Source organism: Natrix helvetica, assembly GCF_964273705.1.
Source record: "Natrix helvetica genome assembly, chromosome: 8".
NCBI lineage: Eukaryota > Metazoa > Chordata > Lepidosauria > Squamata > Natricidae > Natrix > Natrix helvetica.
The window spans coordinates 3,113,330-3,185,112 of record NC_138559.1 but is presented as its reverse complement, the minus strand read 5'-3'; the positions used below and the strand labels follow the sequence as shown (position 1 = coordinate 3,185,112).

The 71,783-nt window shown below is 44.5% G+C and overlaps 2 protein-coding genes across 4 annotated transcripts in view; one reads left to right on the top strand and one right to left on the bottom strand.

Annotated features, from left to right (window-relative positions):
- NEURL3 (neuralized E3 ubiquitin protein ligase 3) overlaps positions 1-3,659 on the top strand; it is a 14,783-nt gene extending 11,124 nt beyond the window's left edge. The window contains exons 2-3 of the mRNA XM_081961045.1: positions 1,492-1,989; positions 3,112-3,659. Of these exons, the coding sequence (XP_081817171.1) occupies positions 1,492-1,989; positions 3,112-3,383 (770 nt within the window). The 3' untranslated portion in view covers positions 3,384-3,659. The remainder of the gene's footprint in view (positions 1-1,491; positions 1,990-3,111) is intronic.
- Positions 3,660-17,162: 13,503 nt separating this feature from the next.
- Positions 17,163-56,697, bottom strand: NCAPH (non-SMC condensin I complex subunit H). Of its 3 annotated transcripts, none has more exons than XM_081960979.1 (18): positions 56,489-56,697; positions 54,638-54,875; positions 53,786-53,879; positions 53,429-53,521; positions 51,950-52,088; positions 49,191-49,312; positions 45,428-45,620; positions 44,459-44,550; positions 35,184-35,380; positions 33,740-33,888; positions 32,052-32,158; positions 31,085-31,207; positions 30,328-30,441; positions 26,345-26,533; positions 25,165-25,287; positions 21,378-21,457; positions 19,702-19,777; positions 17,163-17,672 (listed from the first exon to the last, which is right to left on the bottom strand). In XM_081960979.1, exons 2-18 carry the CDS (start codon positions 54,868-54,870, stop codon positions 17,613-17,615), a joined length of 2,184 nt encoding a protein of 727 aa, XP_081817105.1. In that variant the 5' UTR covers positions 54,871-54,875; positions 56,489-56,697; the 3' UTR covers positions 17,163-17,612. The 3 variants fall into 3 exon arrangements, with proteins under 3 accessions (XP_081817105.1, XP_081817104.1, XP_081817103.1); XM_081960978.1 differs by having other exon boundaries at positions 56,548-56,697; XM_081960977.1 differs by lacking the exon at positions 56,489-56,697 and having other exon boundaries at positions 25,171-25,287.
- Between the last annotated feature and the right edge of the window lie 15,086 nt (positions 56,698-71,783).

Sequence of the window (71,783 nt, the reverse complement as noted above, 5' to 3'; positions counted from 1 at the left end):
TTACTAAATTTTACTAAGTTTACTAAGTTACTAGTTACTAAGGTTCTTGATAAATGACTATCAGACTTTGAAAACCTGGTATCACTGGATCATGTTCAACAATTTTGTTGAATTAACATTAACTACAAAGGTTTTAAATTGGATTTTGAATAAATGTGCAATTAATTGTTAGTTTTTACTGTTACTATCTTCCTTCCATCATGCAAACTACCCAGTCACATGACTCCCCCAGCCACGCCCACCAAGCCACACCCATAGAACCGGTCATTAAAAAAATTGAATTCCACCACTGGGTCGGGGGCACTGAGGATCAATTTGTAGCACCAAGGGGGCGGTGGACTGAAAAAGTTTGGGAACCACTGGTCTAGTTAGTCAAAAGAAGGCCTAGGGATGACATGACAGTAGTGTTCCAATATTTGAGGGGCTGTCACAAGGAAGAGGGGGTCAATCTATTTTCCAAAGCAACCGAACGCAGGATGAGAAGCAATAGATGGAAATTAATCAAGGAGAGAAGCAACTTGGAATTAAGCAGAAATTTCCTAACAGTGAGAACAATCAACCAATGGAACAATTTGCAGTTGTGGATGCTTCATCACTGGAGGTTTTAAGAAGAGATTGGACAACCAATTGTCTGAAATAGTATAGGGTCTCCTGCTTGAGCAGGGTGTTGGACTAGAAGACCTCCAAGGTCCCTTCCAACTCTGTTATTCTGTATTCTTTACTGATGCAAACAGGTTCCCTTGAGGACCTCTAGTCTCTCTTCTTTCTGTGATTGTATTCATGATTGTCAGAGTTTGTTGCATAAATTCAAATCCAGAAGCACACACAGGTAACTGTTGCAGCAGGATTCATTAACTGCTTTATATGCGTAATAATAGATGAATAAATGTACAATACCAACAGGTGGTTCTTCCAAGTAAACACAATGTCAAATTTCCTAACGATGACCTAATTAATTGATAATTATTGAGTCAAAGTTTTAGTACAAAACCAGTGATTTATTAGGTGATCCATTAGGCAATATTTGTTCACAGTCAAGCCTGTGCTTTGATTTTTCTTCTGAATTTTACCCCTGTTCCTCCCCTCCTCTCAGTCTGTGTCATAGATCACATTCCCCTGTAAGATGCACCCCTCCCAAGCCAGCTGCAGTAATCTGAGATCCAACTTCAGCCAACAGTATGCATGGAATGTGCTCCCCCTCCTTTCTACGATGACAACATGGGGGAGTTGACACACAAGGCAGGAGAATTACAGGCAGACACAAGCAGTTAGTTTCATTTCAGCAGGCAAGCCCAGACAGACCGCTAGTTTATTTCTCAGAGCAGCAGACTGCTTTCTTCTTAAGTTTCTGTTTTTATTCTCTGCACAGACTCCAATCTGTTTAAGCTCCCATTGGCTGACTTAGTTTCTATGCCTATTCATTGGCTGATCTTGTTCCCATGTCTCTCCCGGTGATGAATATTCTAACAATGATGCTTCATGTCTCCACAGAATCGGAGTGTTCTGGCGAAGCTTCCTACAGTCCACTATTCTTCCATCCTTCCATCAAAGGATCCCAGGTTTTCATGGATGAATCTTGCTGCAGAGTAAGTAGAAGAGACACGTTCCATGATGGTATCGTCTTCTCCAACCGTCCCGTCGAACTTTATGAGAAAGTGACGCTGAAAATCTTACAAGACGACCAAAAGTGGCAGGGTGGTCTACGGGTGGGCTTCACCTGGAAAGACCCCTGCCTCCGGACTGGCAACCTGCCTCCGTTCGTGTGCCCAAACCTGGTCACCCAAGGGAAGACTTGTGCCTGTGTTTTACCAGATGAATATATCGAAGAAGATACCATTATCAGCTTCTGGGTGGACAGCTGGGGCTGCGTCTTCTGCAGCACCAACCTTGAGGCCAAAGTGTCCTTCCTCTTCAGTGGCGTTTCGGTTGAATCCCCTCTTTGGGCGGTTGTGGACGTCTATGGAAGAACCAAAGAGGTCGAACTTCTCGGTAAGCAACTGCAGGCCGGACCATGTGCTTTGTGTGGCTTTTCTACGGCAGAGGAAGGCCAGTGGAGTGACCAACAGCCCTGTTCTTTCTCTCTGTCTTTCTATCTGTCTGTCTCTGTCTCTCTTTCTATCTCTCCCTCTCTCTATCTCCCTGTCTTTCTATCTGTCTCTCTCTTTGTCTCTGTCTTTCTATCTTTCTCTCCCTCTCTCTCTTTTTATCTCTCTGTCTCTTTCTATCACTGAATCCATCTCTTTCTATCTGTCTGTCTCTGTCTCGCTTTCTACCTCTGTCTCTTTCTCTGTTTCTTTCTTTTTTGTGTGTGTCTGCCTCTCTCCATCCCTCTCCCCCCCTCTCTGTCTCTCTGTCTCCCTCCCTCTCTGGCTCCCTTAAGAACTGGCTCCCTTAGTGACAAAACATTTGGGTTCAATTATGCTTGTAAGCTGAGGGCTCCCTGCAGGATAGGACTTATCTTCCCCTCTAGGGAACAAAAGTTCCATGTTGTCATTATGTGATAACAATGCACACACCATCGGTAAGGCTTGTTGGCTTTAAGCAGGGGTGTGGAAGCCTGCAAGGAGGCAAAAAGGAGCCTCTAGGAGTTAAAAGTCCACAAGTCTTAAAGTTGCCAAGATGGGCTGGACACCCCTGCTTTAAACTTTCCTGCAAAATATTTTTTTTTCCGGAAAAGTTTTTTTTATTTTTTGTTCCCTATATACAATTATAGGTATACATTCCCATAGTTATTATTCTTTTTTACATTCATCATTCTTATACATTTATCATTAGGGTTATACATAACATACTACTTGGGTTGCTTTGTTTACCATCCCTCACCTGTTTTGACACCTCCTTCTTTTCCCTTTCTTTTCTCCCCTCCTCTCTCCTTTCCTTTCCTTCTTCCCTTTTCTCTCCCCCCTTCCTCTCTTCCTCTTCCTTTTCCTCTTCCCCTTCCTGCCCACTCTCCTTCTCTCCTTCTCCCTTCCATCTTCCTCTCCTTACCCCTATCTTCCTTCCCACCTCTTCCTTTCATCTCCTCCTCTCTTCCTTTCTCTTTTCTATTGTTATCAGTGTCTCTTCCAGCTCTTAATTTTTATCTGCGAAATATTTATCATGCCTCTGCAGATCTCGCTTGTTTGGAGTTCCAGGAAAAAGCTGAAGACAACACTGCAGAAGATTGCATGGTCTGTTTTGCATCCCCAGCCAGTACCATGATGTTCCCTTGCTATCACTCCGGCTTCTGCTCCAGATGCTCCTTGAAGATTTTCAGAACCAGCGCCCGCTGCCCTCTCTGTCGGGAGAAGGTGGAAAAAATCCTCTGGATCTCTGTTTTGGCGGAGAACAAGGGACTGCCCAGCTGGTTGGGAAAATCGGAGCGTGTCCCTTCCCTGCGGTGACAAAACGTGCACGGTTGCGGAGCTCCTGAAATACGTCCGTCCCAGTAGGAAAAGGGCAGGGATTGGAAAGGCAAAGAAAGCAATCAGGGAAGGCCAAAATAATTATAAAAATAAAAAAGCAGTGTTTGCTTAGAAGGGACAAAGGCGACGCATGGGGTTGCTAGTTGGCTGGAGGAGCTGAATTGCTGGACCTGGTGGAGATGTACGAAAGCCACAGGTTAAGATAAGGTCAGACCTGTGTGTGTGTGTGTGTGTGTGCGTGTGTATATGTACATGTATATGAATATGTATATGTACACACACACACACACACAAACACACACACACACAAGTACACTGCATTTTGCTGATAAATAAATGAAGGGAAGCAGTATACTCCCTCCCATATTTGGGCATACCAGATGCTTTGACAAAACACTTAAATCACTTAATCATTCCCCTGGCTCAGCTGATAAGGGAGGAGAGCCTGTGGCTTAGAGGTTAATATAAAACTGCCTAACATATTAAAACATCCCAAGTTCGAATCCCAGTAAGGGTATGGCTAGCTGATGAGAGCTAAATAGCTTGAAATAGATCTATACTAGTCTCCCTTCATTTATTTATCAGCAAAAATGCAGGGAAGCAGTAGCCTCCCTCCCATATTTGGGCATACCAGATGCTTTGACAAAACACTAGAAACAATAAAGAAACAAAACCTACAACCCAGCGACCTACTCGTGAGCTTCGATGTCATATCCCTCTTCACCCAAGTGCCTATAAAAGAAGCCTTGACAGCTATCCAGAACAAACACAACCCGCCTAAACACATCCTGGACCTGACCAACCACTGCCTAAACAACACATACTTCATCCATAATGGACAAAGATACAAACAGATAGAAGGAACACCCATGGGATCACCCCTCTCACCCATCATCGCAAATTTATACGTGGAACATTTTGAAACTAATGTCTTAGATAAATTTGAACACAAACACAAACTCTGGCTTAAATATGTTGATGACACTTTCGTGATTTGGCCACAGGGGAAAGAAAAACTGGACAACTTCCTCACACATCTCAACAGCCTACACCCCAAAATACAATTCACCATGGAAATAGAAGCAAACAACCAACTTCCCTTTCTGGATGTCCTAATCTACAAAAAACCCAATGGCTCCTAGGACACACCATCTACCGGAAAAAAACACACACCAACCGCTACTTAAACACACAATCTCATCACCACCCTGCACAGATCAACTCTGTAGCCAAGACCCTCATCTCCAGAACCAAACGCCTAGCTGACAAAGACCACCTGAAAACTGAATTACACACTCTCACAAACATATTAATCTCCAACGGATTCCAAAGAAACACAATTACCAACCTAATCCAAAGGGAGACTCACCCCAAAAACTGAGACAGAGAACAGGACAATGGCATCGCCCTCCTCCCTTACATCAAAGGCACTACAGATAAAATCAGCAAAATTCTCCACAAACACAATATCAAGAAAGCCTTCAGCACTGACCAAAAAATAGCCAACATCTTAAGAAACCCAAAAGACAATCCAGCTAGAAAACCAAGGAGTCTACGAAATACCATGCAAAATCTGCCCTGCAACATACATAGGACAAACGAACAGGAGAATAAATGCACACATCGCAGAACACAAGAACGCAGTCAGAAAAAAAGAAAAAACTTCCTCCCTTTTCCAGCACCTTAAAGCTACAGGACATGAAATTGATTTTGAAGGAATTAATCTCCAAAACAGAACACTTCAACAAGAGAATAATTATGGAAGCCATTGAAATAGAGAAACACCCCCACAACATGAATAAACGTGATGATACCTCCCGCCTACCAGACATCTGGAAACCAGCCCTAGCCAACAAACGAGCCCCACCCACCACCCAGGACGCTACAACACAAAATAACAACGGACACACAATCAGCACCAATATACCAATCATGATACAACCACACAGCCAATCAATCCACTTATTGAAGCAAAGCCAGAACTCCACACACCCCCACCAAGATTTATAGAAAGACGGCAGCTCCAGCCACGCTTTAAGCCAAAAACACCAGCCTGAGGATGGTGAGTGAGACCTCGCCGAAATGTTGCAAACACAATCTCAATCTTACATGGGAAAAGACCCAAATACAACAAGACCAGCATACCTACACCCATGAAAATCTACCTACATACATACACATACACAGAGAGACAGACACACACAGACAGACACACACACACACACACACACACATATATAATCACAGTTCTCACACTCGCAAGCTTGGCTGAGGCTGATGGCCTTTGGAATTTATTTCCAGGACTTTCCAGGCAGGGGATCACCAATGCTGTCTGTTCTGAGAGCAACAAGAATCTGGAAGGGCTTGTTTGAAAATGTCTAATGCTACGCAAGCCATGGAAAATGTTGCTTGCTGTGTCTTGCCAGGGAACTGGGCAAAAGACTATTCAAGGTGAACCAAAACCTTTGGGAATCTACTTCCATCTGCCAGGCCGCCTTGGCTTCCTGGTGACATTGATGCTGCCTGAGAATGAGGGAATTTTTAAAATCTTTCGGAGAAGATAATTTTTTTCAGCTGAACAGTTGCGGCCTTCAGGGAAAAAAAAAGGGGGGGGGGTCTGACCAGGCTTGTAAATAAACAGCATTGCAAGAACGGACGGTCGAAATTCCAAACTTAAGGAGTCACCGGAAGGAGGGCAGAGACATCGAGAGAGGAATCTTCCTCCAGAGGAAAAAAAACAAAAAAAGCCTTCTTATTGTTTCTCCTGCTCGGTGGGATGGGAATTCCCCCCCCCCCTTGCAGGAAACATCTGGAGATTTAGGTCTTCGAGAGCAAAGACAAAGGGATAATTTCCATTGATTTGCCATTTCAAGATCAGAATCAAACAATCTCAAAGTTGGCAGGGCCTGTACATTGAGTGAACCATGTTCAAACGTAAAGAGAGGGGGGGTAGGGAGGAAGGAGGGAGAGAGAGAGAGAGAAAGAAAAAGAAAGAGGGAGAAAGAGAGAAGAAAGAAAGGAGAGAACGAAAGAAGGAAAGAAAGAAAAGAAAGAGGGAGAAACAGAAAGAAAGAAAGAAAGGAGAGAAAGAAAGGGAGAGAGAAAGGGAGAAAGAGAAGAAAGGAGGGAGAGAGAAAGGAAGGAAGGAAGGAAGGAGAGAAAGAAAGGGAGAAAGAAAAAGAGAAAGAAAGGGAGTGAGAGAAGAAAGGAGGGAGAGGAAGAGAAACATCTCCAGTTCTTCGCTTGTTCAGGAGAACTCCTTGCTGAGTTTTGCAGATATGGGCCTGTCTGCTCTCCAAGCCAGATAAGGTCTGTGACTGTAAATCCTCTCTTGAAAGACTTTGCTGGATGTGAATGAGCAGAATTCACAGGAAATTAATAAAAGGGTTTTTTGTCAGGACAAGGAGTTTGCTTCATGCTCTTGGGAAGCCTCAGTCAGAACATACATGCACACACACTTGCCCACTGTTGGCATAAGTGAGGATGTGAGCATGTGAGTGAGCTCCCGTTACTTGTCTCAGCTTCTGCCAACCTAGCAATTCGAAAGCATGTAAAAAATGCAAGTAGAAAAAATAGGGACCACCTTTGGTGGGAAGTGAACAGCGTTCCCTGTGCCTTTGATGTTTAGTCATGCCAGCCACAGACGTTTTCGGACAGCGCTGGCTCTTTGGCTTTGAAACAGAGATGAGCACCGCCCCCTAGAGTCGGGAAAGACTAGCACACATGTTCGAGGGTAACCTTTACCTTTTTATATATGGAATCGATTTTGTGCATTCATTCCATGAAGGCTTCTCTGTATCTATAGAAGCCTTATATGCGTTTATTGTTGCAAATAAGGGACATGCAGATAAAGGATTGAAGTTTATGCTTATGGGGTTTACAAGATAAGCCTCGTGTAGCAATAAAAAACAACAACAATCCAAACACAAAATGTCTCTTTTGGTGGGTTTGCAAAATTCAACATTCATTTTAGAAATCCTCTGGGTCAGGGGGGAAAATAAAAGTGTGTTTAGAGGGAATAAGTTATTGAGTTACTTTCACTTTCACTCTGTCAGAGGCCAATTTTCCAATAAACAGGCATATAGTAAAGAGCTTCTTTTGAAGCCAAGGTTAGGAGGTTAGATATTTGAAACCTTTCTTGATGCCAACAATCCAGGCCAGAAATAAGCTTATTCAGAGGAACTCATGGGTTGCTACTTGGATGGAGGAGCTGAATTGCTGGACCCGGTGGAGATGTACAAAAGCCACAGGTTAAGGTAAGGTCAGACCTCTCTGTGTGTGTGTGTGTGTGTGTTGCATTTTTGCTGATAAATAAATAAATGGAAGCAGTATGCTCCCTCCCATATTTGGGCATACCAGATGCTTTGACAAAACACTTAAATCACTTAATCATTCCCCTGGCTCAGCTGATAAGGGAGGAGAGCCTGTGGCTTAGAGGTTAATATAAAACTGCCTAACATATTAAAACATCCCAAGTTCGAATCCCAGTAAGGGTATGGCTAGCTGATGAGAGCTAAATAGCTTGAAATAGATCTATACTAGTCTCCCTTCATTTATTTATCAGCAAAAATGCAGGGAAGCAGTAGGCTCCTTCCCTTATTTGGGCATACCAGATGCTATGACAAAACACTTACATTTATATATATATTCAGGGAAAAAGGGGGGGAATCTGACCAGGCTTGTAAATAAACAGCGTTGCAAGAACGGACGGTCGAAATTCCAAACTTAAGGAGTCACTGGAGGGAGGGCAGAGACATCGAGTGAGGAATCTTCCTCCAGAGGAGGGGGGGGAAAAAACTCTTATTGTTTCTCCTGCTCGGTGGGATGGGAACTCCACCCTCCTTGCAGGAAACATCTGGAGATTTAGGTCTTTGAGAGCAAAGACAAAGGGATGATTTCCATTGATTTGTTGTTTCAAGATCAGAATCAAACCATCTCAAAGTTGGCAGGTACGTTAAGTGAACCATGTTCAAAGTTAGAGAAAGAGAGGGGGGGAGGGGAAGAGAAAGAAAATGAAAGAGGGAGAAAGAGAGAAGAAATAAGAGAAAGAGAAAGAAAGAGGAAGAAAGAGAGAGAAAGAAAGAGAGAAAGAGAAAGAAAGGGAGAAAGAGAACGAAAGAAAGGAGGGAGAGAGAAGGGAAAGAAAGTGGGAAAAAGAGAGAAAAAGGAGAAAGAGAAAGGAGGAAAAGAAAGGGAGAAAGAGAAAGGAAGGAGGGAGAGAGAAAGAAACAAAGGGAAAGAAGGGAGGGAGAGTAAGAAAAAGAAAGGAGGGAGAAAGAACGAAAGAAAAGTAAGAAAGAAAGAAAGAAAGAAAGAAAGAAAGAAAGAAAGAAAGAAAGAAAGAAAGAGGGAAAGAAAGGATCTCTTGCAATCTTAGATGATCCAGTTTTGGCAGAGGTTTCTTCATCAGGGCTGCTGTGTTGAGTGAACACCTTTTGGATGATGAAGGTTGCAAAATTAGCTTTCTGGTTTTTCCAGGACCTTTCAGGCACAATGATGAGTAATCCACCTCTCCATTTAATAATGCCTGTGTCACAGCATGTTAAGACCAAATTAGTCCTGGGTCAGTGTGAAAATCAAAGCTTGCTCAGAAGGACAAAGGAGAAGATCTCTCACATTCTCACATTCTGGGAATTTTTTTTAAAAAAATCATTTATTAAACTTAAAAGTTTCATCTCCTGCAGGATAGAGATTTCTCAAGAGGCTGGGGTAGGTACATGCTGGGATCCCATCTTGCCTCAGAAGAAAAATGAATGACAAATGCCATTGAATTGCTTTCAATCTGCTCTTAAAACCCAGTGACATCATGCTCTAAAGAATTAAGGATAGAAACTATTGGAAATGTAAAGTATTTTACATCAGGTTTTCTAAATAGCAAGAATTCAACCTGTATCGTGTTTCTGTTAATAGTGTTGTTGCTTTTTTTGGTACTTGTTTCTTTTATAAAAAACTGTAAATTTTATAAATAATTTGTAATAAATTGTCAAGATACCAGCATCCTGGATACTGTTTTCCTTTTAAAAATGATATTTACGGGCATAAAGAGGTGATGTTCGAAGGTACGTAACAGGAAATGTGGGAAAAAAAGAAAGAAAAAATTCAAAGAACCAGTTTCTTTAGCAGCACAGTTCTAACAAGGGTAATCCAGTTAGAGGAAATTGCTAGGCAGGATGTGAAGGCAACACTTTTTGACAGCTAATATTGCATTGTTGAAAGAATCTGCTTGAAAACAACTGATCTTTTCTGGGTGATCCAGATTAAAAGGTGCAGAAGAGCAAACCTGCCTCCTTTTTGCTGTCCTAATCATCCCATAGATGTCCGAAACCTTCTTCTTCCTTCCCACTAACCACAAGTAAGAAGGATCCCAAAGTTATATCTGTATATATATAAAAGCGAAAAACCACTCAGGCATCATCATGAAATCTCTAGAACCGTAAAGCCTACAAACTTGAAATTTGGCACGTATGTTCTTCTTGGCTTCTAGGTGCTTGCTAAGAAAGGATCTTTTGAAATGACCATTAGAACATTAGTATTTCTTATAAAGTAATCAACACGCTCTGATGCTAAGGAGTTAGATGTTCTACTCCCCCTCCCCACCTGAAAAGAACTCTGTTCCAACTGCCACTTGGGTGTGGGTGTGGCCAGCACGTGACTCATCTGGCCTGCGGGCTGGGAGTTTAGACATTCTACTCCCCCTCCCCACATCAAAAACGCTCTGATGCTAAGGTGTTAAACTTAGGGAGAGAATGGGATAAGATAGGAGAGGCCTCTGTGGGGCCAGCCTGAGGGAGAGAAAAGGATAAGAGGAGACGCCTCTGTGGGTCAAGCCTGAGGGAGAGAAGGGGATAGGAGAGGATCAATGGGGCCAGCCTGAGGGAGAGAAGGGGATAAGATAGGAGAGGCCTCTGTGGGGCCAGCCTGACGGAGAGAAGGGGATACGATAGGAAAGAGAGGCCTCTGTGGGGCCAGTCTGAGGGAGAAAATGGGATAAGATAGGAGAGATCTCTGTGGGGCAAGCCTGAGGGAGAGAAGGGGATAAGATAGGAGAGAGAGGCCTCTGTGGAGCAAGCCTGAGGGAGAGAAGGGGATAGGAGAGGATCAATGGGGTCAGTCTGAGGGAGAGAAGGGGATAAGATAGGAAAGGCCTCTGTGGGGCAAGCCTGGGGGAGAGAAGGGGATAAGAGGAGAGGATCAAAGGGGCAAGCCTGAGGGAGAGAAGGGGATAAGACAGTTTTGTAGCGGGCCATGAGTATCCAGCTAGTATGTATACTCCCAAGTATACACTCGCACACGAATATACAGTGTGTGCATTTTTAGTCCAGATAGTATAATGATATTCTTAACAATAAATAATCACCTGTACTCAGCAGTCGCATTGGTGTAGAGAAGGGAAGGGATTTTCCTGCAAAACAATTGGAGGAAGCCAAGGGCTTTATCAAACTTAATAGACAGTTAATAGATTTTCTTAATAGAAAAGTCAAGTGTAAAAACTGGGTGAACATTTATATTAAATTAGCGAGGGACATGTGACCTGGGTTTTGCAACTTGTTGATTAACACGGTTATTTTGTGTTTTAATATTTGACTTATTTTCTATAATCAGGCTCTTTACAGATTGGAAAGCAGGAAAATGTTTATCCTACGGTTGTATCGATTAAGATAGTTTCTAACTTTCCTAAACTGAAAGAGAGAATTTAGAGAAGGGTGTCTGGAGAAAGTTTCTTAGTGTTAATTGGCATCTGATTATCTAACGTCAAACAAGCTTTGTGGCTGATTTACCGTGCAAGGAGGGGTTGATCTTATCTTGCCCACCAATCTTCCTCTTGCGTTTTTCTTTGTTAACTCAAAAAAGGAGCGTAAGAGGGCTTGAGGTCCTCTCTCCTTTTTCATAGAGAGATCCCGCTTTCTCAGGGTACCCATATAAACTGCTTTAAAATGATCTTCCAACTCGGTTGCTCATTAGGAAGGTAAACCGAGGTAGACCACAGGGGCGATTTGGCTGTCACTAGGCAGAGCAAAACCTTGGCTGATTTAATAGATTAACAGCGTTGGAAGGGACCTTGTAGGTCATCTAGTCCAACTCCTTTCCCAAGCAGGAGACCCTACACCCGGGATGGCGAACCTATGGCACGGGTGCCACAGGTGGCATGCAGAGCCCTACCTGCGGGCATGCAAGCCATCGCCCCAGCTTAACTCCACTGCGCATGCAGAAACGCGCACACCTCCCACCGGAGAGCTGGTTTTCAGGTCACTGCCGCGCATGCACCGGGGGCAGGGTGCATGTGGGAGACATGTACACATGCACGGGGACGCACACAGGGGGTCGTGCATGCATGTGCAGGGGGTGGGGGAGCTCAGGGGGGTTGAGTGTACATGCATGGGGGAAGGGGGAACATGGGGAGGTTATGCATGCATGTGCAGGGGATAGGGCACACGCAGTGGAGGCACACTCACATGCGCAGGGGGTGCATGGGGGAGCTGTGCATGCATTGTATTATGGGTGCATGCATGTGTGTTTTCGGCACATGATGCCCCAAAAGTTAGCCATCACTGCCTTACACTGTTTCTGAGGATCTCCTGCTTGGGTGGGAGGTTGGACTAGATCACCTACAAGGTCCCTTCCAACTCGGTTAATCTGTTTTCGATTTTTAAACCACCTAATCTGTAGCCTCAAACCACAGACCTGAAGCCCAAGGCAAAACCATGGAGCCCCCAAGTAGAAAAGGCCTTTGTCACTTTGTCTTCATTTCAGACCATTGCTGTAAACTTTTCCTGGGAAACCCCCATCTTAACAGATGCCGTAATAATTAGATCTGGAAGCCAGAGGAATCTGACAAGCCTCCTCCAGCTCTTTAAGCCACGGGAATCACCCGAGGACTTAGGAACTTTCCAACTAAGAAGCACCAAGTTAAACAGAAAAAAAGCCTGAGTTAGTCATTACAAAAACAGGAAGAAAACGAGATCAGAGGGGGAGGCCGGTGGAAAGTTTCCTTTGGGAAACCGAAAGATAATCACACGAGAGGCTATCGAGTTCACGCAACCCCCCCGGCGCAGTCAGGTGCCAAAAGGAATGGAAAGTTTCCCCAATCGATTCCTTTTTCCTACCAGTCACGTGATTGCTTCTCTCTCCTCTCCCTTCCACCCCCAGAGGCTCATGTGCAAACAAGCCAAGGCTGATGTAGAAATCACATTATTCTTACCATGTTTCCCCAAAAACAAGACCGGCTCTTATATGAATTTTTGCTCCAAAAGATGCCTTAGGGCTTATTTTCCAGTTAGGTCTTGTTTGGGGGGGAAGTACGGCACTAAATGCATCCATCTGGCCGACAATCTTAACTGGGGCTTACACCTAGGAGACAAGACATCTGCGCACATGGATGCTGCAGGTGGGCACTCCTTTCTTCAGGGTATAGTGTGGCCAAGGGGCCTCGAGAGTTGGCAAGCCTTTAGTTAGCCTTTGGAAAAGCCTGCCACAACATCCTCCTCCAACATCTCTAGAAGGAGAATGCGCAGAAGAGCTTAAGGCAGTTAAGTTAGTTCCAGCTGCCATTCAAGATGACTGCGCACATTGATGAACCCCGTGGGGCAGGGGGCACCTATCGTTGGCAAGCCTTGTTACAAATCGGATTGAAATGGGAAAAGACTATTACAGAACAATTTTATATGTCCTCATAAAATACCAGAGGACGCAGCTAGGCCCCCTGGGGGAGCCGTGGATTACTATTCCTGCAGGAAGGAGGAGGAGGAGGAGGAAAAAACGAAGGGACAGGACGTGAAAGAGAGGATGTCATGCAGGTGCTCTTTTTAAGCGGAGAGGAATTGAAGGTATATGTGGAACATCATCCTTGCAGAAATAATAAGGTTGCCTCCCACCGACAGTCTTTCAAAAATCATGAAGAGATGGTTTTGCCAGCAGGCCAGAGACCCCAGGGCACTACGGAGCCCACCAAGGGGTTGGTCCGATTGTTGGCGTCAGGGGTATCATTATGCCGTGTCAACCATGAAAGGCAGGGAAGGGCTTTGGACTATACAGGGAGTCCTCACTTCGAAGTTACAACAATGCTCAACAAGACGACTTATGGCCGGTCCTTGAAGCTGTGGCTGTTGCAATGTCCCCACAGTCACAGGATCATGATTGGGGTGCTTGGCAACCGGCACACAGTTGCAATGGTCACAGCTTTTCAGTCACTTGTGACCTTCACTGCCAGCTTCCAATAATTCAAGTCAACGAGGAAACCAGCCGCCCCCTGATGTTGTGCTTAATGACTGCACAGGATTCCTTAACAACCACAACCTGAACTGTCATTGTATGCTGAAGATCGCATTTCATTATACAAGGTGCAATGACAATAAAGTAAACTAAACTAAAACTAACTAAACTAAATACAGCACTAAATGCGTCCATCTGGCCAACACTGGGGCTTATTTTGGGGGTAGGGCTTATCTTACGAGCATCCTGAAAAATCATGCTAGGATTTATTTTCTGGTTAGGTCATATTTGCAGGGGAAATAGGGGTATTACTTTTTATTTTTTTGGCAAAGCCAGTTGCATAGGCGGAGAAATAAAATACACAACCAGCCGTGACTTGTGGGCGGAGGAATGTTTGCTCCTGGAAATCATTACACACATAAATATCATAATGAAAGTTCAGACTGAGGGCAGGGCTGTCCCCACCCTCTGAAAAATTGCTTTCCAAGGAGAAAGAGGGGAGGGTTGATTGAAAATAGGGCTGGACAATCATTTCTTCCCCCAAGGGCAAATGTTGTGCCCCCCTCCACCCTAGCTGGCAGCAGATTCAGACAGTGAGGAGGTTGGGGAGGAGCATGGACCGGTCCTGGAGTCTGACGAAGGCTCTGAGGAGGGCTCTGCGTCGGAGGCAGAGAGGGGGCCAGGGCCATCCGATAGTTATCAGCTGCCTTCGGAGTCAGACATCAGTGAGGCAGAAGAACAGCTGGAGCCTGTTCCCAGGGTGTGCAGGCGTAGAGTTGCCAGATGAAAGGAACAGCTAAAGGAGTCGACTTGGGAGTAAGGCCGCAGGTGGACGATGAATGGCCCCTCCCAGAGGAAATAAAAGAGGAGAGAAAGGGGAGTGGAGTTTGCAGGGAGCAATTACTTTGCTTCATTGGTTCATGCAAGTTCTGCAGAGATCGACCTGGCAGCTCTCCAAGCCAGAGAAGGTCTGTGACCGTAAATCCTCCTTTGAAAGACTTTGCTGGAGGTGAATGAATTCATAGGAAATTAATAAAAGGGACCAGGAGTGGCTTCAGGCTCTTGGGAAGCCTCGGTCAGAACAGCACAGTGGAAGGGGGCAGAGCTCCCCAAGCTCTTGAGGGAGAGGGACGTTAAGAAATAATGCAATAGTTCGTTTAGTGACCGTCAAAGTTAAGACAGCACCAAAACAAAGGGACTTATGACCCATTGCAACGACTGTTGCAGCATCCCCGTGCTCAAGTGCTCAAAATTCAGATACTTGGCAACTGACTCATATTTATGACGGCTGCCGTGTCCCATGGGTCATGTGATCCCCTTTTGCGATGAGCAAAGTCGACGGGGAAGCTTGATTCACTTAACAGCCGTGTGACCAACTTAACAACTGCAGTGATTCGCTTAACAACGGTGGCAAGAAAGGTAGTAAACTAAGGGCAAATTTCACTTAATTGATGTTTCACTTAATGACAGACATGTTGGGCTTCGATTGTGGTCATGAATCAAGTGTGTGTGTGTGTGTGTGTGTGTGTGTGTGTGTGTGTGTGTATATACATATATGGAGTGAATTTTTCCAAGAGATGAGAAGGCACAAAGTGGATTTTCTTTATCCTTTCCCCATGGGGGGGAGGGAAAACAGGTTTTCCTTATTTATACATAAGCCAAGCTTTCGTTTGCATTGGTGTTAATTTCTCAGAGTTTTTCAGCGCAGAAATGTCCTAGTCCAGGGGTGTCAAACAAGGGATGCTAAGATCTGGCCCGAGGGGCTGCCCTTGAAATAGAAAAGGACCGGCCCGCAGTGCCTCTGTGCCCACCCCCAGCTCCGATTTCACTAGCAGGGGGCTAGCGAAACAAAGTAAAAACAAAAAAGGAGAAATGTTTCTCCTTTTGCATTTGAGCATGCATGAAGGGACAGGAAAGGAGAAAGGAAAAGAGGAAAGGAAAAGAAGGGAAGATGGGAAGAGAGCAAGAAAGGAAAAAGAAGGAAACAGGGGAAGGCAGAAGAAAGGATAAGGAAAAAAAGAAAAGGAAGGAATGAGAAAGCGGGAAGAAGGAAGGAAGGAGAAAGGGGGAAAGAGGAAGGAAGGAAAAAGGGGAAGGAGAAAGAAAGGAAGGAAGGAAGATTGTAACGAGGGAAGGCCTGCTCCAGCACTTGGCCACCACAAGCACCTCTCCCATGAGTGACGTTGAGCCGACCACACACACATCCCCTCAAAGACCAACACAACCCTGATGTGGCCCTCAACGAAAGGCCTTTGACACTCGTGTGCTAGTCGAAAGGGCTCCTCCGTAACTTGCACACCAGAAAGGAAAGCTCAGGGTCAACACTGACCGCCTGACCAACTGGAGCAGAAAGGAGGAGATTGTATCTTCCATCGACCTAGCGGTTAGGTAACAAGAGATTGTGCCCAAGAATGCAATTGGATAACGCAGTTGTGCAACGGGAGTTGCAAAGAATTGTTAAGAAACCAAAGCAAACTGTGGGTGGGAGCGGAGCGGAGTCTCCCCGCCTGGAGCAACGTCCTCATTACTTGGTGAAATCAAGGTGACCCTCTCGGCTTCCGGATAGAATGCAAAGTTAAATTTGCGCCTCTTTGCAGCCAAACGCTTTTCTGTTACGTCCGCCACCCACACGAAACCGCAGCGCAAAATACGATCATAATACAGACAGTACAGGCATACAGTAGTGGCCAAAATTGTGGAAACCTTTTGGGGAAAGTGTATTTTAGAGGATTGATGGCTAATAACATCACTTTTTTTAAAAAAGTTTCAAATTAATCAAATTCTACTGCTGGAATGGCCTGGGAATAATTGCCCAGACCTTAACCCAATTGAAAATCTATGGAGAAGAATGGGAAGGAAGGAAGGAAGGAAAGAAGGAAGGAAGGAAGGAAGGAAGGAAGGAAGGAAGGAAGGAAGGAAGGAGGGAGGGAGAGAAGGAAGGAAGGAAGGAAGGAAGGAGGGAGGGAGGGAGGGAGGGAGAGAAGGAAGGAAGGAAGGAAGGAAGGAAGGAAGGAAGGAAGGAAGGAAGGAAGGAAGGAAGGAAGGAAGGAAACTTCTTAGTCAGAAGCAACCCAGCAATAAAACCCAGTTAATAGAAGCAATCATTCAATCGTGGTTTCACATGATAACAGCTGCAGAATTAAAAGACTTGGTTCACTCCATGGGAAGACGTTGTTAAGGCCGTAATTCATGCTAAAAGTTACCCAACTAAGTATTAACTGACCTGGTGATCATTTCTGTATATCTCATTTTTATTATGGTGATGACGTTTGCATATCTCGTTTCACTTTTCTTCTTTATAACTGCTATTCTAATAGCAAATCCTTCATAAAAGGTATTGCGTTGCATTTCTGATTAAATTACCTTTCCTTACCTTGATATATAATATTATGGCACTACTCAAAAAAAAAGTGGTGTTATTAGCTAGTTTTAGAGAATATACACTTTTCCCAAAAGCTTTCCACAATTTTGGCCACTCCTGTCTATTCCAGTCGCAGAGGCCGTTCTGTCAGAGTTCAAAGCCAATGAAAGCCACAGGCAGAGGAGGACTACTAGAAGGTTTGGGTTTATTCCTTTAAAAAAAGAGAAAAAAAGATGCGTACAAATATATAAAATGGCTTAAGACAATGATAAAAACGACAGGAGAGAGGAAACTGTAGAAAGAAAGGCGGGAACTGAAAAACTGGTTTTTTAAAAAAGCAGAATGGGATACAAGGGCCGCAATTGTGCCAAGAACACACACGGGCGTGTTAAAAAGCTCCCTCTTTCCCATCGTGGGAAAAGGGCCAAAATTAAAAACACCCAGGGTCCTTTTAAAAAGACAAGCAGATTTTGACTGCTGAAACCATAATGCAAAATCGTATCCTGTTTTGTCCCAGGAGGGACCGATGGAATTAGGCGGAGGCTCCTGCCCTTCGCTTGACGCACTGGGGGGGAGAAAGTCTCCAAAAGGCAGATCCATTCCTTCTTGGGAGGCTGGAGAGTGTCAGGTAGCACCAATTAATCTTCTGGTAGCACTAAGACTTCCGACAAGTCTTCTACCCCTTGTAGCTTCAGGTTCTGGGGACAAGTGGGGGGAGGGGGAGGGAAAGAAGCAAACGTCAGACTTTAAAGCTACCCCCAACTCAAACCCAAGTTTTTCTCGGCATTGGCAAAGGCACAAAAGAAAAGGTTTCAACCCCTGGTTAGATTCATTCCTTCTTCGCAGACTTGTGAGGAGAAGACAGAATTTAAGGAAGAAAGAAACGGGAGCAGGAAAGTATCCACTCTGTTTGACAATGATGTCAATTAGAATAGAATAGAATAAGAGTTGGAAGGGACCTTGGAGGTCCTCTAGTCCAACCCCCTGCCTAGGCAGGAAACCCTATACCACTTCAGACAAATGGTTGTCCAACCTCTTCTTAAAAACGTCCAGTGTTGGAGCATTCACAACTTCTGAAAGCAACTTCTGTTCCACTGGTTAACTTGTTCTAACTGTCAGGAAATTTCTTCTCCGTTCTAAGTTGCTTCTCTCCTTGATTAGTTTCATTGCTTCTTGTCTGACTCAGGTGCCTTGGAGAACAGCTTGACTGCCTCTTCCTTGGGGCAGCCCCTGAGATATTGGAAGACTGCTATCATGTCTCCCCTAGTCCTTCTTTTCATCCGAGTAGACATACCCAATTCCTGCAACCGTTCCTCATGTTTTAGCCTCCAGTCCCCTAATCCTCTTTGTTGCTCTTCTCTGCACTCTTTCTAGAGTATTCACATCTTTTTTATATCGTGGTGACCAAAACTGGATGCAATATTCTTTATAAGAATACCAAGGCATTATAAAGAGGTATTAACTCTTCACGTGATCTTGATTCTCTCCCTCTGTTGATGCAGCCTAGAACTGTGTTGGCTTTTTTGGCAGCTGCTGCACACGGCTAGCTCCTATTTAAATGGTTGTCCACTAGGACTCCAAGATCCATTTCACAGTTACTACTACTGAGCAAGGTACCACCTATACTATACCTGTGCATTTGGTTTTTCTTGCCTAAATGCAGAACCTGACTTTTTTCATCATTGAATTTCATGGTGAAAAAAGTAATGTTCTACATTTAGGCAAGTATAACACTTATTGCACAGGTGCAGTTTTGAAAAGTTCCTCCCACAGGATCGTCCTACTACAGGTAGTTCTCGACTTACAACAGCTCGTTTAGTGACTGTTTGAGGTTAAGACGGTGCTGAAAAAAGGAGATGTACAACTGTTTTTTCCACGCTTATGTCCATTGCAGCATCCTCCTGGTCAAAATTGAGGTGTTTGGCAACTGGTTCATACTTATGACGGTTGCAGCGTCCCCGGGGTGTGTGTGTATCACGTAATCCCCTCCGTCCACCTTGTGGCAGGCCAAATCAATGAGGAAGTCGGATTCACTTAGCATCCATCTTACTATACAATACAATACAATAGCAGAGTTGGAAGGGACCTTGGAGGTCTTCTAGTCCAACCCCCTGCTTAGGCAGGAAACCCTATACCATTTCAGACAAATGGCTCTCCAACGTCTTCTTAAAGACTTCCAGTGTTGGGGCATTCACAACTTCTGGAGGCAACTTCTGTTCCACTGATTAATTATTCTAACTGTCAGGAAATTTCTCCTTAGTTCTAAATTGCTTCTCTCCTTGATTAGTTTCCACCCATTGCTTCTTGTTCTGCCCTCAGGTGCCTTGGAGAACAGTTTGACTCCCTCTTCTTTGTGGCAACCCCTGAGATATTGGAAGACTGCTATCATGTCTCCCCTAGTCCTTCTTTCTCTTAAACTAGACATACCCAGTTCCTGCAACCATTCTTCATATGTTTTAGTCTCCAGTCCCCTCATCATATTTGTTGCTCTTCTCTGCACTCTTTCTAGAGTCTCCACATCTTTTCCACATCATGGCGAACAAAACTGAATGCAGTGTTCCAAATGTGGAATACTATCTTGACAACAGCAGGGGTTCATTTAATGACTGCGGCAAGAGAGGCTGTAAAATTTGTCTTCGATGTTTCACTCAGTAACAGAAATGTTGGGCTCGATTGGGCGGCCGTAAGTCAAGGACTACCTGGGTTTGACTTGCGCCTTGTACTCACCTTTTCATTAGCCAGGTGCAAGAGGCAGGCAAAGGCCAATGGGACCGAGAGGTTTTTCGCCATCACGGAAGGCAGGCTGCAAGACAGAACAAATTGCCATCAACCCTGAAGCTGGTGTGACTGGGGGCATTTTGAAGCTTCTGTGTTGCCACACTGGAGCGGAGGGAGGGGGAGGGGGACGGGACACAGAAATAGCTGGGGGCTTGTAGCCAAAACAGAATAGTTTCTCCTGGGAACCAAGGGCATTCCCACAGGTGGCGGAAGAGAGGAGGACCAAAGTTACCAAGCAACTGGACGGCACTTTGATTGGACCACGTGACTGACTGGGGATGGGGGGAAAAAGATTTTTACTTTGAATTAGGTGAAAACTGGGAATATTCAGAGTCGGTTTTCACCAGATCTGTGTATATATCCGATAAAAGTATTATTTGAGGAACCTACCTGCCTTGTAATCCTGCTTGCTTTGGTTGTATTACTTGGAACCCTTGCATTGTGATAGCAATAGCACTTAGACTTCTATGCCGCTTCACAGTGCTTTTACAGCCCTCGCTAAGCGGTTTATAGAGTCAGCCAACAAGTCTTCCGGTTACTGCCACGCATACGTAGGCACCGATCAGCTGGCCAGTGCACATGCTCACGCCAGTAAACAGAAGACCAGCTCTTCCAGTTTCTGGCACTGCCAGACGCACAAAGGCCAGCTGATCGTCATGTGCGCATGCACGCCAGAAACCCGGAAGAGGAACGGGCGACACCATGCGTGCCAGGTGACATGGCTCCGTGTGCCATTTCGGGCACGAGTGCCTAGGTTCGCCATCATGTTCCTATGGAGTGGGCTTGTTTCGAGCAGTGGTTCCAGAGGCGGGTTCCTGCCCATTTGGCCCGGATTAGGCGAACCAGTTGTAGCAGCGGCGGGAGGCTCCGCTCACCCGCCCGGACACTTCTGGGCATGGGCATGCCTGAACTGGTGATAAAAAAAATTGGCAACCACGCCACTGGGTGGCTCCTTCTAGAAATGAGTGTGTCTTCATCTCACTTCCTGGCATTTGACAAAGAGTTTTGAAACCCTAAGAAGGGGCCTATGACAATTCGCCACGGCCAACTGGCTGCAGGACAAGAATTACAATAATATCAAAGAAATAGTGGAACAGAATCACATTGAAGAAAGAATGCAAAAGGAGGGACAGTAGGAAACGTGAATGGCAAATATTGAGATAATTTCTTATTTATCTATTTATATAAAAATGGCTCTGTGTGTGTGTGTGTGTGTGTGTGTGTGTGTGTGTTCCAACCTAACTCTGGAATGCCTCAAGCAATTTCAACCAAATTTGGTACACAGATGACTTACTCTCTGGAAACAAATACTGTGGAGGTAAGACACCCTTAACACTCGTCTGTTAAGATACAGGCTGTTATGCCTTAAAATGGCTTCTACTGTACTGCCGTAAAATGGTTTCTACTGTGGAGTTGCCACAATAACAGCTTCACAGTACACTACAAGGGAGGCTTCCTCTGGTAAGGGAGAAAATTCAACATTAGAAATTACATTTGGTCCTGACATTTTCCCCCTATAAATAAATACCCGGGCAACACCGGGTTATCAGCTAGTTTTAAATAATTAAAATAGAATTGTGTAAAATTGTCCCACAGCGAGGTGTCCCATTCCACCTGGAATGTACCTTTGAAGTAGGTCCTTGGTGATGCTACTGAAGACCTTCGGGACGGATGAAGAGTTGACCTTTTTCTCTGTGCCTTCACTCTGCGGAAGGAACGTTGAAATAAAAGCAGTCAGATAACTCATAACTCTTCTAGGCAGGACTTGCTGTGTTTTGATCAATGCAATGGCTAGTCTAGGGAAGAGAAGAACCAGGGGAGACAGGAGAGCATCTTCCAATATTTGAGGGGCTGCCACAGAAAGGAGGGAGGGGGTCAAGCTATTTTCCAAAGCACCCTTGAAGGCCAGAGAATAATGGAATAATGGATGGAAACTGATCCAGGAGAGATTCAACCTGGAAATAAGGAGGAATTTTCTGACAATCAACCCATGGAACAGAAGTTGCCTTCAGAAGTTCTGGGAGCTTCATCACGGGAAGCTTTCAAGAAGAGACTGGACTGCCATCTGTCAGAAATGGTGTAGGGTCTCCTGCTTTGGCTGAGGGGGGGGGGGGGGTTGGACTGGATGACCTATCAGATGTCTTCTGTTATTCTATACAGATAGTTCCTGACTTACAACAGTTCATTCAGTGACCGTTCAAAGTTACAACGGCACTGAAAAATGTGACCGTTTTTCACACCACCATTCCATTATCTCCAGATCGCGTCATCAAATCCAGACACTTGGCAACTGACTCATATTTATGACGGTTGTATGTCCGGGGCTAATAGGATCACCTCTTGGGACATTTGGAGAAGCAAAGTCAACAGATTCACTTAACAAGATCCAGTGATGGAGCATTTACAACGTCTGGTGGCAAGCTGTCCCCCTGGTTAATTGTCCTCACTGTTAGGAAGTTTCTCCTTAATTCCAGGTTGCTTCTCCCCTTGATTAGTTTCCAGCCATTGCTTCTTGTCCTGCCCTCAGGTGCCTTGGAGAATAAATTGACCCCCATCTTCTTTGGGGCAGTCCCTCATGTACAGAAATACTGCTATAATCTCACTCCTATTTCTTCCTTTCTTCAGACTAGCCAAACCCAAATCCTGCAGCCGTTCTTCCTATGGTTTTAGTCTCCAGGCCTTTGATCATCTTAGCTGCTCTTCTCTGAACTTCTTCCAAAGTCTGAACATCTTTTTTGTAGTATGGTGACAAAATTGGTTGCAGTATGCCAGGTTTGCAGGATTTCAGGTGTGATAATAACCAATCTTTATTTTTATTTTCATACAAATAACCACATGTATATCATTACATAACCAACACTATTTTGTATTATTCAATATTATGTCAATTCGTCTTACCATCAAGCCTCCAAAACTATCATTGGCTCTTCTGCTCTCCATACACTATATTTATATCCTATCCCACTCAGTGGGCTAGGAGGGATGCCCCAGGCAAGTCTTGAGAGACCATCCTGGGAGGAGTTTGACTCGGTGGCCATCAAGGATTTGGACAGGTTACGCGGGCGACTACGAGCCACCACATGTTCATTGGACCCGTGTCCCTCCTGGCTTGTACTGGCATCCTGGGAGGTTACAAGAGAATGGCTCTTGGTGCTAGTGAACGCTTCATTGGGCGAGGGGTTCTTACCGGCCGCCTTGAAAGAGGCGGTTGTGAGACCCTTACTCAAGAAGCCTTCCCTGGACCCAACGGAGCTAGCCAATTACCGTCCTGTCTCCAACCTTCCTTTTTTAACGAAGGTTGTAGAGAGTGTGGAGAGTGTGGTGGCCCAACAGTTCCCACGTCACCTGGAGGAGAATGATTATCTAGACCCGCGCCAGTCCGGCTTCCGACCCGGGCACAGCACAGAGACGGCCTTGGTCGCGTTGGTTGATGATCTCTGGAGGGCCAGGGATAGGGGTTGTTCCTCTATCCTGGTCCTATTAGATCTCTCAGCGGCTTTTGATACCATCGACCATGGTATCCTCCTGCACCGGCTGGAGGTAAGGGGCACCGTTCTATGGTGGTTCTGCTCCTACCTCTCCGACCGGACGCAGCGTGTGTTGGCAGGGGAGCAGAGGTCGTCCCTGAGGCCTCTCATTTGTGGAGTGCCGCAGGGGTCAGTCCTCTCACCTCTCCTGTTCAACACATATATGAAACCGCTGGGTGAGATCATCCGTGGTTTTGGGGTGGGATATCATCTGTACGCTGATGATACACAGCTGTACATCTCCACCCCGAACCACCCCAATGAGGCCGTTGAAATGATGTCCCGGTGTTTGGAAGCCGTACGGGTCTGGATGGGTGACAACCGACTCAAACTCAACCCCTCCAAGACGGAGTGGCTGTGGCTTCCGGCCCCCCCGGTTCAACCAGCTAATTCCAACACTGGCCATTGGGGGCGAGCAACTAGCCACCATGAAACGGGTGCGCAATTTGGGCGTCCTCCTGGATGCCCGGCTGTCCATGGATGACCATGTGGCAGCCGTGGCGAGGGGGGCGTTCCACCAGGTTCGCCTGGTGCGCCAATTGCGCCCCCTATTGGGCCGGGATGCCCTTCGCACAGTCACTCACACGCTGGTGACGTCCCACCTAGACTACTGTAATGCTCTCTACATGGGGCTTCCCTTGAGATGCGCTCGAAGACTGCAGCTGGTCCAGAACGCAGCCGCGCGGGTGATTATGGGGAGTACAAGATACTCCCATATAACACCTCTCCTGCGCGAGCTGCACTGGCTTCCTGTGGTCTATCGGGTGCGTTTCAAGGTGTTGATTACCATCTTCAAAGCGCTCCATGGCACAGGACCTAGCTACATGCGGGATCGCATCCTGCCCCATACATCCCTACGACCAATTCGCTCTCACAGAGAGGGACTTCTCTGGGTGCCGTCCACTAAGCAGTGCCAGAGGGCGGCGCCCAGGAGTAGGGCCTTCTCTGTGATGGGCCCAGCCCTCTGGAATGACCTCCCCCCGGATATTAGGATTACCACCGACCTCCGCTCCTTCCGTTCAAAACTCAAGACCCACCTTTTTCAACTAGCAAGCCTGGCTCAACCATAGCTCCATTTTATTCCTCCTGGCAATTTTTAAACTTGCAATTTCCATTGGGGTTTTTAATTTAACTTATTTTAATATTTCTATGTTATTATAATGATTGTATTGTGTTTTATACCTCCTCCGTACAATGTGTAATTTTATAATATGTGTTTTTATTTATTTTTATTTATTGTACGCCGCCCCGAGTCCCTTTGTGGAGAGGGAGCAGCTAACAAATTTAATAAAATAAATAAATAAATAAATAAATAAATAAATAAATAATATCCATCACTTTCTTCTCCCTCTCTCCTCCTCCCTACCTCCTCTCTTCCCTCTATCATCCTTCTCTTCTCTACTTCCCCTTCCTCTCTCATTCTCCTCTCTCCTCTTTCCATTCTTTCTTTCTCTCTTCCTCTTTCCCCTCTCCCTCTCTCCTAACCCCTCTCTTCCTCCTCTTGTCTCCCTTCTCTCTTCCACTCTCTTCATCTCGCTTGCATGGTGTATTTCAACTTCTGAGCTTGCTCCATTTAATGTTGATGGCGTTAGTAATTTCATTTCAATAAACATCTTTCATATTAATATTTTTAACATATATCCTCCTGATAATCTCCAATCTTTTAATACTGTCTACTGAAGTATGGAGAAGCAATGTTGTTCTCAGGATGTCCTTTTCCAAGAAAACAAAATTTTGCAGTTCTTTTTTTTTGCAAAGCGTTGATTAAAAGTATGCGGTTATTGCCTTAAGAAGCAGAGTTTCCGAGAAAGTCGACTAAGATACCAAAGGAGAAAACGAGAACGACCCCCCCCCAAAAAACAACCCCCAAAACAGATTTCCTTACGTGTACCTCTTCCTCGGCCTGATTCTTTGGGATCTCTGTCAAGAGGTGCCACATGCTGTGCTTGAGCCTCTTCATGTCCATCTTTTTGGCAGTTTTTGCATATTGAATGTCTATTTTGTTCACCTGGAATCCAAAATTAGGCAGAGTTAGAAGACCAATATAACCCAAAGACAAACCTGCAATCCTGCCTTTTAAAGTACTGCTATTCTGTACTTGCGAGATTTACTTAAAATAAATACATCTGCTTTCTAGAGGAAAAAGCACACAGAATGAGAAAACTAATCTAGAACTAAGTTTCGAGCTAGTTTATCACAAAAGCAAGCCCACCTCAGCCTGCCCGAGATATGAAAAGCATGGAATTTCCTGTCCAGTTATGAAGAGACGAAATATAAGCCATATCTTTCATTAACTTAAAATACAAATAGAGATACATGATTGCCCTCTGTAGATTCTCAGTCATCCTGGTTGTCCCAAAGGTGTTTTTTTCAGGAGGTAACTGGACTAGCTTGATTTTTTCTTTGGAAGATGTTTCACTTCTCGTATTTCTAGACCTCATCCAAGAAGCTTCCTCAGCTCTGGCAGGATGGTGGGGAATAGAAGGATTTATACTCCTTGCAGGCAGCTGGTCATTTGCATCCTTTTAGAGGATCGTTGAAGCACTTGGAGGTTTACCTATGTTCTGTTAACTGTTGGAATGGGAGGCTGAATCAACTTTGAGCTAGACAGAATCAAACTCCTGGCAGTGGGCAGAGTTAGCCTGCAATACTGGCCTCCTAGCCATTGCGGCACCAGGAAGGAGAAAGGGAAAGGGAGTAAGAGAGAAGGAAGGAAGGAAAACAGCAGGAGGAAACTGCTTCATAGTGGTTTCACAGAGTCAGCCTTTTGCCCCCAACAATCTAGGTCCACATTTTACTGACCTCGGAAGGATGGAAGGCCGAGTCAACCTTCAACCCCATCAGAATCAAATTCCAGGCTGTGTGCAGAGTTTGCCTGCAATACTACATTCTAACTACTTTTGCAGCTTACCCTTACCTGCACGATGGGTAAGTCACAGGTAGATCTTCCACCCATCGCCAAGTTGTATTGTATATCATAATTTCCCAACCCGGCACTTTCAGATGCTGATTGGGAATTGGGGGAGACCCCATTTTGGGACTGTGCGTTCCAAACTCATGCTTGCCTTTGGAGGCTCAGCTACCATGTTGGCTTCACCATAGGTGGAGATGTTGAATCCTCTGGCCTTTCCATCACCAAGTTCTCCATCGTGGTCATCTCCACCCGTAGGGTAGGCTGTCATTTCAAACATCCCTCCCTGACCTATGAAGTTCACAGGCCCGTTGTCGTCGTCGTCATCATCGCTGTCGCCATCCTGAACAGAAAGAAGAGAGGGAAAAAATGAAGAGGAGAGGGGTCAAGTCTTAAGAGTTCAATAGTGTGTCTTTCTCAGTCAGAGAGTTCTAAAATAATTATGATGATGATGATGAAGAAGATGAAGATGATGATGATAATAAAATAAGAAGCAAATAGTTGAAGAAGAAAAACATGCACTGGCAGATTATTTAAAAGAAAGTCAAGAACATCTATTAATCGAAGTAAAGAACAAAAATCTACTGAAGGCCCAACAGACGAAACAAGAATACAGAAAAGATGTGATAACATTAAGAATGGAGAGTTGGCAGAACAAAGCATTGCATGGCCAATTTCTGGAAAAAATAAAAGATAAAGTGGACAGTAAAAAAACTTGGTTATGGTTAACAACAGGTACATTAAAGAAAGAAACAGAGTCACTAATCCTGGCTGCACAAGAACAAGCTATCCGCACAAATGCCATTAAGGTCAAAATCGAAAAATCCTCTGATGATGCCAAATGCAGACTCTGCAAAGAAGTTGATGAAACTGTTGACCACATACTCAGCTGCTGTAAAAAAATCGTGCAGACTGACTATAAAATGCGGCACAATTCAGTGGCACAAATGATCCACTGGAATTTGTGCAAAAATTATAATATTAAAACAGCAACAAACTGGTGGGAACATAAGCCTGAAAAAGTCATCGAGGGTCAGATGGTCAAGATCTTGTGGGATTTTCACATACAAACAGATAAAATACTGGCGCATAATACACCAGACATCACACTGGTTGAGAAAAATAAGGTTACAATCATAGACATCGCAATACCAGGTGATAGCAGGGTCGTCGAGAAGGAATATGAAAAAATCGCGAAATACCAGGACTTAAAAATCGAAATCCAATTGTGATACAATTCTGTTGATGCGATAATAATAATAATAATAATAATAATAATAATAATAATAATAATAATAATAATGCATAACACACCAGACATCACACTGGTTGAGAAAAAGAAGGTTACAATCATAGACATCGCAATACCAGGTGATAGCAGGGTTGAGGAGAAGGAACATGAAAAAGTCGCGAAATACCAGGACTTAAAAATTGAAATCCAACGATTATGGCACAAACCAACAGTGGTAATTCCAGTGGTCATCGGCACACTGGGTGCTATTCCAAAAGCACTGGAATTACATTTAAAACAGTTAAAACTTGACAAAATCACCATCAGTCAAATGCAAAAAGCTGCACTGCTTGGATCTGCACGTATATTAAGAAAATACGTTACGACGTCCTAGGCCCCTGGGTGGGGCCCGACTAGTAATCAATGCCAAATCCGGCGAAACAACTGGCCGCTGTGATACAATCGTATAGTAATAATAATAATAATAATAATAATAATAATAATAATAATAATAATAATAATAATAATAATAGAGAAAAATAAGGTTACAATCATAGACATCGCAATACCAGGTTATATATCGCAGGGTCGACGAGAAGGAACATGAAAAAATCGCGAAATACCAGGACTTAAAAATTGAAATTCAACGATTATGGCACAAACCAGCAGTGGTAATTCCAGTGGTCATCGGCACACTGGGTGCTATTCCAAAAGCACTGGAATTACATTTAAAACAGCTAAAACTTGACAAAATCACCATCAGTCAAATGCAAAAAGCTGCACTGCTTGGATCTGCACGTATATTACGAAAATACGTTACGACATCCTAGGCCCCTGGGTGGGGCCCGACTAGTAATCAATGCCAAATCTGGCGAAATAACTGGCCGCTGTGATACAATCATATAATAATAATAATAATAATGCAGGTAGTCCTTGATTTATGACAATTGAGCTCAAAGTTTCCATTGCTAAGCAAGAGTTGTGTATGTATGTATTTGTTTGTGTGTTTATGTAGATGTGTATATATATGTGTGTGTGTGCATTATTTATAGCATTTTTGAATACAGGGTATGTCAGTTACATAAAAACCAGAATAAAAAAACCTTGGTAAATATTAACACATGAACTCATAACAGTAACTATGATAACACTTTTATTAAATATAATTGTAAGAGTATAACCAAATAATTTACACTGGGATTTTTTTATATCTTGGCCTATTTACATTTTATAAATTATCATATTTATAGTTGAAAATCATCTCTATTTTAATACAGACATTGAGAGTCTTTTTTCCCTCTAATTCCTACCCATTGTCTCCAGCCACTCATAGAAACTGTTTCATGTCAGGTAATGTTCTGAATCTTCTTTATCCTTAATTTTAAAAGTTAGCCTATCCATTTCAGCACATTGGAGGTTCTCTAAAATTTTCCGAATTGCTTCTTTGTCTTACGGAGTGTTTTTTATTTTTCCAGTATTTGGCAAATATAATCCAAATATTTGCCAAGCATATGTAAAACTAAATATGTGGTCCCTTTATCATAACCCTCTGGTTCAAAGAGTGTTGTTAAGTGGGCTTTGCCCTCTATTATGACCTTTCTTGTCAATGTGGCTTCCTGTCAGGGTCGCAAAAAGCGATCACGTGACCTCCCCCCAAGGACACTGCCACAGTCATAAACACAGTTGCCAAGCATCCAAATGTTGATTACACAACCACACAGGGGATACTGCAATGGTCACGTGTGAAAACCGGCCATAAGTCACTTTTTCAAAGAATCGTAATTCTGAACGGTCACTAAATGAACTGCTGTTAAGCTGAGGACTACCAGTACAGTACCTTTACTGATGAGTACGTCCCAAAGGAGGAAGAATTGGCAGAATTAGCACAGCAGGAAGAGAAAACTTTTTAAAAAGAGATTTCAAGATTATTATTTTTTTACTGCCAATATTTTTTACCATTGACAACTCTTCATTGGTCTTCCTACTTCCTACTGTGCTCTTAGCATATATGGCTCTTAGCAATAGCAATATCACTTAGACTTATATACCACTTTCCAGTGCTTTCCAGTCCTCTCTAAGCGGTTTACAGAGTCAGCCTCTTGCCCCCAACAATCTGGGTCCTCATTTTACCCACCTTGGAAAGGATGGAAGGCTGAGTCATCCTTGAGCTGGTCACGTTCAAACTCCTGGCAGTGGGCAGTCAGCCTGTGATATTCTAATCATTGCGCCACCATGGGATGGAAGGCAGGCAATAGCACTTAGACTTACATACCGCTTTCCAATGATTTCCAGCCCTCTCTAAGAGGTTTACTGAGTCAGCCTCTTGCTCCCAAATATCTGGGTCCTCATTTGACCCACCTCAGAAGGACGGGAGGCTGAGTCAACCTTGAGCCTGGCGAGATTCGAACTACCAAATTGCAGGCAGCCGGCAGGCAGCAGAAGTAGCCTGCAGAACTGCACTCTAACCACTGCGCCACCGTGGCTCAGTAGACATTATCGTATGAACAGCCAAAGGAAACCCATAGTGCAAGAAATGTTAGATATTATTTTAGCAACATTTGAAAAGTTCTGGCTTTTGAAAGCCTTCCTCTTAATTATAAGCCCTATCCCAAAAATAAGATTGACAGCCAGATGGATGCATTAAATACCGTATTCCTCCCAAAAGTAAGACCTAACCAGATAATAAGCCCTAATGAGTCTTTTGAGCAAAAATTAATATAAGACCCAGTCTTATTTTTGGGGGGGAAACACGAGTATTAGCATTAAAATTCTCCATTGTTTCATTAGCTATCATACCCAAATCTTGCAGCTATCAGCAACCAACTTTTCTAACTTCCAGACCCCAGTTTCAGATGAGGAAGAATGACAGTCAAACACAGAGCACGCTTCTGATGATCAGAACTCACCTGCACTGCGGGACAGAAATTGGAGGTATCATTGGGATTGTTGTAATCATATTCTCCAACTTCATCGTCGTCGTCGTGACTGGGTGAGCGGCCCTGAAGTGGCATGTTTGAGAGCTGCAGAAACAAAATAAAGTGAAAGAATCATGACAATTCTTTCATAGAATTGACGCACTAATTAATGCACTAAGGCAGGGGTGTCCAAACTTGGGAACTTTAAGACTTGTGGACTTCCACTCCCAGAATTCCCCAGCCAGCTGGCTGGGGAATTCTGGGAGTGGAAGTCAACAAGGGATTCAAACCACCGACCTGCCAACCTTTCTGATCGACAAGCTCAGTGTCTTAGGCACTGAGCCACCATGTCCATCTTAATTCAGAGGAAAATAGAAGACTGCAGTGACTTAAAACAGAGGCAGCACAGTGAGAATACGGATCAATGGTAAGAACAGCAAACAACCTGCTCTAATTTTCCACAAGAACAAGCGTTAAAGTCTTCAGCTCAGCAATAAGAAAGATGTTTGTCTGATCTAAACAACCCTTTAGGGCAGAGGTCTTCAAACCTGGGAACTTTAAGACTTGTGGACTTGAAGATGGCTGGGGAATTCTGGGAGTTGAAGTCCACAAATCTTAAAGTTCCCAAGTTTGGACACCCCTGCACTAAGGCTCAGGTAGAAAACCTCTTTAGCCAATCTTCTGGCCAGAGTAGCAAGCTGTCATTATCTCTGCTGAGATCCTTACACATTGACAAAGCAAACCTTACCCTGATTTGAGGTTTGAGGAACAGCTGAGTGAGGTTGTCTGGATCATAATGGAAGTCCTTTGGGAGGGTGTTGCTTTTCTTGTTTTGGCTTTGGAGGGTTGACTTTGACAGGACCGTAGCTGCCTGTTTTAGAAAACCAGAAATGTCAGAAACATCCTCTAATAGGAATGCTGCACATGTTTTATCTTAAATCACACTTTGCACTGATTTAGATTTGGTAATGGTAAAGGAGTCCCTGCAGAGTTTACTCTGCTAGTTGTTGCTGAGTATAGTGGAATGGTGAGAGGAGGGAGTCACATAATGTAACAATCGGTTCGCCTAGAACTGAAAATGTGAGCGCTGTTCTGACCGAGGCTTCCCGAAACCAATTAAGTGAAATAATTGTCTCCTGTAAACTCCACTCCCCTTTTGCTCCTCTTTTATTTTCTCTGGGAGGGGGCGTTCATCGTCCACCTGTGGCCTTACTCCCAAGTCGGACCCTGTTCTTTAGTGTTCCCTTCATCTGGCAGCTCTGCGCATGTGCACACTGGGAACAGGCTCCAGCTGTTCTTCTGCCTCACTGACAGCTGATAACTGGCATACGGCCCTGCCTCCCCACTCTCTGCCTCCGATGCAGAGCCCTCAACAGAGCCTTCCTCAGACTCCAGGACTGGCCCAAGTTCCTCCCCAACCTCCTGACTCTCCGAATCTGCTCTGCTGGCCACTGGGGGACCACAAGCCTGTGCACCATCCGCACATGCGTGCGGCATCAAACACATGGCGATTATATAAGATGGGATAGCACTGGGACGGGTCCATCTGCGGGTTGGAACTACTGGTTTGCCTCTGGGAGTGGTGCTCATCTCCGTTTGAAAGCCACTGAGACAGTGTTGAAAATTTCTCTCTAGTTCTGAGTTGGATTCCTCTTTAATTGTTTTTCCACCCGTTGTTTCTTCTCCTGCCTTCAGGGTGGAAAAGAAAAACCTACCCGAGTTTTGCGGAAGTGAAGTTCAAAGTCAATCTCCTCGTCAAAATTGATCTCAAAGACTTTCTTAACTGTTTTCCTTTTACTGACTCTCTCAGACTTGGCATCACCTGAGGATAGAAGACAGGATGGAAGGAAGTGGCTTGCTCTGCCATAGAACGTTAAATCTTCCTCTCTTTTTTTAGTGTTGCTGCATGTAACCCTGAACAGAATTGCTCTATAAAAGTGAACTTTAAATGGTGGTCCCTGAAAAAATGTTGGTGGTCCACAGAAAAAATATTTGCATTTTTTATATTGCACTAAATCAGGGGTACTCAAACTACGGCCACTGGGACGGATACATGCAATGAAAGCTTGTGTTGCTGCAGAGAGTCTCCCCCTTCGGGGTCTTTTTGTGAGGGGCATAGGGGGGCAGGAATTCCAACTTGTGGTCTGTTTCTGTCTCCTGGTGGGGGGCTTTGGGCAAAGGCTGGAGGAAAGTGCCCCTGATGGCCAAGAGCCAGAGGGCCTCGTTCCAGTGGGACTGCATCATGGCCTGGAACTGACTGACCATCTCAGCCCGCTGAGCCTCCAGGCGCCGGTACCTGGCCTTGCACTCCCATAGGTCTTCCCTCTGATTGGAAAGCCTATGCTTGCAGTCCTCAGTGAGGTCCTTCTGCTAAGCCTCCTTCTTCGTCAGATCCAATTTGAACTGAGCTGTTTCGCCAACTCTTTCTCATAGTGGCTGCTTAGCTCCAGCAACTGCTTCCTGTTGGGGCCCTAAGGAGATCGGGTGGGCGAGGAGTGGCTGGGAGGGGAGGGGCGAGTAGGGGCCAGCGAGGCCCCCCTCGACGTGAGTGACATAAGTTGACCACACCCACGCAGCCAGTCATTAGGCAGATCATATTAGTGGTCCTTGGGATTTAAAAGTATGAATTTAGTGGTCCCTGAGGTCCAAAAGTCTGGGGTAAGTATCTTTCAACAGGCAGCACAAAACGGCACTTTCGAAATAATTGAACATCAGGTGTAGCTCTACCCTGAGCCACCAATCCTGGTAGTGATGTGAGAAAATAAGCAATGATGGTGGAAGCATTACAGTAAACATTGGAAAAGTGACTGCTACATATTTATCTATATCTGTGATGGCGAAACGTTTTGGCACCGAATGCCGAAAAGGCAGCATGCGTGCTTGTCTGGGCCGCGACCAGGAAGAGAAGCTGCCCAGGGGGCATGCGCGTGCCGGGAAATGAACTTCCGCACCAAGGCCAGCGGATCGTCACACGTGCATGCGCACCAGAAAGCCGGAAGGAGATCGGGCAATGCTGCGTGTGCCAGGCATGCCATAGGTTCGCCATCATGGATCTGTATACTATTAACTAAAAAAGAGATATGCCGTGATGCCGTTTCTATTACGGAGTAAGAGATCAACATAGATTGTACTGTGTACTACAGAATACACTTTTGTAAACTTCAGAGAGCATGATTCTGAAAAGGGGAAAGTGCATGTGTCAACCCATGCGCACTCATATGCAACCCTGATGAAGCAGGAGGAGAAGAAGAAAACAGTGAAAGAAGTCAGGTAGACTCACAACAGAGGAAGGGAAACAGTAACAGATAAAAGATTGTGATTCTTCATAAATGTGCGAGATGCCACAATTAACTTTGACTGCTGAACTCTTGCCAAGCCCTGCCCAGCCTCTGCCCACCATTACCTTTATGGTGCGGTTTAAAACGCCAGTGTTCTGGGCCTGCCCACATGGACATAATTCGGGGGCTGAAGTAAGAATACTCGCTGGGATTCATAGACAGCTGCAGACACATGGACCCAATATCCCCTTCTTTCGTTGAAACCTGGTTTTCTCTATAAGAAAGAGATTTAACACTAGTTTTAAAAGTGTGACTGTTGTTTCTTCAAGGTTTGCTGTGCAGGTAAGTCCTGGATTTACAATGGTTTGTTTTGCGACCGTTTTGAAGTTACAACAGCACTGAAAAAGGTAGCTTACAACTGTCTTTCATAATTAACTATTGCTATTAACTTAACAATTGCGGTGATATCTAGTTAACTTTGTTCCTACTGTTATTGTGAATTGGATTAAAATGGAAAAATGGATTAAGAATCGAAGCATTAAAGAGCAGATGTATAATATAATGAGGATTGTATGAACTTGATAAATGTGATAGAGATTACTACCAATGTTAGCGTAAACTGGATCAATATAAATGGAAACTTGGTTACATTTGTTCGTATATAATAGAGAAACGTTTAAATAGAACAAGAAAGATATGAAGGTGGAGATAAAGATGAGGAATAAGGCATTTTTTGAATATATATGCTTGAACGATATACCGTATTTTTCGGTGTATAAGAAGCACTTTTTTTTCCGTCAAAAAAGAGGGTGAAAATCTGGGTGCGTCTTATACACTGAATACAGCATTTTTGGCCTACTGAAACCCCACCCCCTTTGCAAAAATGGGCATGCAGACGGTTTGGGAGGCTCCCAGAGTGCTCCTGAGGGCCGGGGAGGGCAAACACAAGCAAAAAATGGGCCGTTTTTGCTCATTTTTGCCCCCCCCCAGCCCCTAGGAACACTCTAAGATCCTCCCAAAGCTCTGCATGCCCCCCCCTTTTTTTTTTTTGCAAAAATGAGGTGTGCAGAGGGTTTGGGAGGCCTGCAGAGTGCAAAACCTGGTTTTTTTTAATTTACCTCTTCAAAATCATGGTGCGTCTGATAGTCCGAAAAATACAGTAATAAGGATTACTTATGCTTGAGAAATGTGACAGGGATTATTAATATTGTTATTGTGAATTGGATTAATATGAATGATACCCAGAACCAACTCTGTTCACACACAACATAAATATAGAACTTTAAAAATGTATATATATATATATAAAACAATTGCAGTGATTCACTTAACAACCGTGGCAAGAAAGGTTGTAAAAAAGGAGCAAGACTCACTTAACAAATGTCTCTCTTAGCAATAGAAATTTTGGGCTGTTACGGTCATAAGTCAAAGACCCCTTGAATAAGATCCGTGTTTTTATTAACATTGTTCCTGATTCATTTTTCAGTGAAGGTAACAATTAAATTCTCATTGAAAACTTCTCAAAAGCACCAACTCTATCCCCAAATATTCCAAGAAGGACATATAAACCTTGAAAGTTCTGGTGATATTCGGCACGATTCCAGCTTTTCGGAGAATTCACCAAGATCTTTGGCCATCGTCTTGTCTAGAACATCGGCATCAAAATCATCTTCCATCCTATCCTCAAGATACTCGTTATCCGTCTCTGCGTTGATATCAAACGCCTGGTCACTCTTCTTGAATTTATCTAACAGAGCAGAGACTGACTGAACACAAAACAACATTTAAGTCTTTTCTTCTTCTCAAAAGGACAGTTAGGAGGATGACAATCAAAAGCCAACTGTACAATGCTGATAATATGTGTAACTATTAAAATGGAAAATGAATTGCAGAAGAGGAAATTTAAGATGGCTATGTAAATACAGAACAGTCTGCTGGAATGCCATCCTGAAAATACACCAGATGGAAAAGGAAAATATGTAAATACAGCAACGAAAAGAGGAAATGGATAGAGGAGTAGAGGGAAGGGTAAGAAGAGGAGAAAGGAGAGGGAAAAAAGAAAGGGAAAAGGAGAGGGGAGGAAATGGAAGAAGAGGAGAGGAGTGGGGGAAAGGTATATTATTAATGAGTTATGAGATTATATATTTGTGAATGTATGAAAAAAATTTTAAAGCTAACTGTACAATGCTAGGCTCTAAATAGTTATAGAATAATAATAGGATAGGCTAGGATGAATGAGCTGGAAGAAACCTTGGAGGTCTTCTAGTCCAGCCCTCTGCTCAAGCAACAGAACCTACACCCGTGATGGCGAACCTATGGCACGCGTGCCACAGGCGGCACGCAGAGCCATTTCTGAGGGCACGCGAGGCATTGCCCTGTCAGCTCCAGTGCACATGCGCCCGCTGGCCAGCTGATTTTCGATAGTTTTTTTTAAAATCTCCGGAGGATTCCCTGAAACCTCCAAAGGGTGAAAAACAGCCGGAACGGGGGAAAGGACAAGCGGCAAGAGGCTTCTTTCACTCGTGCTGGCTGCTCTGTTCCCCCCTCCTCCCCTGCTACTAAAAAGGATCCTGCCCGATCGCTTGAATCCACAGGGAAATGAGGAGAGTTGCCAGCAGGGGGGGAGGGGGAAAGACAAGTGGCAAGGAAAGAGGCTTCTTTCACTCGTGCTGGCTGCTCTGTTCCCCCCTCCTCCCCTGCTACTAAAAAGGATCCTGCCTGATCGCTTGAATCCACAGGGAAATGAGGAGAGTTGCCAGCAGGGGGGAGGGGGAGAAGACAAGCGGCAAGGAAAGAGGCTTCTTTCACTCGTGCTGGCTGCTCTGTTCCCCCCTCCTTCCCTGCTACTAAAAAGGATCCTGCCCGATCGCTTGAATCCACAGGGAAATGAAACAAAACAAAACTTCAATCAATTACAACTTGGGGGGAGGGGGGAAGAGATCTCGCAAAGTTGGAATTGATTGATTGAAAGGAGGTTTTTTTTAGTCCCACAAACTTTGTTTTCCTGTCCAAAACGGCAAGAAACACGATGGAAAAATGCTATGGAGGGGAAATTAAATAGGAAAAGAAATGCTTGGGAGATACGAGGACCTGGGCGATGGGGGGTGGGACAGGCTCCATGGAGTGGTGCTGAAATGGAGAAAAGGGCAACAGAGCAGCCACCTTGAGGGAAAAAAGCTGCTTTTTCTTCTTTCCTTGTTGCTTGTCTTTCTCTCATGCAGATTGCTCTCTTCCTCATTTCCCTTTGGATTGCAGCGACCAGGCAGGATCCTCTGTGCTAGCATGGGGGAGGGGGGGGGGAAACAGAGCAGCCACCTTGAGGGAAAAAAGCTGTTTTTTCTTCTTTCCTTGCCGCTTGTCTTTCCCCTGTGCCAGCAGCTCCCTTCCTCATTTGTCTATTGACTGTAGTGCCCAGGATCCTCTTTAATAGAAGGGGAGAATTTAGCAACTGGACTCACACCTGCCATTGTAAAAAGGGCCCAATCTTTACACAGGAAAATGATAAGGGAAGGTTTTTTTACACAGGAGCACACTTGAGCATCCCCCCACCCCCACCCCAATCTCTGCCCGTTAGTGGCAGAGCAACTTCTCCTCTCACTGGGTGTTATCCAAGGGGAAGCAGCCAGAGCAGGGAGTGGCGAGGAAGCCTTGTGCAAAAATGCACGGTCCACACATGTGAGGGGGGACATTAAGTTATGTGGGTGGGCACTCGAGTTCGTGTGATAGTGCGCACGTATGTGCTTTTGGCACCCGAGGCGAAAAAGGTTTGCTATCACTGACCTACACCATTTCAGATAAGTTACTGTCTAGACCCGTGATGGCGAACCTATGGCACGCGTGCCACAAGTGGCACGCGGAGCCATCTGTCAGGGCATGCGCGCGCTGGCCAGCTAAGTTCACATTTTTAAAAGTTATTTTTCGCCTTCCCCAGGCTCCAGAGGCTTTATAGGAGCCTAGGGAGGGCGAAAAGAGCCTCCCCCGCCCCCCCGGAGGCTTCAGGGACCGTCCCTGAAGCCTTCGGAACGCTTAAAACCACCCTTCGGGGGGTGGTTTTAAGCGCTCCGAAGGCTTCAGGGACCGTCCGAGGCTTCCCTAATGCCTTCGGAGTGCTTAAAACGACCCTCCGAGCAACCCGGAAGTCACTTCCGGTTTGCTCGGAGGGTGGTTTTAAGCGCTCCGAAGGCTTCAGGGAAGCCTCCGGACAGTCCCTGAAGCCTCCGGAGGGCCTCCGGGGGGTCGGGGGAGGCTCTTTTCGCCCTCCCCAGGCTCCTATAAAGCCCCTGGAGCCTGGGGAGGGCAAAAAAATGTAAAAATGGGGGGGGGTCGCGTGATGTGCGCGCATGCGCACTGGGGGGGTCACGCGTTGCATTATGGGTGTGGCACGCCCGCACTCGACCCCCCTGCGCTCCCCCCACTTGTGGCACGCGAGCCAAAAAAGGTTAAAAACCTCCATTGACAAGGAGGCCGACCCACTTCAAATCAAGAACTATAGACCTATTTCTCTATTAAACTCAGACTATAAGCTATTTGCTTCAATATTGGCAGAATGACTCAAAAATACTTAAACAACTTTATTCATCCTGACCAGAGTGGGTTTTTACCAGAGACAAATTAAAGATAATATGAGAATAATTCTGGACACTTTGGAATACTATGAGGCTCATCCTGAAAAACAAATGGCTCTGTTGTTTTTAGATGCTCAGAAAGCCTTTGATAACGTGAGCTGGCAATTTATGTTGTTACAAATGGAACAGGTGGGCTTTGGTAAGAAATTTACTCAAGCCATAGAAACAATATACCACAAACAAACAGCAAGGATAATGATAAACGGAGAATTAACAGACTCTATTGAAATAAGGAAAGGGACAAGACAAGGCTGTCCACTATCCCCTCTGTTATTCATCGTAACATTAGAAGTTTTAAACATAAATATTAGAGAAGGAAAAGATATAATTTCCAATTTCCAACAAACCAATTTCGTTGTATTTAAGTACAATGACAATAAAGATTATACTTATATAAAAGGAATGAAAATTTTAAAAGAATACAAACTCCAAGCATTTGCAGATGACTTGGTCTTCATCTTAGAGGACCCACTAGAAACTGCACCTAAACTGATTGAAAAAAATAGAGGAATATGGAAAAGTAGCAGAGGCTTTATAGGAGCCTGGGGAGGGCGAAAAGAGCCTCCCCCGCCCCCCGGAGGCCCTCCGGATGTCAGGCCTGTAGTTATATTCTTTTTAGGATCTTTGGCCTGCCACACTTTTTAATAATTCTCTATGCTGTTTCATTAGTGTAGTAGTTGGGAGGGGGGAATAGAAAGGATTGTGGAATGTATGTTGACATTCTTTTATAGAAGCCAAGGTCATCTTTTGTCTCCGCATCTTGACACCTGGCCGGAAGAAGATGGGTGTACATGCCAGCGTGGAAGGTGATGATTGGAACATGTGATGGATTTGTGGGTGTGGGGAGAGATCATGAACTTTCAACTGGGTGAACCCAGAGCATGTACTTCCAGAGTTGGAATTTTCCATAGCCGTGCTAACATGCCTGCGGAATAAATTGCACCATTAAGGATGTTTTGCCTTGGACAATGATTTATTTCTGCATGGTATTTAGAACCCTAACATTATTCCAACTCTCTCTCTCAAAATAATTCACTAGCACCCCCCCCTTGCAGGGGGGGGGCTGGTGATGGGGGTCTCGGCATTCCCAACGCTGACCGGGACAGCGTAAATATCAGCGAAGAATAAATGAGAAGCTTTTGGTGATAAGAAGCGGAGTGCGGAACTTCAAAGGCAATGGAATGCTGCTTCCAGTTTAATTGCATCAGGAGGAATGCAGGAGGAGACACGACAAGACGAAGGAAGGTCGCAGACGTACTTCTTCAGCAAATTGTGAGTGCATGCTCCCCCTCCTTCCCCCCAGCTTGGAAGCAAGGCTTGGAAAAAAAAAAACCTAGAACAGAGGTTTGGGCTCCTTCCAGACGGCAATAAATGAAATGGCTTATCACCCTGCAACTAGCTGGGAGAAAGATTCCCTTTCAAAATGGGAATTTCAAAGGAGGCAGGAAGAAGGGATTTTTCCAGCATCTGTCACTTGCAAGCCACCACAAATGGGGCTGCAACCAGTAAATGAAGCAAATTGGGCAGTAAATTGGGCTTTCCTCCCAGGACTTGGATGGAAGAGATGCTACTTACCAACTCCTTTGCCATCAGCATGGGGAAATGCTCCAAGCCAGCAGAGGGCACCTACTTGGCCCATAACTCATCCAAGCCAGCAAAGGGCACCTACTTGGCCCATAACTCCTCCAAGCCAGCAGGAGAGTCCTTGGCACGTAAAACCCCCTAGCCAGCCATCATTGGTTGAGCTGCAACCTGTGAAGCAGGCAACCCCGGGATGGGTCTTAACCCCAGGTCATGGATGGGAGGGATGCCAGTGGGCACCTGCCCTCCCTCAGCAGATGGCACCATGGCAGAAAGCTGGGGAGTGGCCAACCGAGGGATTGACCTCCCCACCGGTTCCAGTCTCCCCTGCAAGCCCCAAAAGGTTCTTACCAGACCTTCCTACAGAGAAGAAATCTCCATGGAAGAAGGGTTTACCAAAGCCAGGCCTGCAAGATGGGAAGCGGGACAAGGTGCATCTGCAATGCCCCAAAAGGTTCTTACTCCACCTTCCTACAGAGAAGCAATCTCCACCATGGAAGAAGGGTTTACCAAGGGGGCAGCTGCAAGTTGGAGAGCAAGGCAGTGTGATGAAACGGTTCCTGAGTTTAGAGATGTAACTAGGGTCCATTCCTCGTGGGGCCCAATTAAATGCCACCATTGTTGTCAACTTGGCCACAGAGCGTCAGAGTGCTTGGCTTCAGCCTCAATGCCACAAACGTGCGCACCAACCACCACAGCGGTAAAGAGAGGGTCCCAGATGCCACCACAGAAGAGTCATCTGGGCCAACAACCTCTGGAAGAGGATCCCCAACTTAAGGTGAGGAAGTGTCCTACCAAGGGGGAGGCCTCGGAAGAGGAAAAGGGCAGACAATCTCCGGAGGAGGATCCCCAACTTAAGGTGACAAAGAGTCCTACCAAGGGGGAGGCCTCGGAGGAGGGAATTGCCGAAGAACGAACGTGTGTACCAATTGCCACGGTGGTTAAGAGAGGGCCCCAGATGCCCGCACAGCAAAGTCATCTGGGCCAACAGCCTCTGGAAGAGGATCTCCAACTTAAAGTGACAAAGTGTCCTACCAAGGGGGAGGCCTCGGAAGAGGAAAAGGGCAAACAATCTCCAGAGGAGGATCCCCAACTGAAGGTGACAAAGAGTCCAACTAAAGGGGAGGCCTCGGAGGGGGAAATGCCCAACCGACCTCTGGAAGAGGACCCCCAACTTCAGGTGACGAAGAGTCCTACCAAGGGGGAGGCCTCGGAGGAGGAACAAGGCCAGCCGTGGATGATTGGATCCAAGAGCCCAGAACCTACAGCACCTGCAGCAGAGAGCCCGAAACGGCCATGGGAAGAGGTCGCAATGGACTTCATCGTGGAACTCCCAGACAGCAGTGGGCATAAAGTAATTTGGACTGTTATTGATTTGTTTTCTAAGCAGGCACACTTTATTGCTTGCTCAGGATTGCCATCCGCAAACGAATTAGCAAAAATGTTTGTGAAACACATTTATCGCCTGCATGGAGTACCCAAGAGGATCATTTCAGACCGCGGAGCCCAGTTCACAGCCAAGTTCTGGAGAGAGGTCCTGAGATCTATTGGGTCCACACAAGAACTGAGCTCAGAGGTTCATCCCAGCATGAACGGCGCAGCAGAGGGAGCCAATTCGGTGGTGGAACAATACATCAGGTGTTTTGTGGACTATCAGCACGACAACTGGTCGGACTTGCTACCCTTCGCCGAAGTGGCGTACAACGATGCGGTCCACAGCAGCAGAGGATTAGCGGGTTTCCAGATTACCAGTTGCATGGAAGTTGTTGCCATGCCTGAGTTGCCTAGAGAACCTCCTTCTTTCATGTCTTTGAGTGAATGGATGGACATGCTAAAGAAAGGATGGGAGAATACGAAGAAGGCTCTAGCAGTTGCGGCAGAAGCCTACCAGAAGCAAGATGATCAACATCGCTCGCTCCAAAACCCCTACCATGTGGGGGACAATGGTTTTTTATCTACCAAATACATAAGATTAGAAATGCTTAGCAAGGAATTGGGTCCAAAATTTCTAGGTCCATTCCCAATAGTGAAGATAGTTAACCCAGTTACAGTTCAACTCAGTCTACCCAGAAGTCTAGGGGAAATTGACCCAGAATTTCATTGTAGCTTGTTGAAACCAGTAATTGGGTCTAACAGAAGAGCATCCACCCAAGCTCAATCTCCTCCTGTAGTGATAGAAGGGGAAACACAATCTGAGGTGGAAAAAATTGTAGATTTTAGGCTGAATAGGGGTTGCTTACAGTACTTAGTGCATTGGAAGGGTTACCCTTGGTCTGAAGCTAATTGGGTGAACAGTGGGAACCTAAAAGTGGAGAAGTTAGTAAAGCAAGTCAATGGGAAGTTTCCCGAGAAGTCAAGGGGTTCCCCTGGGTGGAGAAAAGGTGGTTAATTTTGTTATGTTAACTTTTATGTTATTCTCTTTGCAGGAAACATTTTTCTTTTGAGGAGAGGCCGCCGTCAGGCCTGTAGTTATATTCTTTTTAGGATCTTTGGCCTGCCACACTTTTTAATAATTCTCTATGCTGTTTCATTAGTGTAGTAGTTGGGAGGGGGGAATAGAAAGGAGTAGGATTGTGGAATGTATGTTGACATTCTTTTATAGAAGCCAAGGTCATCTTTTGTCTCCGCATCTCGACACCTGGCCGGAAGATGATGGGTGTACATGCCAGCGTGGAAGATGATGATTGGAACATGTGATGGATTTGTGGGTGTGGGGAGAGATCATGAACTTTCAACTGGGTGAACTTACAGGATGTAATTTAGAGTTGGAATTTCCATAGCCGTGCTAACATGCCTGCGGAATAAATTGCACCTTTAAGGATGTTTTGCCTTGGACAATGATTTATTTCTGCATGGTATTTAGAACCCTAACACCGGAGGCTTCAGGGACCGTCCAGAGGCTTCCCTGAAGCCTTTGGAACGCTTAAAACCACCCTCCGAGCACTTCCGGGTTGCTCGGAGGGTCGTTTTAAGCGCTCCAAAGGCATCAGGGAAACCTCCGGACGGTCCCTGAAGCCTTCGGAATGCTTAAAACGACCCTCCGAGCAAACCGAACATGTCAGGGAAGCCTCCAGATGGTCCCTGAAGCTTTCGGAACGCTTAAAACCACCCTCCGAGCAACCCGGAAGTCACTTCCGGTTTGCTTGGAGGGTGGTTTTAAGCGTTCCGAAGGCTTCAGGGAAGCCTCCGGACGGTCCCTGAAGCCTCCGGGGGGGCTGGGGAGGCTCTTTTCACCCTCCCCAGGCTCCTATAAAGCCTCTGGAGCCTGGGGAAGGCGAAAAATAGCTTTTAAAAAGGTGAACTCAGTTGGCCAGTGCGCGCATGCGCGCTGGCCAGCTGACAGGGCAGCACCTCGCGTGCCCTGACAAATGGCTTCGTGTGCCACTTGTGGCACGCGTGCCATAGGTTCACCATCACTGGTATAGCATGTGTTGCTTTTACATCCAGCAGATGGCGCTGGTTTTCAAAAAAGCATGTTTTTACAAAAAAGCATGTTTTTACCTGTCACAGGTGTGACATCTATGTAATATACGTATATAAAAACATGTGCGTAGTTGAATGCAATGTTGTGTCAAAATTTCAAAACAATTGGTGAAGAACCATCGGAGATTTGAGATTTTGAACAAACAAACATTACATTTTTATTTATATAGGTGTAATTGATGACTATGGAAAGAATGCACAAAAACTCTGTGACCAATCGACACACTATATGAAATGGAAGATACTTTTATGTTCATGCCTTGTTTGTCTATGTTTGTTGAAAAACATTATATATATTATATATATATATAGATTATAGATAGCTTTAACTACAGGACATGAAATCAACTTTGAAGGAGCCAGGTTAATCTCCAAAACAGAACACCTCAACAAGAGAATAATTATGGAAGCCATCAAAATAGAGAAACACCCCCACAATATGAATAAACGTGATGATACCTCCCGCCTACCAAACATCTGGAAACCAGCCCTAGCCAACAAACGAACACCACCCACCACCCAAGCCGTTACAATACAAAACAACAATGCACACACAGCCAGCACCAATCAGCACCAATCTACCAATCATGATACAACCACACAACCAATCACTCCACTTACTGAAACAAAGCCAGCACCCCATCCCCTCCCACCAAGATTTACAGAAAGACGGCAGCTCTGTTCCCATTTTAAGCCCAAGCTTGAAAATAATTTACCCCCCTTTTTTGTGGCAGCATCTCAAATACTGGAAGACTGCTATAATCTCACTCCTAATTCTTATTTTCTTTAGACTAGCCAAACCCAAATCCTGCAGCCGTTCTTCATATGTTTTAATCTCCAGGCCTTTGATCATCTTAGCTGCTCTTCTCTGAACTTTTTCCAGTCTCAACATCTACACAAGTAATGATAGAGCTGAGAAAAGCCCAATGAACTTACATTATTCAAAAAACTTCGCAGTCAAGGTTCAAGCTTTCTTAAGTTAAACATTTCCTAACAGAACTTGAGAAAACCTCTAGAAAAGGAGATTTGGTAAGAAACCAGGTAGCCCACGAGATGGTGGAACCTCCTGGATATAAATTAAACAAATGTTGGACTCCAGTATAAGATCACTCTGGCAACTACTTTTGACACAAAGCAGCAACCAAATTTGCATACCTCATTGTGGGTTTCACTGTTCCACTGTGTAAACAGAAAGCCGGACAACGAAGGGCAGATGGCGGATTTTTCAACGCAACGTAGAAGGATGGCTAGATAGGATAGCAAAAAAGGGGGAATTCAGCAAGAAATCTGAGATTCAACGCTATTAAAATCTCTTATGTCAGCAAGCTTACTCATCCTCCCCCATTGACTTCCCTTATGAGAAGTTTGCCAAGTGATCATGTGACCCAGGGACACTGCAACTGTCATTAAGTACATGCCAGTTGCCAAGCGTCCAAATTTGGATCATGTGACTGTGGGGTTGCAAGCATGAAAACACCTCTTTTTCAATGCTATTGAATCTTCAAATGGTCACTAAATGGATGGTTGTATGTAGAGGGCTACCAATTAATCTTGAAATAAAAGTTTGAACATTAATAATTTGGAATGGCAGAAAGAGGAGGAAAAAGAGGAGTGAACAACAGTAATTTCTATGAACTATGTTTAGGTCAGGGATCAGCAACCTGCGGCTCTGGAGCCACATGTGGCTCTTTCATCCCTCTACTGCGACTCCCTCTGACTCAAAATATGCGTCATAGCCACCAATGTGCGACACCCACTGGCATGTGATTTATTGAGCTTTTCAAGCCCCGGTAGGCCAACCATGGATACATCCAAGAAAGGAAAAGTTTCAGAAGAAAACAACATTTAATTCAACTACATGTGCTAGTTTTGTGGCCACTCAGGAAATAGTCAGGCGCAGGAGGCTTTTGTGGCTCCTGGTGTTTTCTTTTCTGTGGGAAACGGCTCCAAATGGCTCTTTGAGTGTTTAAGGCTGCCGACCCCTGGTTTAGTTCAAGAGTTATAGCGGGAAAAGTGGAAGACCAAACATGATTTTTTTTGTCCTTCTTGCTCTGTATCAATAAATAACACACTCAAAATACACATTGTAATTAGAATCGTTTGCAGCCTATTTGTCACACCTACATTTTAAATCAGTCACTTTCACATGAGAAGAACTTGGTATCTCAGAAGTCCCAGAAGAAGATGGCAGAGGAACAACCGTGGAATCGAACAGGACTTCACTGAGGTAGCTGTGCGTGTGCAGCGTGGTAAGGAACACCCCAGCTGTACTGCATTCATCGAAGGACGAGGCTGTTTTCTGGAACATGGGATCGCTCTGAAGATAAAAACAGGAAAAAACGGGAGGTGGTGGCTGAATTAAAGCAGGGTGGATTTGATTTAAATCATGATTTACATTCCCTCCTCACTCCAGGGGAAGGATACTGTAAAATCTCCATTCCCTCCCCACTCCAGGGGAAGAAGACTGCAAAATCTCCATTCTCTCCCCACTGCAGGAGAAGGATACTGCAAAATCCCCATTCTCTCCCCACTCCAGGGGAAGAATACTGCAAAATCTCCATTCCCTCCTCGCTCCAGGGAAAGGATACTGCAAAATCTCCATTCCCTCCCCACTCCAGGGGAAGAATACTGCAAAATCTCCATTCCCTCCTCGCTCCAGGGGAAGAATACTGCAAAATCTCCATTCCCTCCCCACTCCAGGGGAAGAAGACTGCAAAATCTCCATTCCCTCCCCACTCCAGGGGAAGAAGACTGCAAAATCTCCATTCCCTCCCCACTCCAGGAAAGGATACTGCAAAATCTCCATTCCCTCCCCACTCCAGGGAAAGGATACTGTAAAATCTCCATTCCCTCCCCACTCCAGGGGAACAATACTGCAAAATCTCCATTCCCTCCCCACTCCAGAGGAAGGATACTGCAAAATCCCCATTCCCTCCCCACTCCAGGGGAAGGATACTGCAAAATCTCCATTCCCTCCCCACTCCAGAGGAAGAAGACTGCAAAATCTCCATTCCCTCCCCACTCCAGGGGAACAATACTGCAAAATCTCCATTCCCTCCCCACTCCAGGGGAAGGATACTGCAAAATCTCCATTCCCTCCCCGCTCCAGAGGAAGGATACTGCAAAATCCCCATTCCCTCCCCACTCCAGGGGAAGGATACTGCAAAATCTCCATTCCCTCCCCACTCCAGGGGAAGAATACTGCAAAATCTCCATTCCCTCCCCACTCCAGGGGAAGGATACTGCAAAATCTCATTCCCTCCCCACTCCACAGGAAATATACTGTAAAATCTCCATTCCCTCCCCACTCTAGAGGAAGGATACTGTAAAATCCCCATTCCCTGCCCACTCCAGGGGAAGGATACTGCAAAATCCCCATTCCCTCCCCACTCCAGGGGAAGAAGACTGCAAAATCTCCATTCCCTCCCCACTCCAGAGGAAGGATACTTCAAAATCTCCATTCCCTCCCCACTCCAGGGGAAGGATACTGTAAAATCTCCATTCCCTCCTCGCTCCAGGGGAACAATACTGCAAAATCCCCATTCTCTCCCCACTCCAGGAAAGGATACTGCAAAATCTCCATTCCCTCCCCACTCCAGAGGAAGGATACTGCAAAATCCCCATTCCCTCCCCACTCCAGGGGAAGGATACTGCAAAATCTCCATTCCCTCTCCACTCCAGGGGAAGAATACTGCAAAATCTCCATTCCCTCCCCACTCCAGGGGAAGGATACTGCAAAATCCCCATTCCCTCCCCACTCCACAGGAAATATACTGTAAAATCTCCATTCCCTCCCCACTCCAGGGGAAGGATATTGCAAAATCTCCATTCCCTACCCACTCCAGGGGAACAATACTGCAAAATCTCCATTCCCTACCCACTCCAGGGGAAGGATACTGCAAAATCTCCATTCCCTCCCCGCTCCAGAGGAAGGATACTGCAAAATCCCCATTCCCTCCCCACTCCAGGGGAAGGATACTGCAAAATCTCCATTCCCTCCCCACTCCAGGGGAAGAATACTGCAAAATCTCCATTCCCTCCCCACTCCAGGGGAAGGATACTGCAAAATCCCATTTCCTCCCCACTCCACAGGAAATATACTGTAAAATCTCCATTCCCTCCCCACTCCAGGGGAAGGATACTGCAAAATCTCCATTCCCTCCCCGCTCCAGGGGAAGGATACTGCAAAATCTCCATTCCCTCCATCTCTCCCAGGGGGCTCTTCTACACCCGAACCCCCAGGTGCTAGTTAGCCGTGTGACACATGAGCGGGCTATCCTGACACAACACTTCTCTACCAAGGTCATCGACACAATCCTGGCGTCTCGACGCCCCTCTACAACATGTATCTATGAGGCAACCTGGCAGGCCTTCTGCAGATGGTGTCACTCAGCCAGCGCAGATCTGACCACAGCGTCCATACCACAGGTAGACTTTTTGCAAATGGGCATGGACAGGGGCCTGGCACCTGCCACACTCAGCTGCCAGGTCGCGGCCTTATCGACCGTCGTTAACAGTGGGCATGGCCGTCCGTTGACCTGTCACCAAGGGTCCACTCATTCTTGAAGGGCGCGACAAACCTCAGACCACCGGTAGCGCATCGCTACCCTACCTGGGATCTATCCCTGGTCCTTGGGGCTCTCACATCTGCTCCATTCGAGCCCATCCATACCATCAGTCTCCGATTGTTGACCTTTAAGACGGCGTTCCTGGTGGCCATCACCTCGGCCAGGAGGGTGTCGGAACTAGCAGCACTATCAGTCTGTGCAGACCTCTGTATCTTCCATCCGAACAGGGTCATCTTGCGCCTCGACCCCACCTTCCTTCTGAAGATCAACTCCTGGTTCCACAGAGCACAGGAACTGATTTTTCCTGACTTCTGCCCACATCTTTCACACCCGTTGGAACGACGTTGGCATAACCTGGATGCTCTCAGGGTGCTCCGTGGCTATGTGAAGCGCACTGCGGCATTCAGGAGGTCGGAAGCACTCTTTGTGTCATTTCAACCATCTTCCATGGGGCAGAGGGTGTCCTCACACACCACTGGCCGTTGGCTGAAAGCGTGAATCGCCCTGGCCTATGACAGTCAATCCCGTCCGGTCCCAAGACGCATCACGCCACACTCCACCAGAAGCGCAGCCACCACAGCAGCCTGGGCCATGCAAGCCTCGGTGGAGGACATATGCAGGGCGGCAACCTGGTCATCACCGTCGCCCTTCATCAGACACTACAAGGTGGACATATACGCCTCGGCTGAGGCATCATTCGGGAGGCAGGTCTTGCAGAGGGTGATCTCATCACCTGGGACCCCTGACCAGCCTAGCTCCCACCCTTGACTTCATTGCTTTGGCATGTCCCATGCTTGGATTCCCCAAGCAGCGCACAGGAGAACGACCGTAGACTTACCTGAACGGTCCTTCTATGTGTGCTGCAAGGGGAATCCAAACCCGCCCTCGGCTTCGGCTGGTCCGGGAACTGACATCACTCCTCGTCTGCCAGCACGGCTGGCCCCTGGAACACTGGACAGTCACTGACTTACTTACCACACAGACTACAGCCTTCCGTGACATTGTTTCATCTCTTGGTTTGGCTGGGACTTCGTACAAAACTGAACCATCCAGTCAGAGGAGGCATGGTCAACAATTACATAACTCAGTCTCTAGGCCAATGGACAAATTTAACCCATGCTTGGATTCTCCTCGCAGCGCACATAGAAGACTGTTCAGGTCGTTCCCTCACCACTCCAGGGAAGGATAATGTAAAAACTCCATTCCCAACCCATTCCAGGGGAAGAATACTGCAAAATATCCAGTACCAGTTCTCCAGAACTGATCAGAACCTGCTGAATACAACCTCTGAAGAAGAGTCATTTTTATAGAGGCCTCACCTCACATTTGCGCTCCGTCTCGGAGACATTGATGTTATTCAAATTTTTCTCAATGGTTTTGTACAGATGCTTCCTCTTAATCGAACGCTTCTTAGAATGGTCCAAATCTTCCTTTTCGCCACCTAGGAAAGTCCAGGAGTGGAATTTTCTACAGCATTTTTAACCAAAGCTTGCTGAAAATATTGTCAAATGCGATTTAATGAGAAAATCCAACACGCCAACTATTGGTTTTTTTTTTTTTAATTCACTCATCAGGAAAAAAATTGCGTTCAAGCAAATCTCAATATTGAAATTCTGGTTTGGGTGACATAATACAACACTATCCTGGAAATTACACATTGTGTCCGTTAACAATGGTGAAAGGATCCTCCAATATGTGTATGTGGAGTTGTTTTGGGGGTCTTAAATGTGTTATTTTTTGCAAGAAGAGGTTAAATCTTTCTATTACTTTTGTTTTCTGCTGCAGAGATGATGCTTAGTAAATCCTGTTTTATATCTGAAGTCAGCAATTCCCAGCTCCAGGGTTGCAAACAGCCCAAACCCAAATCAAACATGGGTGGCACAATTTCTTCTCATTTGAAATGGAATGTAAATTGTTCTGTCATTCTTAGGACCTGATTTAATATACCATATTTTTCAGAATATGACGCACTTTCCCCCCCTAAAAGAGGCTGAAAATTTGGGTGTGTCTTATACGCCGAATGTAGCTTTTTTGAAGCTGTTTTTCAACCCTAATGAGTCACCAACAAGTTAAGCTATCTTCCCTGCTTTGCCTGCTTTTCTCATTGCTTCCATCTCCGACAATCAGCTGTGCTTTACAAGCCATTTTTTTTTAGTTTTAGATTTTATTTACAAACATGTGAAATACACACACAAAACGTAGATGTACACCACATTTACACAATACAATACGAACAGGAGCTTCCTGTTCTTTCTATTAGCAATTGCCAATCGATATCGCTCACCTTATATTGTTTCACCTTCTATTATATTTCATTTGTATTTCACCATTCTTAACCCTCTTATCTTATTCCTCTGTCTGCTATATTGGCTGATTACCTCTAGTAAGTTTAAACCACTTGGATACATATATATGTGTTAATTCTCCTTAACTACTATTTTTGGGCTTTGTTGTCTTCCTTCATTGATCCTTGTTTCTTTCCTCCATCCACCTATACCATTTATCCCATATCTGGTAGTATTCTGTTTCTTCTTTTTCTGGATTTCTTTTGTTAATTTGTCCATTTCAGCACAGTCCATAACCTTTCTTATTATTTCATCTTCGCTTGGAATTAATTTGTTTTTCCATTTCTGGGCAAAGGCAGTCCTTGCCACCATAATATGTAATATTAAATACTGAATTTCTTTTTTATATTTCAGTCATTATTCCTAATAAAAAAAAGTTCAGGTTTCCATTCTATTTTAACACCTGTTATTACCTCTAGCCACTTTTTGATCCTTTTCCAAATTTTTTAGCCTCCTCACAGATCCACCATAAGTGGTAGTATGTTCCATGTATTGATTCACATTTCCAGCATTTTGGGGAGGTATTTGTTGAGATTTTAGCTAACCCTGTTGGTGCCAGGTGCCATCTGTAAAACATTTTGTACCGATTTCCCTTGTATGCAACTGATAGTGTCATTTTTAAGTTTGTTCCCCAAAGTTTTCCCCATTTATCCAATTCAATATTATAGCCAAAGTTCTGTGCCCATTTTATCATTTGTTCTTTCACGATTTTCTCTTCTATTTTATGCTTCAGGAGAAATTTATATATTTATATAACCCGGGGATAAAAAGGGCACATGCGCCCTCAAAACCAGCTGAAGCCAGATGAATACCTGGTAGGCAGATGTTTTTCCCCCCTATTTTCCTCACACAAAACTAAGGTGCGTCATATACTCCGAAAAATATGGGTAGTTAAGAAAAAGAAGAAAAAAAAGCAAATCCTCCTTAAAGCAATAAAAACAATTCAAAAATCCCAGCTCCTTTATATTCATTACACAGCCCCCAACCCTTTTGCTTTCTGCCTCTCTCAATCTGGAGCTGGGTGGTCCCAGGTGCCCAAAGTTTCCCAACGTGACCCTTGCTATTTAAGTATCATACTTGTTACTAAAATAGATGGTTGATCCAATTTGCTCGGTAATGTGAGTGTGGCCTGCATCAATGCTCCATGTTTTTTGTTCTGATGTTCAAATGAGCAAAGGAAATGGAAAAAAATCCATTCAATTTATTGGAGGTGCCCATGACAACTGATATTTTACAACTGCTTTCCTGGCGCCGGAAGGAGAGAGATCTCAGTACCTCTGGAGGGATGTTTATGATGGCCATGTGGGGTATCTCACTTTAACGTCTAACGAAAGATAGCCATGGGAATGTGTGTTTAGTTGGCTCTCAGGGCAGTTGGTAAAGGAAACATTTTCACACTTGTGTATTGGCCAGAAACTGCATTCTGACAAAAGGGTAGGGGTCACTATCACTTTAATTCTACTTGCATTGCCTAAGGGGATTCAGACGGTGCTTTGCCTTAACGGCTTCCATTCTTCTTAATTAAAGGTTCCTTTTGAAATAATCCGTTTCAAGAGTCTTCACTTTCTTAAGTTAGGAGAGGAGCCCTTACACTGATGTTCAAATGAGCAAAGGAAATGAAAACAAAAATCCTACAAAGAGGGGAGGGGTGAAAAATCTTAAGGGGAGGGAGAGGCTTTTAAGAGCTAAACTATTCCGAATTATAGGCTCAGCTAATAGCAACAAAAGGCCACCTGGATCCTGGCTATTCTCAGTCTCTGCAGGTGCAGCATCTCTGCCCAGACCTCCAAGGACACGATAAACATCTGCATGGACAGCGTCCACTCTCACGGCGTAGATCTTTGCGCTGGCGTCAAGGGTACCAGCTGCTACCTGTAAACACAAGTATAAAGAAATGTCATAGATCTCAACCTGGGGATAGACTTTATCCCTTAAATCAGGGGTCCCCAACCTTTCGGACCTCAGGGACCACTAAATTCATAATTTTAAATTCCGCAGAACATTAATATGATCTGCCTAATGACCGGCTGGGTGGGTGTGGCTAGGTGGTCATGTGACAGGGTGGGCATGGCTAACCAGATGTCACTCACATCAAGGGGCGCCTCACCAGGCTCTACTCGCCCCTCTCCTGCCAGCCACTCCTTGCCTACCCACCCGGGCTCCTTAGGGCCCCAATAGGAAGATTGTTGGAGCTAAGCACCCACCATGAGAAAGAGCTGGCAAAACAGCTGGCTCAGCTCAAATTGGATCTGACCGAGAAGGAGGCTCAGCAGAAGCACCTCACTGAGGACTAGGAGCATAGGCTCTCCAAGCAGAGGGAAGACCTGTGGGAGTGCAAGGCCAGGTACTGAGATGGTCAGCCAGTTCCAGGCCATGATGCAGTCCCACTGGAACGAGGCCCTACGGCTCTTCGCCACCAGCAGCGCTTCCCTCCAGCCTTCGCCCAAAGCCCCTCACCAAGAGGCTGAAGCAGACCCAAGTCGGAATTTCTCCGACCCACACAAAAAAACCCTGAAGGCAGAGACTCTCTGCAGCAATACAAACTTTCATTGCACGTATCCAGCCCAGGGGCCGTAGTTTGAGGACCACTGATTTAGTGCCATATAAAAAACGCAAATAATTTTTCTGCGGACCATCAACATTTTCTCACGGACCACCAGTTGGTGACCGCTGCCTTTTCTCCTCTACCTGTTCACCTGAAACTAGGGCTTTCCAAACCAACATGGAAGATCAGCTTAATTTAGAAATAGGGTCAGGAATATTACTCAATGTTTTCATATCTCAGCAAAAATGACTTTTGCAGTATTTCAATGGACATACAATAGGCCCCAGGAGTCTCAGGAGCAAATAGAAGGTGGACAGATCCACCTGTTTGGGAGGTGGGGAATGGCTGGTCTTTATTTATTTCTAGCAGTCTTCCAGATAGGTTTGTTCCATAAATCTCTAGAATGCTGGCCAGGTATTGGGAGGAGAGGGTTCTTCCGAAAGGAATGTAACCAAGAGGAAACGGTCCCGTAGTTTCATGCTCATCGCCCAGGCATCACAGTCTCTCAAACCACAGGGGGTTGGACTAGAAGACCTCCAAGGTCCCTTCCAACTCTGTTATTCTATTCTATTCAGTCGTGCACAACACGCAATATGAGAGATAACCTAATGTTTGCTGTTCATATTCTATGTACACCTAAGGAAGTCGAATTAGGAAGAAACCTGACCTTGAAGTTGGTGAGCTCGGAATCTTTCTGCTTGAGTATTTCAGTCATATAGTCAATGAGGTGTAAGCCAAATACATTCTTTGTGGTGATTTTCTGGAAAGAAAGACACAGTTAAAACAACAACAAAAGGTGGTGAACAGTATGTTTAATCAATGAACTGTGCGCATCACCAAGGTCAAAAAAATTTCAGCCTTGAATTCTACAAAACAAAGCTGGGTATCATACATATATCCATTTTTTTAAAAAATCTCAGAATTCCCAGTCAAGTGAATTTTCATGGAATGTGCAGTACTAATGCTAGTAAGTTGGAACAGTTCTTGTGTATAGGTGCGAGAAGCGAGCAGAAGTTGAACTCACGTTTTCTGTTGAAAGCTTGATGCACGTGGAGTAATGATCTGCAATCTGAGCATTGGACAATTGTGGGATTGCTGGCAGCGATGTCTCTGCTTGCCTACAAGACAAGTGCAGACATAAGGGCATGGATAAGGCTCTGCCTGCCTGTCTATCCATCTGTCCATCCATCTGTCTATCCATCTCTACCATATCTATCTATCTATCTATCTATCTATCTATCTATCTCTACCATCAATATCTATCTGTCTATCATCTTATCTATCTATCTCTACCATCTACATCTGTCTATCTATCATCTTATCTATCTCTACCATCTACATCCATCTATCTATCTATCTATCTATCTATCTATCATCTATCTATCATTTTATCTATCTCTACCATCTACATCCATCTATCTGTCTGTCTATCTATCTATCTATCTATCTATCTATCATCTATCTATCTATCATTTTATCTATCTATCTCTACCATCTACATCCATCTATCTATCTATCTATCTATCTATCTATCTATCATTTTATCTATCTCTACCATCTACATCTATCTATCTATCTATCATCTTATCTATCTCTACCATCTACATCTATCTATCATCTTATCTATCTATCTCTACCATCTACATCTATCTATCTTTATCATCTACCAATCCATCCATCCATCATCTATCCATCCATCCATCCATCCATCCATCCATCCATCCATCCATTGAACCTGGCCCAGTTTTGTAAACTAATCGTGCTAAAAAGCCCATCTCCTTAAAACCTTCAAAGTGCATCCTAGCAGCCACTGCATATTTGAGTGCAATGACTCTTTTTTGGCAAGTATGTTTATGTGTGTAAAGATTGCTCTTACTTGCTAGCAGGAGACTGTACGGACAGAGGCGACTCAGTGCTAAACTGTAGATCGTACACTCTGGAGCGTCTCCGCTGCTTCCTCTCCCGTTCATCGTCATTCTGCGGGCAGTTCTGCAGCACAGGGGTGCCAGAGGCACTGAGCGGCTGTCGCCTGGTGCCAGGGGACACAAACACACTGCCGGAAGAGGCACTGCCTTGGGAGCCAGCAGACTGTGGTGTTGAAAAGTTCATAATCACTAGGAAAAAAAGAAACACAATCAGACAGAGGTTCTAACTGATAGGCCAGGAATCCAGACTATTTACAACTAGAGACTGAAAATGTGTAGGCCCTTGGGGAAATGCTCAGCAATCCTCACTTCTGTCAATGTTGGATAGGGTGCTGGAACAGAGCAGCTGTCACCTTATATTTGTGTGCTTCGCCACCATGCAATGACAGTCTGCCATGAACTCTGGGGAGGGTGGACGGGAGGTGGAATGCTTGGGGGAAAGCGAAAGTAACTGCTGTATCTCGGAGTTGCTGCTTCAAGGTCACTGAAGAAAGCAGCTGCATACCAACCTGCATTTGAAGCGTCCCTTCTGAAAACATCATTTGAGCCTGATTGGCCATTGGGAGGTCAGCGATGGGAGGCAGTTAAGGGAGGAAAATGTTGAACTTAGTTAGGGATTTTGGCGGACGATTCTCAGTTCTGACTATGCAAATAGAATTATACCTTTTTCAACCAAGCCAAGGATTGTTGCATTTAGGACAGGGGTGTGGGAATTCTGGGAGTTGAAGTCCACAAGTCTTAAAGTTCCCAAGTTTGGACACCCCTGATTTAGGAGAAAGAGGTTAAAGGCAACTAATCCACAGATCCGTTAAGTACCAATAGCACTTAGACCTATATACCGCTTTATAATGTTTTCCATCGCTGAGCAATTTACAAACTTCTTGAGAGGTTTAAGTGCTGGCAGGTCTGACAGCAGCACCTAGAATGTGACAAGGGACTATCCCTTATGTAGACACTTTTTTACAGGCTTCCCAAAAACTGCTTAGGGTTGCAAAGCACTATGAAATGGTATATAAGTCTATTGCTATTTCCCTTCCTTCCCTCTCAGTGGTTAGAAGGCAGTATTGAAGGCTGACAACTGCCCACTGCCAGGAGTTCGATCCTGACTGGCTCAAGGTTGAGTCAGCCTTCCATCCTGAATAGGGTGGGTCCAATGAGGAGCCAGATTGTTGGGGGCAAGAGGCTGAGTCTGTAAACCGCTTAGAGAGGGCTGTAAAAGCACCGTGAAACAGTAGATAAATCTAATGGCTATTACTATTACAGGAACCTTGCCCCAGCCTTCTCCAGAGATGCTCAACAAAACACGTGGGAATTGCAATTTGCAACTCAACCCCTGGCTAAGCATTCTGGGAGTCGTAGTTCCCACTGCTGGAGGGACGTGGCAGGGCGGGGAAAGGCCGCTTTCGCTTTACTGCAACGTGCATTTAGGGCAACTGCAGACCTGCTGTAGGTCAGAATCTAAGAACTCCGACGTTCACGAATTAACACGGGTAGAAAACAGCAGAACTAAAGCGAGGCCTCCCGCGCGTGCGCACTTCCTCCCTTTCAAACCTCCGCCCGCAGCCGCCTCAATCACCCAACTTGGATCTTTTAAGTCAATCAGACGGCGGGTTTAGTCCGCCGCGATCAGCCGAGCCGATTGAACCGTCCAATCAGCAAACACTTCAAATCCCCGCCCTTCCTCACGTAGAACCAATCAGCGCGCAGTTCCCAGGCGACATTTCTCCCAACCCCCTGGTTTGTTTGCTTTGTGCGCGCGCGTTTCCCACCTTCCGCCGAAAGTCGCAAGCTGCCGAATTTACCTCAGGCAGGAGTTTTAATTGCTTCATTCCCGTTTTGGCCCGCAAGGCGCTTCGCTCACCAGAGTTCGGGGGACGAGTCGATGGCCGCTTGTAATCCTCAGGCGACGATTCTCTCCCCGGCGTCGTCAGCGGCCATGAATTCTCCTCGCTATGGTGACGCGGCTAGTTTGAATCGTTCCCGCGGCCGCAGTGCGCAAGCGCCCAGGATGTATGAAGTCATCACGCAAGGAGCGGATTTGGAGTGACGCGCCTTGGAGTGGGCGGAGTTAACAAGTGACATGAGCAATGCTGGGTGCATAGAGCTAGAAATAGTGAAGAGAGTCCTCTCACAGGTGGTACTCGACACCCATAGTTCGTTCAAAGTTACAAGGGCGCTGGAAAAAGTGACTCGTGACCGTTTTTCATAGTTTCAGAGTGAACAAAATTCAGGTTCATGGAAACTGGTTCATTAACAGAATAACAAGAATTGGAAGGGACAATATTCCCTCTAATTTTTTTTCAGTGTGTGCGGAAAAGTCTAGCGTTTGAGCAGCACATTTTCATGCCTGAGCACCTGAATGTTTTTCATAGATGTCACCCAAGACAACGAAATCAGTGTTCTTTGAAACTCAATTCTACCATGTAAATATCCATTAAGTAAAGAAATCTCCCTATACAGGTAGTCCTCAATCTACGACCCTAATTGAACCCAAAGTTTCTATTGCTAAGTGAGACATTTGTTAAGTGAGTTTTGCCCCATTTTGCAACCTTTCTTGCTACATACAGTTAAGTGAATCACTGCGGATAAATCAGTAACCTGGTTGTTAAGTCAATCTGACTTTCCTACTGACTTTGCTTGGCAGAAGGTTGCAAAAGGCGACCCCAGGACACTGCAACCATCATAAATATGAGGCAGTTGCCAAAGAGCCAAATTTTGATCATGTGGCCATGGGGATACTGCAAGGATCATAAGTGTGAAGAACAGCCGTAAGTCACTTTTTTCAGTGCTGATGTAACTTTAGTCATTAAGTAGATGGAGATCCTCCCGTTCCGAATTTAACCGAACACAGGTAAGAACCTACTTAAGGACCTACCTTGTGGCATTAAGAGTGGCCAAACGTTGACATTGCGCCACTCTTATTGCGTCCGCAGAGAACCATCCTGCCGCCCTGTTTCGGGTGACCCGCTCCCTCTTGTCACAGAGGCCGCGGGAAGCCCCTTTGCAGGGCAGGGCAGAGGAATTTGGGGAATACCTGCAGGATAAAATCGCTCAAATCCGGAGGGAATGGGTCCCCTTCAGTGTTCCAGAGGGGACGTCCAAGGCGAGTCTTGAGAGACCATTCTGGGAGGAGTTTGTCCCGTCTCCAACCTTCCCTTTCTAACGAAGGTTGTAGAGAGTGTGGTGGCTCAACAGTTCCCACGTCACCTGGAGGAATCTGATTATCTAGACCCGCGCCAGTCCGGCTTCCGACCCGGGCACAGCACAGAGACGGCCTTGGTCGCGTTGGTGGATGATCTCTGGAGGGCCAGAGATAGGGGTTGTTCCTCTATCCTGGTCCTATTAGATCTCTCAGCGGCTTTTGATACCATCGACCATGGTATCCTATTGCGCCAGCTGGAGGGGTTGGGGGTAGGAGGCACCGTGTTGCGGTGGTTCTGCTCCTACCTCTCTGACCAGACGCAATGTGTGTTGGCAGGGGAGCAGAGGTCGACCCTGAGGCCACTCATTTGTGGGGTGCCGCAGGGGTCGGTCCTCTCGCCCCTCCTGTTCAACACATATATGAAGCCGCTGGGTGAGATCATCCGTGGTTTTGGGGTGGGATACCATCTGTACGCTGACGATACGCAGCTGTACATCTCCACCCCGAACCACCCCAACGAGGCCGTCAAAATGATGTCCCGGTGTTTGGAAGCCGTACGGGTCTGGATGGGAGACAACAGACTCAGACTCAACCCCTCCAAGACGGAGTAGCTGTGCTTACCGGCCCCCCGGTTCAACCAGTGTATTCCATCGCTGGCCATCGGGGGCGAGCAGCTGGCCCTCGTGGAGCGGGCGTGCAATTTGGGTGTCCTCCTAGACGCCCGGCTGTCTATGGATGACCATGTGGCAGCCGTGGCGAGGGGGGCATTCCACCAAGTTCACCTGGTGCGCCAATTGCGCCCCCTATTGGACCGGGATGCCCTTCGCACAGTCACTCACGCGCTGGTGACGTCCCATCTGGACTACTGCAATGCTCTCTACATAGGGCTCCCCTTGAGATGCACCCGGAGACTACAGCTGGTCCAGAATGCGGCCGCGCGGGCAATTATGGGGAGAACGAGGTTCACCCATGTAACACCTCTCCTGCGCGAGCTGCACTGGCTCCCTGTGGCCTACCGGGTGCGCTTCAAGGTGTTAATCACCATCTTTAAAGCGCTCCATGGCACAGGACCTAGTTATTTGCGGGATCGTATCCTGCCCCATACATCCCTGCGACCAATCCACTCTCACAGAGAGGGACTCCTCCGGGTGCTGTCCACTAGGCAGTGCCAGAGGGCGGCGCCCAGGAGTAGGGCCTTCTCTGTGATAGGCCCAGCCCTCTGGAACGACCTCCCCCCAGATATTAGGACAACGACTGATCTCCGCTCCTTCCGCACGAAACTCAAGACCCACCTGTTCCAACTAGCCGGCCTGGCTTAATTAGAACTCTCTAACCTCCCTGGCAATTTTAAACTGTAAATTTAAATCTTTTGGGTATTTTAACTGTTTTAATTGTTGTAATTTTAGTGTTATTTATCTTAACTTTGTGGCTTTTATTTCTATTTGAATTGTTAAATGTTGATGTATTTACCTCCTCCATGCCACACGCCTGTATATTTGATTGTACATCGCCCCGAGTCCCTTCGCGGAGAGGGCGCGACTGATAAATCGAATAAAATAAATAAAATAAATAAATAAGTAAACTTGTAAGTTGAGGACTACTTGTATTCAAGTTCAATGGATGACTCTATGGGAAAAGGATCAAAACTTCCCTCTATCCACTTTTTCCATACTATGGATTACTTTATATGCTTTATACTTTCCTCCTTACTATCCAATAGTCTGCAGTGATATTATGAATAAATTGCTAATTGATGTAGATTAGCAATTGGGGCACATAAAGAAACAAACAAAGAGGGGAGAGGAGGGAGGGGGAGGAAGGAAGGAAGGGAGAGAGACACACACACACACACAGAGAGAGACAGAGAGACAAAAAAGGAAAGAGGAGAAAGAGAAAAAGAAGGGAGAGGAGGGAGGGGGGATAAGAAAAAGAGGCAGAAAAAAGAAAGAGAAAGAGGAAAGGAAGAAAGAAGGAAGGAAATTAAAAAAGAAAGACAAAAGGAAGAAAGAAAGGAGAGAAGAGAAGCAATAGAGGCCAAAAAAGCAAACAAGGAAAAGTAGGAAAAACTTTCACTGGAAAACACTATTTTTCCATCAGCGCAAAACTTTCCTAAACAAGGTTAATTTTGTGGATTTTGAGTTTCTGGTCTAGGCGGACCAAGAAGCCTCTGTTTTCTTTTTCTTTTCAAGCAATAAAATCAAATAAAATCCACGGAGCACCAGCTTGACTCCCCCTTCCTCCGAAAAAACCTTGAGCCCCAATGCTCCGAACGCAGAGGCTGGATTCAGACATGTGCACACCTGGCATGGGTTTCCACTTGCTTGTGTGGCGAGCGCCTCCCACACATCCGCATCTCAGAAGTGGAGCCAACAGTGGGGAGCCCAGTGGTGGGGACGTAGCCGACAAACCACGACGGAAGCATGCTCCACACGTCCCGCGGAGAGTTTGCTGTTGCCACTGATTCCCCCCTCGGTAACTTTGATCCAGGAGGGAACGGCCTCCCTGTCAGTCAGCCACACGCCGGCGGATGGAGCCCAATCATAACCCTAGGCGGCCACATTTCTTTTTTTTTTCCACATGTTTTTTTTTTATTTTTAAACATAAAAGACAACATTAAAAAAATTTCATCCATTACATACAGCATGTCATTTGGTTACAAGTGTTTTTGCATCCGTATTTTCGATTACATATACAATCACAGTTTTGCCATCCAATATAACCAAAAACCTCACTTTCATTGTACAGCTGTTGGAAGAAAAGTCCTTCTGGATTCGGCCCCAAGTGGGGAAAAAGACACTGGAGACATGGAGGCTGCTTGGAAAGATGGTTTTAATGGTGGACAGGACCACGTGGCCTGAGTCCTGAACAGAAAAGGTGATCACATACTTCAGTGTTGGTGGAGAAGAAGAGAAGGGAAAGGAAGGGCTGAAGAAGGGCTTGCAGGGCTTTTTATAATCTGTTCGGCCCCACCTATCTGTTTCCTGTTCCTGCGTAAGAAATGTATTCTGATTGGTTGTCAGACTCACATGGGCCCATGCAAGGGCAACCCTCTAGGCCAGTGATGGTGAGCCATTTTTGCTTCACATGCCACAAGTGGGGGGAGCGCAGGGGGGTCGTGTGCGGGCGTGCCGCACCCATAAGGCAATGTGCGACCCGCCCAATGCGCATGCACGCACAACGTGCCACCACCCCATTTTTACATGCTTTTTTCACTTTCCCCATGCTCCAGAGGCTTTATAGGAGCCTGGGGAGGGTGAAAAGAGCCTCCCCCCGGTGCCCCGGGGGCCCTCCGGAGGCTTCAGGGATCGTCCAGAGGCTTCCCTGAAGCAAAGTGACTTCTGGTTTGCTCGGAGGGTCGTTTTAAGCGCTCCAAAGGCATCAGAGAAGCCTCCGGACGGTCCCTGAAGCCTCCGGAGGGCCCCAGAGGGGGCGGGGGGCTCTTTTCGCCCTCCCCAGGCTCCTATAAAGCCTCTGGAGCCTGGGGAGGGCGAAAAATGGCTTTTAAAAAGGTTCACCATCACTGCTCTCGGCTGAGTTTTGAATCCAGGTTTGGCTGAGTTCAGATGCCATGTGGGGAGTTGGGTGAAGGGCCAATATTATCATGCCTTCATTCCCATCCCCCTGGAGCTGAAGGGGAGAACTCTTTATTATGTAAAGTGGACTGGCTTGGCCTTCTTAATGGCCCATTGATAAAGTGAGGATGGGCAGGAAGCTGCAGGAATTTACTTTGTGTTTAAAATGTGTTTCTCCCTTTTTCATATCCAGGAAAATATAATAATCTGCCCTTTCAATATTTCCCAGAATATTTCATTTCTCTGGGAGAGGACTGGGTGATAACTTCCTACACAGCATATGTTCAATTAATAATATTTCTTTCTTTTCAATAACCTTAATTCTCTTACATTCTTGAATGTCTGCTTAACAACAACATACCTTTATGCAATCATTGTCTCATTTTAAATATTTTTACAGTATAAAAGAATTTACCAAGTGTTTATGTTTGTATATCTTTCACTACTTTCAACAGGATATCTTTATGGTATGCACTTAGAGTTATATATTATATTACCAATCTTTTATCAAATGTACATTGGTTCATTTATTATCTTTATCCTTCATTTTATAACAAAAAATTCTAAATTATTCATATATATGTCAGTGTTTCATTGTATTATTGTTAGTCTAACAAGATTATTATGTTTTTGCTTTTCTCCTTCAATTAAAACATTGTATCGTTATTAGTCTATTTAACCCACATTATTATTATTAATATTAATAATAATTGTATTATTATTGTGTTGAAAGAAATGTCCTTCTGGGTTCTGCTCCAAGTGGGGAAAAAGACACTGGAGACATGGAGGCTGCTTGGAAAGATGGCTTTAATGGTGGACAGGACCACATGGCCTGAGTCCTGAACAGAAAAGGTGATCACATGCTTCAGTGTTGGTGGAGAAGAAGAGAAGGGAAAGGAAGGGCTGAAGAAGGGCTTGCAGGAATTTTTATAATCTGTTCGGCCCCACCTATCTGTTTCCTGTTCCTGCGTAAGAAATGTATTCTGATTGGCTGTCAGTCTCACATGGGTCCATGCAAGGGCAACCCTCTAGGGCAGTGTTTCTCAAACTTGGCGACTTTAAGTCCTATGCTGGCTGGGGGATTCTGGGAGTTGAAGTCCACAGGACTTAAAGTCGCCAAGTTTGAGAAACACTGCTCTAGGGCCAGGCTGAGTTTTGAATCCAGGTTTGGTTGAATTCTCAGATGCCATGTGGTCTGTTGAGTAAAGGCAATATTATCATGCCTTCATTCCCATCCCCCTGGAGCTGAAGGGGAGAACTCTTTATTATGTGAAGTGGACTATCTTGGCATTCTTAATGGCCCATTGATAAAGTGAGGATGGGCAGGAAGCTGCAGGAATTTACTTAGTTTTTAAAATGTGTTTCTCCCTTTTTCACATCCAGGAAAATATGATATTCTACCTTATCAATATTTCATATTTCTGGGAGAGGGCTGGGTGATAACTTCCTACAATTGGATAATTAATAATTAATAATAATTGATTATTGTATTCTCACTTTTCTCCTTCAATTAAAACATAAATAAAACATTTTTCATGTCTAAGTTCTTTTTTCCAACCACTGATAAAACAAATCCCATATCTTATAAAATTGCTCGTCTTCTTGTTCTTTAATTTCAAATGTCAATTTGCTCATTTCAGCGCACTCCATTATCTTTCGAATAACTTCTTCCTGTTTTGGTATCATTTCGTTTTTCCAGTTTTTTGCAAATACGATTCTAGCTGCTGTTAAAACGTTTAGAATCAAATATTTTAAGTCTTTGTTGTAAATTTCTGCTATGATTCCCAGTAAAAAGTTCTCTGGTTTGAAGTCTATGTGTTTATGTATCATTTTCTCCAACCATATGTGGATTTTAGTCCAATAGCTTTTAGCTTCAATACAAGTCCACCACATGTGGTAGTATGAACCCGGTATCTGATGACATTTCCAACACTTTTCCGATTTATTCTTGGACATTCTTGCAATTCTCGTTGGGGATAGATGCCACCTGTAAAACATCTTATACAAATTTTCTCTATATGCAGTTGATATTGTCATTTTATAATTTTGAGACCACAGTTTCTGCCATTTTTCTAAATACCCAAAGTTTTTCCCTCAAGCTATCATAGTTTCTTTAACTTGCTCCTCTTGTAATTTAGTCTCTAATAAATATCCATATAGTTTTTTAATTACTTTTTCATCAGTACCAATTAAAATTTTATCTAACTTAATCATTTCATTGTAAAGACCTATTGATTTTCTATCTTCATTATATCTAGAATGTATCTGTAAGTATGAATACCAATTCATTTCTATTCCTTCTTGTTTCAACTCTTGAATAGATTTGAGTTCACCCTCTGTATTCAATATTTCAACATATCTTACTGTTTGTTCCTTTTTATATATTATTGGATATGAAAATGCTTCAATCATTGATATCCAGGCTGGAGTTTTTAAGTAGTGTAATCTTTTAACCTTTTCCTAGTTTAATAACAAGGCCTCCCTTATATAATGTCTTCTAAAATAACCATGTGCTTTAGTTCCCTTATACCATAAAAAAGCATGCCATCCCAACAATAAATCATGACCCTCTACATTCAATAATCTGGAATTTTTTAGTGTTACCCACTCCTTAATCCACATCAGGTTTGTTGCTTGATAATATAACTCCCAGTCAGGTAGGCCCAGTCCTCCTCTTATTCTAGCATCTTGTAGCAATTTAAGTTTTATTCTTGCTTTTTTCCCCTTGCCAAATAAACGTCAAGACTATTTTATTTAGTTCTTCAAAAAGTCCTTGCCTAATCTAATTGGAATTGTCTGGAACAGATATAAAATTCTGGGTAAAATGTTCATTTTAATTGTAGAGATTCTTCCTAACATTGATAGTTGCAGATTTTGCTATTTCATCAAATCAGTCGCAATTTGTTGTTTTAATCTAATATAAATATCCTCCTCAAGAGTGCTACATCTAGTTGATAAGTATATCCCCAAATATTTAACCTTACTTGTAATTTGAATCTGCGAAGCTTCTTCCAACTCTTTCTTTCGTCTTAATGGTATGTTCTTTGTCAAAATCTTTGTTTTGTCTTTATTTATTTTCAAGCCTGCTACTTTTCCATACTCCTCTATTCTTTCCAACAATTTGGGTGCTGTCTCAAATGGGTCTTCAAGAATAAATACCAAATCATCTGCAAATGCTTGTAGCTTAATTTTCATTCCTTTTATTTCTTCTTCTTCTCTAATCTTTCTATTTAAGACGTCTAATGTTAAGACAAAAAGTAACGGTGATAATGGGCAACCTTTTCTCGTACCTTTCTTTATTTCAATAGAATCTGTCAATTCTCCATTTACCATTATCTTTGCGGTTTGTTTGTGATATACCATTTGTATAGTTTGGATAAATTTCTTACCAAAATTCATCTGTTCCAATTGTGAAAACATGAATTGCCAAATCACATTGTCAAAAGCCTTCTATGCGTTGAGAAACATCAAAGCCATTTGTTTTTCAGGATGGGCCTCGTAGTATTCCAAAGTGTTCAAAATCATTCTCATATTATCTTTAATTTGTCTCTTTGGTAAAAAACAATTTTGATCAGAGTGGATAAAGCTATTTAGATACTTCTTGAGTCTGTCTGCTAATATAGATGCGAATAACTTGTAATCTGAATTTAATAAAGATATTGGTATATAATTCTTGGTTTGCGTTAGATCTTTGGGTAGCAATACAATATATGCTTCTGACCATGATTTAGGTATTCTGCTCTCTGATATCACTTCATTCATGACTTCTAAAAGGGGGAGAGACAAGATTTCTTCAAATGTTTTGTAGAATTCCACCGGAAATCCATCTGGACCTGGGGCTTTTCCATTATTTTGTTTTTTGAGTGCTTCCGTTAGCTCCATCATTGTTATTTTACTTTCCAGCATTATTCTAGTTTCATCTGGTATCTGGGGAAGATTAGCATCCTGTAAATATTTTTTAACTCCCCCCTCTTCCATTTTCTCTTGTTGATACAGCTCAGCATAGTAGTCTTGTATAATTTTCTTTTTCTCAGCATTTCCATAATGAATTTGTCCTTCCTCATCTCTTAATTGGAATATTTTCTTTGCCTCTCTCTCTTTTTTCAATTTGTATGTCAATCATCTGCCTGGTTTATTTGCATTTTCAACGTAATTCTGTTTAGTGCCTCTGATTTTTTGTGCCAGTTCTTCCTTTTCCAGTAGATCTATTTTATGTTTGATTGTATCCATTTTTATTTTAACATCTTTTTTTGTGGCGATCTCTGTAACTCTTTTCCAAGTTTTTTATAGTCATTGTCTAGAGCTTTATGCGTTTGTCTTTTCTTTAGGTTTCTCTTCCTTGTGTAGTCTATTATCAGGCCTCTAATAACAGCCTTCATTGTGTCCCAAAGGTTCTGCATTGATATATCTTCTTTTCTATTTTCTTTAAAGAAAAAAGCCAATTCTTTTTCCATTTTCTGTGTAAAATCTTTTTCTTTCAGTATGATATTATTTAATGTCCATCTAGATCTTATCCTTTGGCCTTTCCATTTAATTGTGGATTGTGATCCGCCCATGTGCTTGCTTCAATCTCAATTTCTTGTACATTACAAATCAATTCTGTTGAGGCCCATATCATATCAATTCTGGAAAATGATGAATGTCTATTTGAATAAAAAGTATATTGTTCTTTTGTAGTATTTCTTTCTCTCCATATGTCTTTTAAGTTTATTTCATCTATCATCCTAAAGAAGGATTTTGGAAGCAGTTTTCTATTTAACTTTGTTGTTTTGTGTGTTTTATAGTCCATGTTCTGGTTTACAATGCCATTAAAGTCTCCCATCATGCAAATATCAACGTAGTCCAAGTCCAAAAAAAAATTGTGCAGTTTTTTTATAAAATTCATCTTGCTTTTCATTAGGAGCGTAAATTCCAATTTAAAGTATTTTTTAAATATTATCCATAATTTCCACCATCAAAATTCTTCCCTCTTCATCTGCATAAATTAATTTTGCTGGAATATTATCTTTAATATAGAAGATCACTCCTCTTTTCTTGCAGTTCACCAGAGTAGTAAATGTTTTCCCAAGCTTTGGTTATATTAGTAAGTGTTCATGTCTCTTTTGAATATGCATTTCTTGTAGACAAATTAAGTCGCATTTTAATTTTTCTAGATTGTTAAATATTTTCTTTAAATTGCTTAGTTAAGTCCATTTATATTAGTTGTAATCATTTTTTCCTCCATGTTTATATTTTATATACAGGATTTATAGCTCTAGTTGATCTGGGTTCTCGTTGTTCTCTGAGGATTACACCGCCCACCGCGCCTTCTTCCTTATCAATTCTGCCTACGGCTCCTTCTACTTTTTCAGGCTCAATTATAGGTGTCTCAGTAATTGCACTAATAATTCTTCTTTTCCAGTTTTCTCAGCCATTTCTCTAAAATGTTCTGCATAGAAAGCTTCTGTCTTGTCAATTGTATCTATTCTGTATCTTTGTCTTTGCCATGTAAATAATAAACCTTCCGGTATGAGCCATCTATAATTAACACCTTTTTCGATCAGAACCTTAGTCAAGAATTGATATTCTCTTCTCTCTCACTCTTCTCAGAATTTGTTTGAACACTACAACCTCTTTGGCTTTGTATTCTAGTTTTCTATCTCTCATTTTCTGTAATATTTGTAGTTTGATTGCTTTCTTGGTAAATCTTACATGGACTTCCCTTGGAAGGGCATTTCTCATTGCGTATCTTGTATATACTCGAAATGCTTCATCTATACCATCCATCATCTTCTCTTGGGATATCTCTAAAACATTTGTCAATATCTCAGATATTATCTGTACTAAGTTCTCTCCTCTTTCTTCTTCTATGTTTTGAAATCTTAAAAAAAATTCAGACCTATCCATCTCCCATGCTAATATTCCACTGCTCTCCCTTTCCACATCGCTCACTCTGCTATCTAACTCCTCAAATTTCTTCTCTTCTTGTTGAACTTTTTCTTCAATTTTTTGAACTCTATTTTCATATTTCATCATCCAGTTTTGCATATCTTCCATTTTTCCTTCCATTTTAACAACTTTTTATTCTATTTTTTGGGTTTGCTGTTCTATGTTCTCAGTCTTCTTTACAATGGTATCTAACTTTTCATCCTTACTATCAGCTCCTGCTTGTAATTTTTGTATCGCTTGCATAATTGAATCTAAAGTTATTCCCTTCTCCTTTTCTTGTTGAAGCATCGACTATTGATCTTTGACCTCCTGCTGGTGAGGAGGCAGGGGTTGTTGTCGTGGAACCAACAGGTGTTGTTTTTCTACTCATCTTCTAATTTTTTTACTTCTACAATCTAGTCCAGTTAATATCACAAAAATTTAAAATTTAAACATCAACTTATGGGGTTAAAAGTTTATAGGTAAAGTAGAGGGGGAGAAAAAAAAGAAGAAAGAAAGGGGGGAGAAGAAAAAATAAAGCTCTTTCACTTAAAAAGAAAAGTGAGAAAGAGAAAAGGGAAAAAAAGGAGAGTAAAAAAGAGTAGGATAAAATAAAAAAGTAAAAAAAGAATCTTCAATCCAATTTACTCATATTTAAAGCAAACCATCCATTTATATCTAATATCTTCAAAAAGTAAGCATAAAATGAAGAGAGCAATAAGGAAGAAAAAAAATAAAAAATCAATACTTCAGAAAGCCCCCTCCCCAAATCACCATCTTCCCAGCAAGATAATATGAAAATAGTATGAGATCTGCCACCAAGCTAAAAAAAAAGAATAGATTCAGTCTCTTTGTTATTATTATTTTTTTAAGATAAGAGTCTTTCCAAGGTCACTCTGAGCTTTCCCTTAAAGCTTCTGTTTAGTCTAAAGTAAGTTTCCAGATACTGAAAGATTCCACAGAAAACAGCTCTTCAAACAAATGTATTTCTGCCTCTCACAATTCTGGATTTTTAAGGGAAACGACTCTGTCGAGTAACAATGTTTCAAGTCCACTAGATGGCAGTATCAACTCTCAATGCTTGCTTCTTCCGTCTTAAAATTTTTGAAACTTTTCTTATAAACCAAATAACGCCAATATAACAAGAATAGCCAAATCAGAAAAAAAAGATTCTTCAGGGCAATTAAGATTTAAATATGTTCAAAGCCCCCCCCCCCCCAGGTCCAAAATAAAAAATGTTAAAAATCCCGAAGGACAGGGTGGAATCACGTTACAGGATGTGGAACAGATCCGCTCCCACCAACGATGCATAATTTATGCTTGGGGACGGAACCGTAAGCCAATCCCAACACTTAAAGTCAATTATCTGACAAACCCTGTAAGAAAAAGGGCAAAGCATAGGGAAAACAGACCCTTGCAACAATTGAGAAAAGGGGTGCTATACGTTAAGGGTGCTGGAGTTAGGTCAAAGCTTAATCAATCAGTCTGACCCTGCCCTGGGTCAAAAATACTGGTTGTGTCTGTCTGCTGGACCTTTACCTTATGCTGTTTCAGTTGAGCCAGATCTTTGAAAACAACAACAACAAAGCTACAATAGTCCTGGACAAGGGAGGTAGATGGGGAACCAAAACGGCAGAAGCCCAGCTACATGGTGATTTATATGACACACTTAAAGACTGGGGATGAGCCGTCTCCCCATCGTTGGCCCCATAGCAGTTGGTATAGAAATTATAGGGTCACCCTCCTTGTGCATCAAACGATATCAAGAACCTGGCATTCCTGTGGGGTCACTATCAGAGGAACAATGTCCATCTGAAATGTCCCTTGCCCCCAGGAAAACCCTTGTAGACGTGAAATTAACTCGCAGCATGTCTCCCTCTGCTCACAAGCTCTTCCAACAGAAAGTCACTTTCTCACTCCCACCTCCACTCGTTTTTACCCAATGGGAGGGAAATCTTGACTACTGGAAGGTGCCCAAGGCCATTCCAACCACCCCGACTTCCCATTTGGCTTTCAATACAATCCACTATGGGAGTTTGTGTTTACTTTCCCTCTGGAAACGCCAGTTCCCAATATCTCTTTGAAGGGCCAGTCCTCAGGAATAAGCTAATGGACCCTAATCAAGAAGTTCCATTACAGCCCCTGATTGGTATGTTCCTAGCAGGAACCTTACAAGTCTGGACTAATGAAAGGAAACTCTGAGCCTATGCCTTCTCCATGAACATCAGCGTATGTGTAGGAGAAAATGGAGTTTTCTTTCTATGTGAGAGAAGATTGTTGTTTCTATATGAATAGATCAGGAGCAGTTCAGGGGTAGGTCCAAGAACTACGAGATCGAGCTTCCTCTATTGGTCAAAAAGTACAAGGAACAGATGTGTGGCTCTCTTGGCTACCGAGAACAGGTTGGATCAAGCAAATGCTATTTCTTTTATTATGTGGAATCGCAAGTTTAGCCTTCCTCCCTTGCATAATACCCTTGCTTAAACAACTCGTTATGAGGTCTGTAAAAGAAATACAGGCTGAAAAGGAGTTAATGTTAATGGAAAGCCTAATCCCACATGCCCTCAAGGAAGATGAAGTTTCAGATATTAGCTCGTATATTCAAATTGCACTTTTAGAAGTGGAGAAAGTGATTCCAGAAGATAAGCCCTAAAATGTGTATTGCTTGTATCCTTGCTTTTTTGCTATTCTGTATCCTGCATGCTTATATTGTTAATCTAAGAGGCTAGACTAAATTGTGGGTATTAATAGAGTCTAGAAGGGGGGGACAAAGTAGAATAAAATATAGATTAAAATATAAGAATGAAGACATGGCATAAATGGGACAGTTTGAAGCTTGCTTAAAGGGACAGGGAAATGTCATCAGCTTTCAACCACAACATGTTCCAGCAAACGTCCCTATGTCAAAAGTCCAAAACCACAAGGTTCAATTAAAGTTCATTAATGACATGTAGTCCATACCTGTAACAAAAGGAGAAGTAAGACCCCCATCTCCTTATAAGGCTTTTTCCTCAAGGTAACCAATAAGAAATGAGTTAAGTATTTCCATGTTACGCTGCCTTTGAGAATGTATAAGAATGTGTGCTTCGATAATGAAGGTTGTTCAGAACTTGCAATGCTAGCCATGGGCTAGCTTTCTGAACCTGGCTGCCAAATAAACTCTTCCTGTATCCTGAGAAGTCTAAAGCCTGTCATTCTCCCAAGTTGGTGGAGACAGCGGTCATGCATGTGTTAACTCAGTCACTAACCAATAGAACTGAGTCTACCAAAGTGATGTCATCGTCTCTGTGGAACATGCTCCCGCTTTCTAGACTCAGTTCGATTAGAACTGGCTGTGCTAATTGCTTCTCCTCTACAAAACTTGAATATTTGATCCTTTTAATGCAAATTTGAACTTATTTGGACTTCTCTACTAAATTCTGCTAAATTCTTCTCTCCATGGGGCTCCTGCTGAGGTTTCAGCACTCTCTCAACAGTCCCTGGGGCTGGAGAGGATTGCCTTGCCTTGGCAAGGCCTGCCTTGCTTTGGCCTTCGGGCTTCTGAGGCTCCTCAGAGCAGCAGCACCTTCAAAGGGAGCCAGAAGAGGCTCTCCGACGAGTGATTCTCTGCCTGTGAGCCCTCCTGCTGCGCTGCCTGCCGCCGCCACTGCCGGAAGCCTCTGATCGCCGCAGGGAGCCCGAAAAAAGCCGTGTGGAGCTGTTTCGACGCTGGGAGGCTCCGTTTCTGCCGCCGCTTCTCCTGATCGGCTTTCTGGCCCCAGCTGTCCTCCGCAGCTTCACCCTTGGCACCACAGCCTTGCCGCAGGGCCTAACCCGCCCACGCCATCAGCGCAGCCGCGGCTACCTCGTGGCGCCGGCCCATAGGCTCTTCAGCCTCAGCGGCCATTTTGTTTGGGCACGAAAAACAACGGCAGCCATTTTGGACACTAACTGTGAGTACTGGCTATGGCCTCCTCTCCCAATCCTGGCTCTCAGCTATCTCCAGTCCCTGTGACTACTGCCCCTAGCCTTCTGCTTCTAAGGGCCGCAAGCGAAGGCCTGCTCCAGGGGATGCCATCCAGCCCCCTCCCAGGGATCCAAGGCCTGACCAGGGGGGCGCTAAGGAACCCCCCCCCGGGAGGATGATAGGGCCCCTCAGGCCCCTGCCAAGAAGGCCAGAGCCAAGACCAAGCACACCGAGCCTCGTCTGTTCCAGGCCCAAAGCCTGCCCACTCGAGCCCAGCTCCTGATCTATCTTCTGATTCGGAAGAGGACTATTCTCCAGCCACCTCAATCTTGCAGCCTGAAGAGGCTAGAGGCACAGAGGCCTTGGTTGAAAGTGGGGATGATTCTGATTGTGGCAGGAGCATTACCCCTGATGAGGATCCCCTCTACCAGGAACATATCTCTCCCCATCCCCGCAGGCGCCACTCCTGTTCGCCAGGCATGGCTGATATGATCTCTGAGGCCATTGAACGTGGGATTGCGGCTGGGCTC

Bases quoted from the DNA above. Each gene is read 5' to 3' on its own strand.
- NCAPH (XM_081960979.1), bottom strand. From the start codon at position 54,870: ATGAACTTTTCAACACCACAGTCTGCTGGCTCCCAAGGCAGTGCCTCT. The intron at 32,159-33,739 runs GTAATGGTGGGC...TTCTATCCTCAG, and splicing joins TTTTAAACCGCACCATAAAG to GTGATGCCAAGTCTGAGAGA. The intron at 26,534-30,327 runs GTGAGTTCTGAT...CTTTCTGTTCAG, and splicing joins ATTTCTGTCCCGCAGTGCAG to GATGGCGACAGCGATGATGA.